The sequence below is a fragment of the Metopolophium dirhodum genome, chromosome 4, assembly GCF_019925205.1.
Source record: "Metopolophium dirhodum isolate CAU chromosome 4, ASM1992520v1, whole genome shotgun sequence".
Classification (NCBI taxonomy): Eukaryota; Metazoa; Arthropoda; class Insecta; order Hemiptera; family Aphididae; genus Metopolophium; species Metopolophium dirhodum.
The window spans coordinates 21,627,906-21,699,994 of NC_083563.1; the positions used below are offsets into that span (position 1 = coordinate 21,627,906).

The window sequence follows — 72,089 nt, forward strand, 5'->3', positions numbered from 1 at the left end:
TGAATCAAAATACTTAGAAAAATATTCTGCTTTGGAATATGAAATTAAAACTCTATGCTGTCATTAAAAAAAGTAAAAAACTTAAAAAATTATAAGGATAAAAAATATAATTTGTTGATAAAAACGTTATTTTTTAATAACTTGAAACTATGTAAAAAAAATATTTTTAAAAACATTAATACTTTTTGAGATAATAATGAGTGTTTTACGCTTAATGAATCACCCTGTATAGGTATCTATACCAATTTCCAATATTTAGATTGAACGTGATTGTAGCGTGGCGATGGTTATACAATATTATTACTGTTGGTCAACTGAGATTTACTGCAGCTGATGATAGCTGCCGATGGTAGCTTATAGGCATAGTTTAAGATATAGCACCATACGGTATATATCTTAAAACGTGTTGATAAGATATAAATAAAACTAATAAAAAATGACAAATTAACGTAGTGGTTCAGGGAACTCACGCTCACTAATGATCAGATACTACACGCACACTGACACGGCACTTCCACGTGAATATTCCATATTTCCTACATCCGACCTCTTAAGAACGGTCCATTTACAATAGTCTTAGAACACGTAAATACGTCGTACACTCAATAAATATAATGTAAACATCGTGTTTGTGTATGTGTGTTAAATGTACTTTTAAAAAGCATTTCTTGGGACACTAAAATTGCTCACGTCTATAATACTGCAGTGCAGCCTGATGTTTTTCGCTGCCAAAATATGAATACGAACCGATCCAACAGTAAAATAGTATAAGCCCGATACAAATGATAATATTTCAATTTGTTTTATCATAGAATATCGGAGAACTATATGGTATGATTTTTTCGGGATGTCCAACATTTTTTTATTTAAGGTGAAAACGTATTCAAAGTATTTTTAGGTATAAAATATTAATCTTGGTATACGGTTACTGAAGGGGGTGGGTATATCTCCTGTGGAGAGTATAGGAAATATGTGAATAAAAAAAGTGGAGAGATTATAACCATAGGCCATCCACCTCACACTGACGACGCAACAAAAAAGTCAGTACGTGCACTTATCACTTATCATTTCTGCGTCTGTCGATCGGCGAGCAAAATACATAAATATTGCAGAAGGTCACGCGCCAACGATCACACACCTACAACGGAGCGCACGTCATCGAAATACTCGTCATTTTTACACCAGAGATTTACGTGTACCAAGGTGGATTTATAAATTAATTAATTCAAATCCACCTTGACGTGTACGACTTAGTGTTGCAAGATAATATTACTCTGTGTTTATAGACGCGTGCGTGTGATTACGATATTATATTTATGATCGGCAGAAAATCAATTTCTCACGATAATAAAGCCGTCATAGGACAATCGTTTATTATTATTTCATCTGTTTGCATACGAGTATATTATGCGTCAATGTAGAATTTATTGTGGCACCGAGTTATGTGAAAATCGTAATGAAACGCATGCGATAGCCGAGGATGACAATATTGAGACAATGCCGGTGATTGAGTTATTGTTTCCGTGTTCAGTCCACATAGTATACCAGCTACCTACATACCCAACATCGTTATCTAAATTCTACATAGGTACACGACAATATAGTTAATAAATATCAGAGAACGCAACACTTTATTGTACAATGGAAAGTTACAATTTTTTTAATTGTTTCGTTTCGATGGATTTATTATTTATACATTAACGGAATTTTATGCATTTTCAAATTTTATAACGCAAAACTTTTCACTGTTATATGTTCATATTTTTTTTCAAGGTATAACGTGCAACTTTTATTATGCTCATAATATTATTAGATATATTAAATGTCAATTATATATGCCTACATGGTGGGTAAAATTGATTTTTGATATAAAAACGGCTCTCAACACTTTTTAGTTTTTAATCGTAGGTATATAGGTACCTAAATATAGCTGAACCTGTCACTCATTATTAAGTACTTTTTTTTTTAATTTTTAAACTCTATGCATGCATTTAACAATAAAATTGTTGAATGGCAAAATAATGTGCACGTTTCAAATAGCATAAAATGACATTCTGTATGAACTATTATCTAAGAAATGTTTTTTTACCAGTTTAATTGTTCCTATATTCTTATATTTATATAAATTAAAAAAAATTGCAATGGGACCGCAAGTGCGATAGTCATTCGTATGTTTGTGTATGTTTTAATGAAGTATCACGTGGTTAGGTCAGTGTATAGTGTAGGCAGGTTTATAAAGTATAGCTGAAGTATGCACATTTCAGGATTCGTAGATAACTACACGAGAATACGTATTGCCAACATTTGACTCTGCTAACCATGCATGACCTAATCACAGTGTGCCAAGTCTTGTTGTCACTATTATTTGTATTTTGTGTGAAATTTACGTCCAGAAAGGTGCCAAATATTTTGAATATTATCAAGTTGTTAATATTATACTATAACTCGAGAATATAAGTTACGAAGTTAATGGTGGGAGGACAGCAATATTTTAGCCGACGAAAATGTAACTTTAACTCAACTATCGTCTGTCACTAATTTATCAGTTGTTATATCTATAATCGAAAGGTTATAAACAAACTATTATGATAATATGTATACCATTTGTACGTGTTTATTAGTCTTCAGCTTTTGCGACAGATCATAATATAATAGGATAATATTTAAGTTCCTGATGTTGAATACAGGAACGTTTATGGATAGTTAAACGTGTGCCCAAGTTAAAGAGGGCTTTATCAAAGAACTTCAAGAAATATTTTACATTATCACACAATTTTCCAACGAGTCCTAAGAAATAATCATCTCAAAAAGACTACAATGAAGATTTAATTATAAGTAAAATTTAATTAAAGTAAGTATATTAATTAATATGAACATAATATTACTTTGATGATTATTATAGCGATCGCGTACAACTAAAAAAAGACGGGGGCTTCCGAGGGGTAAAGAAGATGTTGAATTTACCCCCCCCCCCTGTTTTTTTAAAATCAGAAATTACTATACATGAGATATTGTAATATTTTTCATAAAAGATATATTATACTATAGATATAAATATTAAATCTTACCGTCCTGCCACATGAAAAATTTCTGGGAAAACCTAGCTATGCCCGATGCCCCCAAGTCCCTACAAATGGACTTTGTTTTGGTATAGGAATCGCCTATATTGCAATGACATATTATTATTATTGTAGCCTACCGATCAATATGTTATTTATAGCCATCATTTTTGCAATGACAGATGACTTAAATTCCTCAATCATTGCATATCGTTTGTGATCATGCGTCATGCACACTATTTATCATGTCGAGAGCTTCTAAGCTCTAATCTTCTAATATTTAATGCTATATTTATATTGCTACCTATTATATAAGTAGTCGTATAAACACATCTGGGCTCATTTTTAAATTGAAAATACCCACTACGCAGCGGTCTTACTGTCTAAATCAGATGCTGGGTACTAGCTAGTAAGTATAGGTTACTCCTATGCTATTCTACATAATATATGAAACAGAGACGTGACAAATATATAGTAAGTGTGGCTTGTGCGGGAAGACAATTTCAGTGACCTCGTTCCGCAAACCTTTTCCATGACTGGTAATTGCTCATTTCCGCACTTGCCACATATTATATTACCAAATTACAACAAAATAATCGATATACGTCGTTTAAATATCTTATTTCTTCCAAATTTGAACTTAAAACGTGTACTTATAAAAACGACGTATCATAATTACCTATATATATTAATATACATTTGAGACTTTTTAATTCCAGTATTAAGTATTAATTACTAAAGAGGAGCATTGTATTAACTATTAAGTATTCAAGAATTTTGACCGAGTGAAAAAAATTACGAATATCTATAACTAGGTGTTCCGCCCGACGTTGTCCACGCTAAAGATTTTGTCCACGCATTTTTAATAAATATATTTGTATAAAATGTATTTACCATATTTCTTCTAATTATAATATGTAACAAATTGCAACCATTTAGGTTGACAAAAAATTTCTTTTTTCGTATGCTAAAAAAAATTATGTGCCATCTACCCTTTACCTATCTACAGCCTATATGAGTTGACAAATCATACACCCTCCAATTTTCAATTTTCTATATTTCTCCTATAACCAATAGCAACCATTTATAAAAAAAAATGTCTATCGTAAATCTCAAAATACTTGTTTGAGCACCTCTCCGGGATGAACCAACTGGGTCTAATTGTGAATCTAAACCATTCAGGGACTCACTCAAAAACACACAAAAAATGGTGGTTTAGGAGTTCTATGACATATAGACAAACATTTATTTATATATACATAGATTGTTATTATTTTTGGCCGTATTAAAATAAGTAGAGTTCTTTTCAAGAAGGGGCAGTGTTTCTCTACTATATTATGCATGTTATATACAAATAAACCTTCATCTTGAATCACTCTATCAATTAAAAAAAATCCGTTGCGTAGTTTTAAAGATCTAAGCATACAGAGAGAAAAAGGAATTTTGTTTTATAATATGCTAAAATAATAGGTAGCTCAAAAAGAGTCAAACATTTGTTTTCAACTATACCATTTATAGACAAAAGATTATACGAGTACAAATATTTAAAGTTGAAAATTTAAATTAAAAAAAATAAGAAAATTCCCATTTTTCGTAATTTTTTTTTGTTTTTTCCACTATTTTATAAAAAAAAAAACTGAGAATTTTTAATCTTTACCTCCCAAAAGTACTAATTAGATTCACTTTCTTACCAAAAATAATAATCGGAATTTGAATAAATGCATAGCTATAATATAGGTTTGTAATTATAAATATTATAATTAAAGAATAAAATGCTTGAAGAATCATCTCCATGTTATGTATTATACTCGTGTGTATGGTAATATTATAAGCGTACGCCAAAGACACGTTTGTAGGAAAAGTTGAGGATAGGATAACGTAAAATACAGTATTGGACATTGACAAAAACCGTCAGTCGCGTTTGATTGCCCGCCAAAAGTATAAAAACAATCATTTAAGACAACATCGCTAAGGTATAGTGTGTAGTTGGTGTTATTGATTATTATTATTATTGTTATCATTATACATTAGGTATAACTACTAGCGAATAACAATACATAAATATTATAGGTATTATTATAATTTATAGGTATATATTATATCATATCATCATCGTGTAATATTATGCTCAACACGTCACAAGCGAGAGAATGTTATAATAATGACAATTTATTGTTTAGGCCTATAATAGTGGCGGCGGATGATCTCATATACGAATAATACGTATAATACGATTGGAGACGAGGAGAATACTAAATAATGGATTTTTACAGGACACTGCAATATGCCAATATCATATTATACCTATAATATTGTTTATAGTCGTTTTACATATATACGCATATTATGTACTATGGTTTATTATATTGAACGTTCATGATGAGCGTGAATTGTAGACGGCGAGGTAAGTATAATAGTAAGGTCGTTTTAGAATAATAATTATTTTATCAATTTAAAAAAATAAAACTTTGTCAAAACCATTTTTACCCTAAATGTTAGTACACATTTTCGTCAGACATGAATATTAAGAATGGTTGAGTCATGATGCTCATTTGTTTTGCTCTCCACCACTCCTTATAAAAATAAATCATAATTATATACGTGATTGATAGTTTTACGGTAGATGATCGGTAAATTCTGAAAAATACTTCTACGGAGAAATAAGTGTATTTATTATGAGATATATAATATCTGTGATCGATCTCTGATTTTCAAGGCTGAACAAAACTCTAAAAAATACGTACTCTTTCGGGAATTTTTCTATGATGGACCACCCAGCGGCCCCAAAATCATTTTTGCCCTGGGCCCCTTAAAGAGTTTAAATCCGGCTTTGAGAAAACCTCTGATCAACCATGTCGGGTTTCTGTTGGCTATCAATATCTCCGAAAATCGGACATAATATTAGGTGTGAGGCGAATGATTGTTTCCGTCGTCACTTTAGCGTCGTGTACGCCACTCAAATTTTACCACGCCGAGGATGTCATCGGATGGCACGGAAGAACGTAGCCCGAAGATATATTTATTATACGCGTGCAGACATCCTTCAACTAGAGATTTAATTATGCTATAGGTAGTATATAGACTATTATAGAGATATTACAATAGTCCGGTATAGGTATACCACGCGTGCCACACGCCCACTTATCGTATGTACCTAATAGTTACGACGTTTCGGATAGCGATTTTATTTTATATTTTGTTATTCGATTAAAGCTTTGGGGCACATGATAATAAATTATTACCATTACGCAGCTGTGTAAATTGTATGTAAGCGTTACGTTTTGATGTTGAATTAATAACAAAAATGTAACCAAAATAAGACCAAGGAGTTTATAATAATATTATAATTATGTATAGGTATAATATTATGTATTTTATTATAATATAATATTATCATACTTATTATACGTGTGCATTACAACAGCCGAAAGCTGAAGACGGTAAAGCAAAACCACACGGTCAAGCATGTATTACCGGTGATTTAATGATTTTAATACCATACCGTGCGAGTGTTGCGCGGCGTGTTCAATATTATTGCAGTAATGAGTACAATATATAGTATTATATATAGTACAATATATAGATTTACCGATCCTCAGGTGTTTTACAGTCATAATAATATAATTGTATACATAAATATTGTTAATTCCTATATTACAGACTACGGATTATAGCATATAGGTGTACCTAGGTAGGTAGGTACGCATACAATGTAATATAAGTCCGGGAGGTCTCTATATACATAATAGATATGTATTATCATAATATGATACTTTTATTATACGTATATCAGCCCATAGGTATTATAGGTAAAACACAACGTGTGGGTGAAAAATTCAATCGCACCGTATAAATTATATACAATACGTATTATCATGTCATATTGTATATTTGTGAATTTTCTACACTTATTTTTCAACCAGAACACCCCCCCCCCCCCCAAAAAAAAAAAAAATTATGCGTCGTCCACAAGACCGCATTAGTATACGCATATAAATGTGTCTAACCGGTCAAGTATAGGGGAAATACACGTGGAGCCGCGGAGGTATGAGTAAAAGGTATATTTTATGTTTTCTCAACACACACGCAATGCGTCACGATATAATTTAATATTATAAATTATAACTATGTCCACGCCGATACATCCATTTATTTTTTGTTTAATCTTATTCGATTCGTTTAAGTGTATAGAAATAAAACATATTGTATGCTGTTTCTTGTTTACCTGCTTCGCGTGGTTGCTATAGTGCACTTTACAACTTATTGTATAACAACGATTTACAACTTTCAGGAATCATCCATGCCGAGGTATTCGATAAACAGATTCCATTGTCAATGGAGAAAAATTAAGTAAATTTTTTGTCGGAAAGCTTTCGATCCAAGCGAGTTTAATTTTATAACAACTGGCATACGTCTCGAATTCTTCTATAGTGTGGTATAATATGCTACGTGTTTTTCCCGAGAAAAATCATCATTAATCATTTTAACGTCATATTGTGATAATATGTGATATAGATATTTAATATTTATAGTATAATAACGTAATCATAATTGAATTTCAATATTTGGTCTACAACACTATAAAATTTTGTTGGCAGTAAAAATAATACATTTATAGCGCCTATGACGATTGTTTAATGTTGCCACTTTAAACAACCATCGGCACTCGGCTGCAGCAATACCACGAGTTCGCTATATAATACTTATTCTCTCTTTCTAATGCTAAAAAGCTTTTACTGTATAGCCTTGCAATATATTATGATTATTACGTGGTAAACATTAAACACAACTAGACGTTTAGCCACTTGAGACGGATTGATAAAATAAAATTCCAATGTGGCAATAATAAAAACAACAAAAAAATTGGTGTGCATACCGATCTCGATAAATAATATTAATAATGCATTTTAATGCCAAAATAAAATTACGAAACTCTCCTAGTGGCTGGTGGCCACGTGATGCCGGAATGCCTGCAGGTTATTAGCTATAATTTATAAAATAAAGTATCGAGTGTGCAGTTATGCTGCAATTTAATCAACGCTCACACATCGAAAAATTGCATTCTGCATTTCCGATGTTACGGGTCACGGTTATTTATTTAGTGTGTAGTTATCTGCGCTATAGAGCGTTATTCTTGGTATCTATTTATTCGAATCAATAAATCATTAAATCATGAACATGTACACAAAACACCAACTACGTCAAACTCAAAAGCGTATCGGTCCAAAAATATACAAAACACATTGGAATATTTGACTCGTGCATAGGGAACACTAATACATATTATATAACAGTATAATATATTAAGAATAATATTGTAAATACGTAACGTGGATATTTTTGTTATTCAGGCCGATTCTACAATTTAGTTCCGCCAGAATTTGTTTGATAATTAATGCTAAATGTTTTCATTCGGAATTCTCGCTGTTTAATATATCTATCTTTTTTTACGGTTTCGTCATACGGAAACAAAATATACGTTATGTTACATACGAAATCGACAATGTCATATATAATTATAGACAAGTAGACAACTATAGTCTGCAGCAAACCGTATACATACCATTATCATATACTATGCGCAGTGTGTGTGCACTCAATTAACACGTTCAATAATTTATGTTTGCAATATCAATATAATGTGCAATTTTGTAATTCTATGAACTACGGTCGGAATTTTTTTTTATTATCGTTTAGCGCTACCGCAGTAATTTTCATAATATTGTTTAGCTCGCGGTTAGATTTTAGATTCAACTACTCGTGTTTTTTCGACGATTTAACGCCCCCTCAAGGTTATGAGTTTCATAATTTTATTACAGTTTTTCATCCTAAATACTTCGATAAACTTACCGCATTCTATATTAATACTATAATATAGGCATCTATATTATGTATTATATTTCGCTAATCGGCATTCATGTAAATGTGTAATTTTTCTCGCGGTTTATTCAGGTATATATACCGTGTAGGTATAAATATTGGTATTTTTAAAACTATTAATAAACAATAATCAGCGATATATAAGCGTGTTTACTAGAGAATAAAAAAAAATACGATTTGCAATATCAATGGCTTTTAAATGTGTTTTAGATGACTGATGAACATGTAAACAAAGTTACAATATTTGTCGTTCTTTTTCTAAAAATTATAATGACAATAAAAAATTGGCAGTCAAAAAGATTTTTATTTTTTTGGTTTTATTTTAGATTCTGAGCAGAGCGATGAATGTAATGATTTTCCAATGGTGTGCTTTTTAAAATTTTTTAAACTTGTTTTTTTGTGATTGTGTACTTAAATGATAAGTAGGTAGTCGAAATAAAGCTTTGATTTTCAACTAGTATCTTTTCCGATAGGAAAGTGAATCTGTTGGTGCATTCAAGAGGTCAAAATTCCCAGTGGTTGTCAAAAGTGCCAGAAAAAACAAAATATAAAATTAAGGAAAACGAGAATTTTTAAGCAATAAATCAGTTTTCCACAATCGATTTTGGTTTTTGCAGGTGTAACTCTAAATAATTTACCGTAGATACATGAAATTTTCACTGAATGTTTATAAAACATATTCTATACATCATACAATTTTCAAAATATTTTGACTCATGTTGAGCTATTTATAGGCATAAGAAATGTTCGATTATGAAATTTTTTTACGATTATTAATGTCGATAAAAAAATGTTCTCACTATGAAAATGTAATACAAGATTCCTCGTAAGTCGTTGTTAGTAAAATTTAAAAAAAAAATTTAGTGTAAATCCACAATAATTTTTTCTGAGTGTCTGAAGTTAACATTTTGAAAAAATTCGTAAAAATGAGGAAATATTAAAAATTATTTTGATGTCAAAATACATAAAAAAAAAAATTTTATATCTGAGATTTTAAATGTAATACATGATTCCTCATAAGTTTGTCTACTTATATCAGGAAAAAAATATTTATCGAACATCAAATAACATTTTTATGAGAATTTGAAAATATTCACTTAATTTTTCATGGAACAATTTTCTTATTTTACTGTAATTCAAAAACGAATAACTGTAGGTACTTGAAATTTATTTAAACCATAAATTATGTTTATTTTTTCATTTTCTATACTTGATAACATTTTCAAAATATTTTGACTCGTCTTGAGCTATTTACGGGTATTTTCAATTGTTCTACTTTTTTTATAAATCGGGGGCGTGGCCGTAGGTAGTTTTGAGGGTTCAAACCTCCCCAAAATCACTTTCTTAATTTTTAACCTTAATTTCTTTTAAATAAAAACAATTATTATACTTAAAAAAATTAAAACTACCCCAAAATAAAATCCTGGGCATGCCCTGCCAGTATTAATGTTGATATAATTTTATTCGTTGGGTCAAAAAGCTTTAAAATGTAATACAAGACTTTTGATATGTTGATAAGTTGAAAAATATTAAAAATACATATGCACGATTTTTTTTAAAAGCATTTAAATTTCGGAGTTTAAATGTTGACAAAATTCGTCAAATCGAAAATGTAGAAATTATTTTGTAGTTAAAAAATTATAAAATGTTCAACTTTTATAGGTATAAGGATTGAAAAGGTAAAACTAAGTTGCACGTAAGTAGTTAATTCTGTATAAGGGAAAAACTAAAAAATATATAAAAATAGTTATTTTTACAGACATTTTAAGTTTAAATTTGGACAAAATTACATATTAAAACCAAAAATTGCGATTTTAGTTATTTTTTTGTAATTTAAAAATATTATTCGTGGGTGTTTGAAACTTCTAAAGTATATTATTATATACAAATATGATAATATGCAAATAATATTAATTCAACTTAACAGCTTATTAATAATAATAATATAAATATAATATTATAAAATATCCTAGGCTGATGAACTGTCTCTGCTCAGAATCGTTTTTATTATACAATTATATATTATCATTAAATTCGTGTTTAACGCCATCCATTACAGTGACCCACTTGTAACCTACTATATAAAAGAGCTTCACCCATTTACCCGCTTTTTTAGTACCTACTGAAGTTATATTTGAATCGATAGAATACACTTTGACTACATTATATATTGGACCACGTATATTGTAAACATATATGAAACACGATGAATTGTAAAAAATCATGAGTCAAATAAATTAATCATTATTTTTTTTTATATAATATATTTTATGTATTATATGCATGAACTTGTAAACAACGTTAATGTGCACCGGTTAGCCTGACTAAACAAAATAAAAAGTTGTGCTAATTTGAAATATCTCATTTCTCGTATAGGCGTCAAGTCCATAATATTATAATGATTTATACCGGGTATAACACGTATTATTGGCTAATTAACATTGGCATGTAACAATGAAAATAACTAGGCAACGGTCATAAATTTAAAAAATAAAATAAATGTCAAAAATAAAAAGAAGTACTTGTGTAATCTACATTTATTCTTAATTGTAAATCATTTTTCATAATATCCATTATAAGCTATTAATAATTATAATATCATCACGCACGCTTGTTAATATTATAAAATGAATGATTATGATACCATAAGTACCTACACAATATATATTTAACTATAAGTAACATTATACTATTGTATAAGATATACATAATGGGGGACGGAGTGGCCGAGCGGACTAAGGCGTCGGCTGCGACGCAGTCGATCCGAGTTCGATTCCTAGGCCATGGGCGGCATTTTTCTTCGGACAAGTCACGGTGTCCGGAGAACAAGTGCCGCCATCCCTCACCCGGGCATGGCAGATACCTACAGGTGCCCACTTGAAAATCTGCCAAAAAACTACACACACGTGTTTACCAACCAAACTTAATGACCAATTAAAATAAAAAGATATACATAATAATAGTATCTATAAATCTATTAGTAGGGTTCTGAATTTGAAATATTTCACTTGAAATCATTTAATTTTTATTTTTCATCAAAATGAAATATTTCAAGAAAATAAATTTCATGAAATTTTAAAACCCTATCTATTAGGCGTGTTATTCGGGTCTTCGAGTCTTTTTATAATACAAATCAAAAAGACAAAACGAAACGAAAAACATCACAAATCACGACAAGCTCGACGGTTAATCATTTCCGATGTCATAGACATTACATTCTTTTTTGGTCAATAAGTTGCACAAAAAAACGTGGTATGGACGGTATAATATGGTTCTACGCCTTGTCGTTACATCGTGGAGAGGATATTATAATTTGTAGACGAATACGAAAATGCCGACGTTGTAATAACTGCGCGAAACTGTTGCAGAAACGGGTCGAACGTGATACAATATTACGTCATTATCAACATAATATACCGCACTGAAAAAAATCTGTCGCGACGGTGGAGTTCGGAAGCTACAAGTGGCTATAGGCAACAATTATACGGGAATCGTTGATCACTGCCACAGCTGCAGGTTATTACAATATTATACCGTAAAGATGTGCGTGGACGGGATTTTTTCGCGTTCGTGTTTGCCTATATTTAATATTATAACATAATAATATACACAGGTACTCACACTAGTCACTAACACGTACCGCGCTTAGTTTAGTAAAAATTTCCTAAAGTTATAATACCTAACCTAACCTCCAAACGAGCGCGGGCGCGTAACACGAGTATGGGTACATTTATTTTTTAAGATTTATTTGATCGACGGCAACGACTGTCGTATTTTAATTATGGAAATACAAGACGTGTACTTTAGCCGTACTTTCATCTGAAAAATGCATTTGTATAATATTATTATACCCGCACGGCGCACTGCAAATGGGATTTGCATTCGCGTAATGCCATGTAAAGAGCTATAAAATGCGCTTTGCGGACGCGAAAGGACGAAATACAAATAATCTAATGACAATATATTGACATTAACACGACTTACACGAGACGATAATCGTCGAGTAAATATAATAATATCATGTAAAAAATAACGCGCCTGAACTTGAGTATTCCATAGGAATATTGCAATATTATATACAACAACGCGCCTTAGTGTTCACGGAGCCATCAACCAAAGTCACATAAACGTTGCGCAAAACATAATCGTGTTCCCTACTATCATTAAATATTATAAATACTAAATATGGTATTTATAATCAATGCTACTGTATTATGGTAGTTATGGTCTGTAACAGTATTACATTCTGAGCGGAGCGATGTATGTATTAGTTTTACTATGATGTGTGGTTTTTTTTTTTTAGTCTGCAGTCTTTTCCGTTTGGTTCGGTAAAACTGATCGATTTTCTTCAACAGTATCTTGTTCGGTGGGGAAGTGAATCTAGTTGGTGCATTCGAGAGGTCGACATTTAAAAGTCCCAATAGTTTTCCAAAGTGCCGGGAAATACAACATAAAAATTAAGAAAAAACGGAAATTTCCCACAAAATCATCTTTGGTTTTTGGTGTAACTCTAAAACAAATAATGACAGTATATACATGACATTTTCACTGGTTGCTTACGTTTGCATTTTCTATACGCTATAAAATTTTCAAAATATTTTGATTTATTTTGAACTGTTTACAGACATTTTCAGTTTCCAATTGTATTAGTTTTTTTTTATGAATGTCAATTAAATTTTATTTTTTAGGTAAAAATGCTTGAAAATGTAATACAAAGCTCCTAATATATTTTTACAAAGATGTTTGAATAATATTAAAAATCCATAGTCACAATTTTTTTTATAAGCATTTAAAGTCAAATATTGACAAAATACGTCAAAATCACGAAACTTTGCAAATTATTTTGAGTTAGAAATTCCTAAACAATTTTCTTTTTAAATCTAAGATTTTAAAATGTAATGCAAGATTCATTATAAGTTTGTCTACCTTATAAAAAGAAAATGTCCATAAGAAAGTCAAATTAAATTTTTATGAGCGTATGAAGTTCAAATTTTTACAACACTGGATATTCATTTAATTTCTGAATTAGCTATTTTCTTATTTTGTTGTAATTCAAAAATGAATAAGCATAAACACTTAAAATTTATATCATATGTTTTTCTTATCAATTTCTATACTTGATAAAATTTTAATAGGATTTTAGGAATAGGACAAATGAGATTTGAGAGGGTGGAAACGTTTAAGTATTAGTAATGTATGTATACAACCATGTGGTGGACATGATGAAGTACAAAGAAGGCAAGTGCAGCAAATAGATGCTTTGGAATGTTAAAACCATCACTCTACCAATCGAAAATTCCATCAAAAAAATCAAAACTTTAATGTATAAACTATAAAGGCATAAAGTGCTTATTAGACCAATAACGGGGACTACGTACTTGTAACCAGGACCAAGCCCATGTAACGAGGACATCTGCATACAATTTATTTATGGGGCCTGTGGAGCGGTAGTTGGCCACTGCAGTCACCAATATAGTGCTGGCGTGCTGCGGTCAAGCGTTGTCCGGCTTCGCTAACTCCCGGATGGATGCATTTCCGGATTTTAAGCGACAAATCCTTGCTTCACAAACACACGTGTTCCAAACGTACCCCCCTCCCCCCACACACACACATACAAAACTATAATGGCCATATTTGCCAATACTTAAGACCAATAAAAAAAAAAAAAAAAATGTATGCTTATTTTCACGTTTGAATATTTACATATGGATTCATTAGGTATACATCTTCTAAAATCAAAACATATCAGTTAATATTTATAGATTTCTTGTTTGAAAGTACCTATTCCTTAATATTTTAGATGTATTTTGTCCTCTATACATTATTATTTATTTCAATATTTAGATTCCTATCGGAGTGATGAATGACATTATATGTTGAGTTTACTATGATGTGTTGTTTTTATTTTTATTTTTTTTTTGTGTCTGTTGTCACGTGCTTGTTTTCATAAGCTCATCGTTCATTATGTCACTATTAGTCCTAAAATGTTCTCCGAGGTCTGACTCGGCGACAGGACATTCCTTGAGTGGTATACATAAAATCTTAAATGTTCAAAAATACGGTTTTTGAGTGTATTTAAAAATTCCATGCATCAGATTTTAAATAACTATATAATAATATATTATGTTATAAAAAAATGTGTGTTCGAATGCTTGGTGAATCACACTGCGTATATTATATTATAATAGTGCAATATTTTTGTACTTTATTGACTACCGCGGAGGTTAAACTATTCATCGGCCCGGAGAAAGCGTTTGTCGTCGCCGTATGGTAATGTATTCAGGCGTAATAATAAATCGCTGAAAACCAAACAACAATACCTACGAATAATACAGAATAATATTATTATTTATCGTTGCAATATATTATAATAATTATTATTGTGCACGGAGAAAAAAATATGTGAGCCGACATCTACTCGCATGATACTATAGTGATACTACCGCTGAAGTTATATGCAATAATGTATAAGATATTATAATTTATAATTTATAATAAATAAACGTCGAGGCGACGGACACCCGCGGCGCCCTAGGTATCGCGATTTAACAACGATACTGCAAATGCGCATTACAATAATAATAAACGCATATGTATTATATGCGAGATCCACAATAGGTATATTATAATATAGTTACGAATTATTCGCAATTTTTTTTTCACGCTTTTTGTTATTATTATTTCCACTGCATAATAATATTACTATTAACATTATAATATTATGTATACAATATATTATTATGATATATCACATTGTGTTTTTATGCGCGCAATCCCGCAATCATTATAATATAATATTATCATAAAATATATGGGCAATATATAATAGCTTTAGTACGTATAATATAGGTACAACTTCGGACCCGTGCGCAATGATTTAAATTTTGAAACACCTTGCGGCCAACGTGTTTTTTATTTTTTCCCAGGTGAAAAGCCACGTCGCGGTTCGTACCTTTCCACCGTACGCCAGCATAACCTGCAGCAGTAAAGTTGTAGAAGATACGGTGCGATTCTATATTCGATTATAATATATCGTACGTGGAGTGAGGCGATACCCAGTTTTCGACCAAAACAAAAAGTTCAATAATATTGTATACTTTAGATCTTTATGTTTTCTGTTCGCACTGTCTACACATCGGACCTGCCCACGTCAGAAAATACTATAGTGGAGTTTTCACCCTAATTCAGGGTAAAACTTAGGTATAACCTATAATTCGGCAACACTTCTGATAGACATCAGGAAATAATAAAACAATTGTCTTTATGATTTCGGAAATAAGAAACACGGAATAAAGCGTACCTTTTAAAGCCCTTTGCAGGATAATCGATGGGTGAACCATTTGAATATTTTTACTCAGACGGTTTGCGTTGTAGGGTGCGTTTGTAAAAATTGCAATGTGTTTGGGCAATTTAGCATAATGCTTTTGGGTGAGTAATTTTAAAACATTGTAACGTGTTCGGGCGACCTTTTTTAATATCCCGTGATGCGTTTGGGCAGTATTTTATCAATCCTATCATTTCGACAGACTTAGGACTATGTGTGAATTCCACGGGTTAACAAAAAGTTAAGTTTTTCAAGTATATTCACTAAAATTATAATTTTTAATCAAAATGTATAGTTTTTTCGTTTTTTAGTAAAAATCCATATTCGAAACATTACACGTAATAACTAACATTCACACTGTCTAACGAGAGTAAACGTTTCATATCTTCACGCAATACTGACATTCGTGCCATAATAATTAATAATTATTATGTATAGATTGATATAATATTTTATTTTAATCTTTTTTATTTTGTACTGTATTTTTATTCGCTCAAACCAAGTATAAGGAACTCGCCCAAACACATTGTTTTTATTAGGCGTGTAATATAAGGTAATTTGTCCAAACGCGTAACTCGCTCTTTTACAAGGTATCATTAAATCGTTTAGCTTTTTTTATTTTAAAATAACAAATGTTATTTAAAATATTATTTTTAAGATACTGAAATTGCTGAAGCAACTCAAAAAATAACAATATTTAAACAAGGGTACCTTAATACCAGTATCGCGTATACCATAAGGTACCTATAGATAAAACTCCTGTATGTGAAATGAAAATTGAGTAACGATTTGATGTTATACTAAAAATATACATAAGTGTACCTACATTAATTATCCTTAGATGATGATCAGGCACAGATTTATCAATATATATCTCATACTCTAAAAATTAATTAAATATAGTATATAGGTAGGTATATGTATATGAAAATTAAATAAATAATATCATATGTATACATTATTTTTGATCATTTTTTTTAATACATAACACATAAGTATATAGGTGATATGAATAATTTTCATACCATTCAAATTTTGTTTGCTAGATAAGTTGATTTAACTATAGCGTATTATTCTCAAACATTTTATATATAGACCTATATGCTTAAGAAATATCGATTTTTGTACCATTCAATGTGTATGAAGCATTTTCTCTGAACGACTTATCCGATATGTTACAGAAATTGCCGATGTCCGCCATCGCAGCTACAACGAAGTCTTCGATCTGACACTCGTTAGTTCCTTTCAGTATCCGGAAGTATCCGTTTTCACCCCACCAAAGTCCCCACGAGTTTGAAACGATCTATAGAATAACAACAAGGAAAATTCTTACTGGTAACACATTGTTGATATTTGCCGTATTTTTGTATTTTATGTAACGTGACTTTTTTTCTCAAGCAATGTAATTATTTTTTGATGCATTTTTGTTTCATGCCATTACATTTTTTACAAAAACAAAACAAAAATATTATTACTGAATGGTAATATTTTCAAGTTACGGCAAGTTCGTCGTATATAAATATATAGTATTATGTATACGTACCCAATATTTTACTGTTTTGCCATTCTGTTGCTCTTCACCCCAACCAACAATCCTTACAGTATGATATCCTGTTTTCGATCCCAAATCCAATTTTGAACACTTGTACACGCCTGATTCATACATGAAAAATTCTTTGGACACTTTCATCATGGCTAAATAAACATAACAACAGTGGGATTACTGTTAATTTTATACGTATACAAGTCACAGGTACATACGAGTTCTAGTAAGGGTTTGAGTGCTTCGGTTTCCGGTAAAATAATTAAAAAATATAAAGTCACTAACAATGGTAAGTACAATTAATTATATTACACACCTTGAACTGATCCCCAATTCATGATCTCATACATAATGCCCTCTTCTGTAGCAACTCTGTACATCAGACCGACTCGTCTAAGTGGCGAAGTTTTGGCGGAGCGCGGACATGACACGATTAAGTTATTATTACTTCTCTGATTGGACACCGCACAACCTGACGCCCGACCATCCCACGGGTAACATTCATCTGTGACTAGTCTGTAAAACATTTGAAACAAATAAATGTATATGCATGGTCGAATCGTAAACATTTATTTCTACTCACCCAAATGTCCTTATCCAATTCCAAGCACTGGTCAAATGGCCACCTTGGCATCCTCGTTGTAGGTCAAGATTGTTACAGGACAACAAGTGTTTCGGTGACAGAGCGTCACGCATCAATCCTTTGGTCATTATAACAAAACGGTCGGTGGTCACTTGAGCAGTGCTTATGGCCCAGGACGCGCCACACCAACCCTGATCGATAGGATCGGTAATGTTATCACCAAAAACTTTGCGGAGATCGAAAGATGACTTTAAATGATCTCGGTGGAACATAGCTTTCAAAGGTACAATTTGTAAAATCTGTATAAAACACATTTAAAAACCACAATATAAAAACGATCTTTGAAAAAAAAACCCAAATGTACATTACTATAATACCTGTATTGTAGTTTATTATGCCTTCTGGGCTACAACAAAATAACGTTTCAAAAACGTTATTTCAATAGTTGAAATACTAACATAAACATAGATGTAAAAAAGTAAGTAAAATAGTTGTATGCATTTTCAAAATATTTTATCGCCATGTAATTATTCTTTAAATATTTAAGACAATGTAAATATTTAATAGCATATAAAAATATGCAGGACGAAGTAATGCAATCGAATTTAAATGTAAGTAATATAATATGTAAACAAAATATTTTCAAAAACGTTTCTGTTTTCTGAAATACTGAGTGTCTTACATTAAATAGATCAACCTATTGGTATAGGTACATTAATTCCCCATAATTGAATTTCAAGTTTCAACTATACTCCGCGCCACAAAAGAACGCAACCGCTTCGCGCATCCGAATGATTTACTCGAGCAGTTGCGAAGCCAATTTTCAACCTCCAAGCACTCACCAGTTACCGTACATACACCGTGAGTGTAATAAATACGCTATTACGTGTGAAGGCAGTCAAACGTAATGAAAACAGAGCGAAAATTATAATCACGCCGTATAAGATGTCACGGCTAACTCTGCAGGTGGTCGTCGGTGGCCTTAGAACAGTTTTCGATACTATTTGGTCGGTGAGCGGTTGCGTTCTTTTGTGGCACGGAGTAAAGGTACCTACCATAGAAAACGCAGTTTTTCTGCATGAGTTATTAGTTATTACATAAGTGTGCATCTACTTAAACATAATGTATATGGTCATAAAATCGTGATGGCGTACAAACACGATAAAGTTTTTTATGTACGATTGTACGAATATCGATGTTCCACCCACCTTTTCCGGTTGTTGCAGTGTACCTAGCCGCCATTTAAGTCCATCGTCATATGTTCTGCCCCAAAATTCACTGTAATTTTTGGCAGACCATCCAAATTGACGACTTTGGTTTCTAATCGCGTCCAAGAGTGACGGATCGACAAGACATTCGCTGTGGTTACATATCAGCGTCGGCATTTCGTCGATTTTTTGACATCGGCTACAATAAATTATATTTAAAATAATTATACCCATGCAAAAAATACTTTGAGACGTATGCGTTATTGTCACATTGTATGATTTGTTATTCGAAAAAATTTTTTTGAAAACATTTCTGAATATTATACCATGTTAGTTAAGATGGTAGGTAATAATATTATATAATATAATATATAAAAATAAACTCACCATCCATTGCAATTTATATTCATCACTTCTCCAAGATTACAATTCGGTTTTTCAGTATAATATTGTACTGGAAAAAATACATTAGTAAAATAATATGATTTTAGTTGAAATATTTGACATAATTAGCGTCATAAATTGCTAATTATTAACGGTTAAGGCGTCTCTTGGTCAATTTATTTTTAGCCTTCAAGTGGGATTTCCTGGAATAGTTAGAGAGAAATTTTTGCATATCAGAGAATTTTTGCAGTGTTTCGTAAGTTATTTATGAAATCTATTGTAATATTGGTGGGATTGTCTTTTGAATGTGATGAATGAGAAAATGTTGGTATCTGTGTAAATGGAGGTTAGATACTTACGACATACAACATATCATGGGCATCCAGTATCGTAATAGTAACCTAATCGCCTGAAACGCAAATCATTAAAATGCTCTTTTGGACGATTTGGCTTAACGCCAGATTTGGATACCGTGTGCTCGTTATTTTATATAATTTAAGTACTCTTAATGAATTTGGTTTAAAACAATGTTATCAACGTCAATTAGCGAATAGTTTGTTGTTTGATATATATTTAGGGAACCTATATAATTAAACATTTAAACAATATCCTTAGTCAATCCTATTATATAGGTATAGTTACAAACTTACAACACATTAAATAAAAAATATCTATGTTTGACGATTTTGTAGAATTGTTTTTAATCAACAATCTCCAAGATCGTTAAGATGCAGCAGGACAAGGTTGGCGTTCAGCAGAACCAAGCTTGTGACTTGTCATCAAACTTAAAGTTAAGAACATTATCTTTGTTCTTACGTTGGCTTTTTTACGATATTTTGGGTTTAATTCTAAATAAGGTTCTGAATTTTAAGTTTGATAGTACATAGGTCAATTATCTCTAGTCCTAAAGCTAACTACACAATGCTGTAAGTTCTGCTTATTGAAATATTTCTATATTAGTTATAGGCGTGAGTCTGCAGAGTGTGAAAAAATAGTGGGCTGAAATCCTCTTAAGGGGAAAACCACTCACGTTTAGGGATTTTCAGCGGTTCAGGCGGGAGTGATTCCACGCCTTTGCAGACCGACATGAAGTCGGGACAACAGTCATCGGACCCGGTGCGGTTAAGGTAGCAGAAATCGTCGCAGTAGCACCTCGTGCCCAATATCGGTGCGGAGCAAACATCGTCCTGCCTCTCACCGCAGCACCCAACATTTGCGCAGTAATCCCCGGCCAAGTCGTCGGCAATTCTTTCGTCGGCCGCCACGATTTTCAAGGAGCACGCTAATGTCACCATCGTTGCAACAGCAATCACGGTCATCTGGCTGCAGTTCTGATGCCCCGCCTTCATCTGATAAATAAGAAACCATATTTTATAGCGTTTTTGAAACGACAGACAGATATTTCACTTCTGTACATTTTTTCAACAGATAAAATTCAAAACTACCCTTCTAAAGTATCAACTAGAGAGACTAGACTCCATTGACGGTAGTACAACTATAAACGTAATTATTTAGTTTTACGAGTGTTCTGATAATATTTCACTATTCAGTTAAACAAGTAAAAAAAAAACAGTCTTATAATATTCAATGAAAAAAGGTGGGTAAGTGGATGTCGCTTTGCTGTACAGTAGGTTACAAATGGGCCACTGTAATGGATGGTGTTAAATTTTAATTCAATGATATAATATCATTGCATAAGAAAAACGATTCTGAGTGAAAACGGTCAGTCAGCCTATGGTATTACTAATATATTTGATGATATTATTGTAAATAAAGTAATTTATATATAACCTATTTACGTGGAACCTTGTTTTACATTTTCAATCCTTAGCTATATAATTTGAACATTTTATAAATTTTTAACTACAAAATAATTATTAAATTTTTAATTTGATACATTTTGTCAAAATTTGAACTTTAAATCCTTATAAAAAAAAAGTGTGCCTATGTATTTTTAATATTGTTCAACTGCTAATGTAAAAATATATCAGGAGCCTGGCATTAAGTTTTCACGCTTTTTTACCCAACAAATAAAATGTTATTGATATTTATAGGAAAAAAACAAAAAAATTAAAAACTGACAATGTCCATTAGCAGCTCAAAAAAAGTCAAAATATTTTTAAAATTGTATGGTGCATAGCAAATAAAAATATAAATATTCAATAAAATTTTCATGTATCTACAGTTATTCGTTTTTGAATAACAAAAACATAACAAAACCGCTACGTGAGAAATCGAGTGAATATCCAATATAATGAAAATATAAACTTCAAACGCTCGTAAAAATTTAATTTGACTTTCTTATAGACATTTTTTTTATTGATAAAGGTAGATAATCTTATAAGGAATCTTGTAAAATCTTAGATTTAAAAAGAAAAATTTTTATGAATTCTTAACTCAAAATAATTTGGTAATTTTCGTGATTTTTCCATATTTTGTCTATTTTTGAACTTTAAATGCTTATAAAAAAATCTGTGACTAAGGATTATTTTTAATATTTTTCAAATGTCATCGTAACAATATAGTAGGGGCCGCCTTGTATTACATTTTCAAACATTTTTACCCAACAAATAAAGTTTTATTGACATCCTTAGAAAAAAAGACTAATAAAATTGGAAACTGAAAATGTTCCTAATTGGTTTAAAACAAATCAAAATATTTTGAAAATGTTATCGTTTACAGAAAATGCTAATATAAATGACCACTGAAAATATCATGTGTATACGTTCATTTGTCTTAGAGTTACACCAAAAACCAAAATCAATTTTGTGAAAAACTGATTTTGCGTAAAAATTCCCGTTTTTCCTTAATTTTTATGTTGTTTTTCCCGGCGCTTTTGAAAACTATTAGAAATTTTAAATTTTGACCTCCTCAAGGCACCAACGATATTCACTTTCCCATCTAACAAGATACTGAAGTTGAAAATCCAATCATTATTTCGACTACTTATCGTGTACACAGACACAAAAATAAAAATAATTTTAATAAAAACACACATCATTGTAAAATCAATATATTCATCGTTTCACTCAGAATCTAAAGTCAACAGAAATTCATAATTTTATAGTGTCACCATAAAACTTCCGATAATATAAAAGTAATATTTCTTTTTGAATTAATTTTAATATAAATATAAATATTTTTACTCTGCAGTTCGGGATGATGCAAACTACGCTTGTGTTCCAAAATAAAAATGAACATTTCTAAACAAATCAAATTTGTACTATGATATTACCTACCTATATAAATATAATGTTACTTACATTATGCTCAAAGAGAAACATCCATCGGGTCCACATGTTGCAGCTGATTTAGAGTTCGAAAAAATTTATAATTTTAAAATATAATACTATAATACGAGAGTACCTATTATCTAAATCATGAACAAAATTATTTGTTGTTTAGCGTTATACAGCATAACGTCTGTTGAAAAATTAATGATTACCTATACCTACATTCTACTGGTTATCACAACGTCGGTTACAAACTTACTGACATCAACGATATTCCTGTACTGGACGTTTTCACATTATACCTGAAGCTGTTTATCGACAGATTATATCATACAACCATTTAATATACAACATATATGTTTTGAAATTATTTGAACGAAAAAATACGATGGTATTTTTATAATATGCTAATAAAACAGGTAATAAAAATCTGACACTAGTAATTAATAACATACTTAATGCTCGTTATTAGGTAGGTATATAGTATTAGCTCACTCTGGCCTCGTACGTTCGATTACGAGGAATTGATTTGTTTTAAAATAGGAAGAGTTTTTTTTTGTTCATTTTTTTATTATTTCATATTTTATTCGACATAAATCAATAGTATTTTTGGCTACAACCCAGTAGGCACCGGTGCCAGTAGTAAATGAATTTGTGACAATAAAAGTGTAAAATTTGTTTAAATTTTTTGAATATTGGATTGCGTATAGAAAGTAGGTAATAACAAAAATATTAAGAGGAAGCTTGTATTACATTTTCGTGGTTTTTAACTGAAAACTTTTTTTTTTATAGATATTATTGGAAATTAACCTAAACAGGCTAAACAGCTTAATATTATAAAATATTAAAATAATATAATAGCTATAATTTAAGTAGATATTCAATAATAATTAATAATTATTAATTTCATGCTCAGCAATATAAGTATTCGGAGAAAATATTTTATTTGTAATTTTACAAACTAGACAGTGGCCAGCTATTAATTGAATACCTATAGGTATACATAATACATGTGTAATATGTAAACATGTTATAATTATTTTAACTCTAAATATCAGTAATCCCATTTATTTACGATAACATTTTTATTTATTGGTTCATAAAAAAAATATAATTCTTCTAAAAAATATGCTTATGCGTCTATACATATTATGTATACACCGTATAAATAAATAGCCAAAATAATAAAGAAAAAAAATGTTAATAATATTATATATGAATATAATAATACCATCATTAACCGTAAAACGATTTTTGTCGATACATTGGTGCCATTATTAATATTTATTATACATAATATTACCGTATAATATGCACTCGACTATTATATACAGACAGTATTTTAGTAAAAATTTTGTTTTAGTTTTTTTTTGTATACATTTTTATATTTTTAAGTGAATACGCTCTGATAGGTTACTTTTCATGTAATATCAAGTTGTACTTGATACAACTCCCCCCTCCCACAACATTTTATTCGTTGCGTCACTGCACACAACAAAGCAAATTTATGTTTAGTAGAACCAACCTAGGGTGGTTCTAAGTTCTATATGACTCAAATTTCGTTCGGGAATAAATATATATTACCAAATTATAAGTAAGCTATAGCCACCAACCTAAAAACCTTTCAAAATTGAATACCAACAAATTTAATATATTTTACAGTATTAAAAAATAAAACATTTTATACCGCGCACTTGTAGCGCAAGCGTCTATAAACAAAATAAAAATTATATTATTATATTGATATTATTAATATATTATTTTTTCCGCTGTATAGGAGCTAATATACTTTTTTTTACCGTGAAGGAACGTATACATAATATTATGACCTTTTTCTATCTTGTAGGAAAATATAAGAACTAACACATGTATTTTTTTACCTGCTAGGTCAGTGCAGGAACTTACTAATAATATAAATTCACATGTATGAACTATGAATGATTAAATTCATAAGATACTAGCTGATCCCGCTGGCACTTCGTTGCCCGTTAAATGTACCAATTCTATATGACTCAAACTTTGTTCAATTCGTTATTTAATATTCGGTGTATGGTGTATGGTGTTCAAAATTTATCTTAACTTTTCTGTTGCCCGGAATAAAAAGTCTGATTCTCAGCAGTATATTATCAGGTAGGCAATCTACCTGCAGTAGATCGCGGACCCCGAGCTGTTTGTACGTAAGTGTATGATTTAACTTTAAAGTATCAAAATTGTACCAAGTTTGTCATTTTTACTTAATTCCACCTACGGAGGATTAATATAATCAATTAATACAAAAGCCTAACGCAACCGTATTAAAAACCGATGAATAAAAAAAAAACAAATTTAACACTTTTTAAATTAGCCTATCTTCTTCCCAGAGGTCTAATATACACACAAACATTAATTTTTATCTATCTATACTAATATATAAAATGATAGCGTTTGTTTGTATGTCCGGGATGAACTCCGAAACTACTGATCCAATTTCGAAAATTCTTTCACCAATACAAAGCCACATTCTTTGTGAGTGCCATAGGCTAATTTAAAAAGGGAAGTGATCACCCCTGGTAGGTGCTCAAACAGGAGTTTTAAGATTTACGATAGAAATTTTTGTTTTTTAATGGTTGCTATGGGTTATATATATTATATAGATAAAAATAATTGTATGGACGTTGTTGTTGTTTTTGGCCATGTCGCCAGGTGTGCACTTAAGAGGCCATAACTCCGGAACCACTTATCCCACAGCGTACAAATTTCGCAGAAACCATTTACATAATATCAATTTTAATATGTCCTGAAATTTATCGAAATCGGTTTGGTGGATCTTGAGTTATAAAATTTATTCAAAATGTACACTTATTTATGTATATATAGATATACAATTTATAACAATCCATCGTTGTAGGTATATATTGCATAATATGTTTTTTGAAAAAATGTAAAAAGAAAAACCAAGAATAATTCCTATTATATGTCATACGGGTTGATCTAGCAACTAATACGACTGTGCAAGTTTTTAATCATACTCCGTTACTGAAAACGTTTATAAAACAGTACGTTTTGATACTACCTATGAGTCTTGATAAAAAATAATCAACTATCATAATAAATAATAATTATAATAAAATATATTATTGTGAAATATTTGATACCTATATCTAGGGTATAATTATATAAACTACGCTAAAATAGGTGTAAATACTAGTACAACTGAGGTATAATGTATATGAAATATAAATATTAATAATATTATATTGTTTTAAATAGGTACCTCGTGCAAACTGCAAACCTAAAGTGTTACACGGCGTATAGTATAGACAAATAAGATACTTATAGGTACGTACTTATAGTGGTGAAATGAAGACGGGGTTTAGATTGTTCGAGATCGCGTATTTTATACATTTTTGGTCGGTTCATTATCATTTTTCGGACAATCGAACCAGCACCCATCGAGATGTATATACTATACAGTATAGTGTTTATACACAGAATAGATGAAATCTATATTTATAAATGTATATTTCATCTATTCTGTGGTTTATACATCTCGATGGCAGCAGCAGCAGCTGTTGATCCACTGACTGTTCTCACGGCTTTAGATACTACTATCTCAGTGTATTGGTATGATAACCGGCATTATAGTGATTACGATATCAATACATATTACACATTAATACTAATTTTAGTCTTACCTGTTACAGTGTTCTTCTACCTTCTACAGTTTTTATAAACCAAAACACAAAATAGGTATTCTTATTTTTCACTTAGTTTTTAAACTTTGAAATGTAATAATAATGTAATATTATTGTTTGCAGGGGCCTACATTATGTTCTAAATAAATAGGAACAACTGATTATAATTTTATATATTATCTATTATTTATTATTATTGTTTTGAATTTCTATAGATATAATATAGTCTTATTCTTTTGAAACTTTCTTATAATAGATGATTTCTACAACCGCTACATTGTTATAACACCCGTCACCCATGTGTCGAATTGACTATGACAACTCGGTTAGTATTCTAATATATTTTGTTATTTTAGGTATTTTCTTGGATAAATTATTTTTACTTATCATATGTAACATCTAATTGTTGGCACTAGTTCTTCAAATCCACTATATTGAAAAACCTATTATAAGAATTTCATTTTTTCCGCAGATATGGAAGCAGACCATGAAATACTTCACAGTATAGATAAAACTTCCAAGTTGAAGTGTTTGTCACCACATTCTAAGAAGAATGGCCGCAAGACAAATTATTGTAAGCGGCCCGGGTTGGTTTACAAGAATCTTATAAAAAATCAAAATGCTGTACAAACCAGTCAATATTTTGAATCGACATGTAGTGGTCAATGGATTCCACCTAGATCTCCTTATGCTCTTATACAGGAAGACTTGTTTCACAATCCATGGCAACTGTTGATTGCTACTATATTTTTAACCAAAGTAACTGGTAAATAATTGTTAGATTCTTTCACTCCTGATATTGGTCCATTTTTACAACACCTTTCTTTATATTTATGCAATAAGTTTTTTTTTTTGGAAATTTTCAGCAAAACTTGCTATTCCAAAAATTCACACATTTCTACTGAAATGGCCCACACCAGAAGATGTGACTAAGGCAGATCCCCAAGAATTACTTAGTTCAGTGGAGAATTTAGGATTAGAAAATACTCGTGTTAAAACTATAAAAAGATTTACAGGTAAATATTATAATAAAACAAAATATATTTTTTTTTGTTAGCCTCACTAAACACAAATATTTTGTCTACAGCGGATTTCTTATTAAAAAAATGGAAGTACCCGATAGAGTTGTATGGAATTGGCAAGTACGGTAATGATTCATACAGACTTTTTTGTGTGAACGAATGGAGAAAAGTACAACCTGATGATATACTGTTATCAAAATATAAAGACTGGCTAATGTTGAATGAGAAACAACTTGGACTTTAAGATTCTCATTATTTTAAATTTAATTTTACTACTAGGTACTACTACTGTGTATATTAAATTATAAATGTTTTGTTCTTGAATTGTTAGTAATCACTGAATACTTCTACACAGGTTTTATATTTCACATGTTTTTTGTGTTATATTTTTGTCTATCCATAATTTGGTTCTGTGTTAAAATGTAATCTTTAGAACAGAATTTGTGTGGTCAATGTTATTTGCATACCTACATAGTTTTTATACTGATATAGTTGGAGGTTTAAAATTATAATTTTTAATATCCTAGTTCAGAATTGTTTTTTGTACCTATATAATAATTTATTGATCATTGAATTTAAATTTAATTCATCCATTAATAATTATACAATTACTAAATATAATACTCATAATCCTACTCGATGATAAGGTGTATACGAAGCTTACAATCCAGCACTAGCAGAAGCAGGTTTTCAGAACTGTGTTTCATATACCTTCAATTATATATCATTTAATTAAATTTTAATATCCGTAATCCATATTACAGATTATTACCTATTATTGTATAGGCTATAACAGCAACCAACTCAATTACTAAGTACACTCAAAATCTTCTACACAGCTCAATAAATTCCCGGTTATTTAAAATAATAATATTGTCTATTATAATCATAAGGTATATTTATTTTGTATACATTTTGCTACAATTTATTGTACTAATAGTTAAAATATAAACTATATACACCTAAACAAAGTGTTAATGTGTTATCAAAATATACCCACTCTAACCTGATCAAAACAGCAGGCAACAGCATTAGCATATTATTTTAAGTTTTTACTAGAAGTAGCCAGTAGGTATAAATAGAGTAGGTACTAACTACCACAGAGTATAAATTACTTGTTGTAAACCAGATTTCCTTCTTATAATATTATACAATATGTCAATTAATTAAAAAGTCAGTAGTTCTAAATTCTAATTCAAAATGCAATGCAGATATTCTAATCAAGGGCGCCCATTAGGGGTTGCAAGGAGGTGACATGTCACCCCCCACCCCATAGACAAATGTAAAATGATTGTAATTTTTTAAACTATAAATAAAAAACTATTTTTACTGATGTTATTTATTTATTTTCTGTTATTTAATAAAATCAATTTGGTTGGTTCTTAGTTATTTTTTTATGATATTGTCACCCCCCTAGGTTCTGATTGATGGGTGCCCTTGATTCTAATGCCATCTTTTTTAATTTAATTTATGACTAATAGCCTAAATTATACCATGGTCAAAAACAACAGTTTAAAAACGCAGCTTAATATTGTAAGACTTTGTGGTTTTCAGTTTTTCACACTTTAATAACTAATGCTAATCCAATAGGTGATATTGTAATAGGTAATGACTATGCTGAACATAAATTGTATGTTATATATTTTATTTGTCTTATAATATTGTTTAATATATTATATATCTGCCATGGACTACTAATTTCTATGCACAGGTCAGTTTAATAAACCCATTTTTGTAACAAAATTAGAGTTATAACTAAAAAATGTGTGAGACACTCCCTACGCAGTACCCTCCCTGCGACAAATATTGAACAATATTATAAAACAAAAAAAATTATTACATATCTACTGTTACAAGGGCGTCCGGAGGAATTTGTCAAGGGGAGGGCAAAATATTTCCCATTTTACATTTTTTGTCTCACTATCCTATTAGTGATAAAAGTATTTTTGTGACATATTTTCTCTCATATAGGCAGGGAATGTAAAAAATATTTATGAATTATACGTAGATAGTTAGTTTTTGTGGCATTTTGAAATTTTTTTTAATTTAAATTTTAAATTTTATTTTGAAATTTGCACATGTTTTTACATGATTTTATAATAAAAATATGATCTAAATATTTTCAGTTCAGATTAAAGAAATTCAAAATGATAAATCATGTCTGTACAACTTTTTTACAATCCTTTAAAAGTTTAAAATGTATATTATAATTTATACCAAATGTATGTTAGAATTTATATTTTTTATATTAAAAATAAAAATAATTTAGTGCGTTATTTAGTATTTTTATGGAATTTTAAAGTTTTTTTAGGACATTAAAATTATCAATAATAATATGATAATTGACCCAGAAAAAGCAAAGGGGGGCAACTGCCCCTACTTGCCCCCCTCCCGCCGTGTGGACGCCCTTGCTACTGTACCTATACTACCTATACCTAATAAACAGGAAAAATGAGAAACTAAAATACCTCGTTTAAATTGTCTATTTTAAACGCCTCAAGATTTGTAAAATTAACTCTTAAATCGAATGGGTATTAAATTGATTGTATTATGACTGTCGACTGACATCCATGGAAACTGGAAGGAGCATAACAATTATAGTACGCACAATTTTTTTTTAATGAGATTTAAGTGTTAAGAAGATGTCAGCGTAATATTAATTGTTTTTTCTCTCAAACCCACGCACAACATGGATCAATGTATCAAACGCATTCACGTAAAATCGTTATTTTTGTGATTTTTAATTAATTTTAGAGCGGAATCATCTATTACAAAAATGAGTGCGTACGGACATTCCGTAGAATGGGAAATTGGGAGGCTACAGTGCCATCTTGGTACCTAACTTGTCTCATCCCGGCGCCTATACCTTTCATACATCTATATGTAGGTATTCTATTATATAATTTGACAATTGACATGCTGTAAAACTCGGGCGTTTGTATACATATAGCCACATAGGTACTTTTAATTTTGTGTGCACTATGCTCAGTACAGTACCATTTTCTTAGTTCATCACAACAAAAGTATTATTATTTTAGTTTAATAATAAAATTACGAAAACGGAATAATATCAAGAATCATTACCTATACAGTCATGAGTAGGTACGACGTCGAAGTATGTTCACACCAATTGTTTATTACAGTTTGTTGGAAAGGTCCCATTATTTGTTGGTTTCTTTTACACGAATTTTTAAACATGGTTCCACTACATTCACACTTAATCAGCTGCCAACTTTTTCTTAAAGCGTTAATAAGTTATTAAATATTAAAAAAATAATAACCATGAATTATGATTTACATAGGTATGCGGATAACTTTAATGCTTAGCGACACGAGATCTTGAATTTGTTATATGGAGTAGGTACATATATTATAATATAATTTACGCAAGATACTGCTTCAACACTTCGAAATAAAATTGTACAATCTATGAAATATCGAAGATTATTAATAATAATTTATTATCGTCATATTAGAATATTAATATATTAAATATATTATTAATATTCTTTATGTTAGGTACCTAAACCTAATACCTATTATTATTCAATGGATAAAAATATATGGTAATGTTAAAAATCAGTATCTATACTGGGTTGTAGCCAAATATACTATTGATTTATTTCGAATAAATATGAAATAATAATAAAATTGGCAAAAAAAAATACTTACTATTTTAAAACAAATCAAATCCTACTAATTGAACGTACGTGGCCTGCAGTGGGAGATACTATACCTATTACCTACCTAATAACGAGCTTTAGATATGATAATATGTTATTAACTACCAGTGTTAGATTTGTATTACCTGTTATTATAATACTATCGTATTATTTCCTTAAAATAATTTCAAAACAAAGATGTATTGAATATAAAATGGTTGTATATGATATAATCTGTCGATCTACAGCTTCGGGCATAACGTGAAAACTTTCATTACAGGTATTTCGTTGATGTCAGTAAGTTTAAAACTAACGTTGTGATAACCACGTAAATATAAATTTTTTTAAACTCTAAATCAGCTGCAGCATGTGGACCCGATGGACGTTTCTCTTTGAGTATAATGTAAGTAACATTATATTAATATGGGTAATATCATAATACAAATATGATTTGTTGTTTAGAAATGTTCATTTTTATTTTGTAATACAAACGTAGTATCACCCCAAACTGCAAAGTAAAAATACATATTTGTAATTTTAACGAATTATTCGAATGAGTTTAAATAGAATTTTTTTTGTTTCTTTTGGAAGGTTGATGGTGACACTATAGGTGTACAATTTTTAATTTCTGTTGATTTTTTTATTGAATATTATAACATTTGGTATTTTTTCAATCGTTTTACTGAAAAGAAAAATATTACCTGATCGCTCGTAAATCCAAATAAATATCTCTTACCTTTTCTATATATAGACCATAAATAGAGTATAGTCCCTTTAGTACCCCTTCAGTTGATACTTTAGACGGGTAGTTTTGAATTTCAGTTGAAAAAATGTATGGAAATGAAATATCAATCAGTCGTCTCAATAACGCTTAAATATGGTTTTTTAATTGTCAGATGAAGGCAGGACACCAGAACTGCAGCCGGATGACCACAGTTGCTGTAGCAGCGATGATGACGTTAGCGTGCGCACTGAAAATCGTGGCGGCCGACGAAGGCATCGCTAACGACTTGGCCGGGGATTACTGCGCAAAAGTTGGGTGCTGCTCTGAAAGGCAGGAGGATTGCTACGCACTGATATCGAACACGAGGTGCTACTGCGACGATTTCTGCTACCATAACCACACCGTGTCCAATGACTGTTGTCCCGACTTCATGTCGGTCTGCAAAGGAGTGACCACGCCCGACCCACCGATAATCGGTAAACATGAGTGGTTTTCGCTTTACAAGGGTGTCAGCGCATTATTTTTTCTCACTCTGCACTAGCAGACCCACGCGTAATTTAGTAAAATTTTGATAAGCAGAATCTACACTGCCTTGTGTGGTTAGCTTTAGTATTAGAAATAATTGACATAATTATTGTACATAATACTATCATACTTAAAGTTCAGAACCTTATTTGTGTCCTTACGTTGGCTATTTTACTATATTTCCATTTTTAGTTATGCGAATGTTCAATTTAAAACTGCTCATAATAACTAGCACTAAACACAAAATATCGTAAAAAAGCCAACGCATGGACAAAGATAATGTTCTTAACTTTAAGTTTGATGATAAGTAAATTCACTCTAATTTCCTAAGCTGACAACACAAGGTTGGTTCTGCTGAACGCAAATTGTCTATGTTGCAAGTGGACCAAAGAGAGTGAGTGAGAGAGAGAGAGAGAGAGAGAGAGAGAGAGAGAGAGAAATAGTGCCCTGACATCTTCTTAATAGTATTAAATGGTCCACAGTCCAGACGTCATATATTAGGTACTTTGTTTATTTTATTGTCTGTAAACGGAGCCTGTCATTATACCTGTGCAACTATACCAACCCATATAATCCAAAGTTATAACAATTATGTGTATTTCACATGTTATTTCACAATGTGTTTGGTGTTTCTTACGTGTCCTGCTGCATCTTAACGACCTTGGAGATTGTTGATTAAAAACAAATCTATATGTCACATCTAATCGTCAACCATGGATATTTTTTATTTAATGGGTGTTGACTATACTATAATGGATTGACCATCGAGTATGGATATTGTTTAAATGTTTAGTAATATTGGTTCCCTAAATATATATCAAACAACAAAAAGGTGAAAGTTGATAAATTATTTATTAATAATTGTACTCATATTTCGTGAATCAATGTATTACTATTATCATTATGCTAAATAATAAAATTGCAATTGGGTACACGAGATTCCACCCATTAGTCTTGTTACACCAGAAAAAAATTTAAATAATAATTGCGAAGTTTACCTACCTATGTAGACAAATGCTTCTACGACGACTTGGCCGGGGATTACTGCGCAAAAGTTGGATGCTGCGCTGGGAGGAACGACAGTGTTTGCTCCGCACCGATATTGGGCACGAGGTGCTACTGCGACGATGTCTGCTACCTCAACCGCACCGGCTCCGAAGACTGTTGTCCCGACTTTATGTCGGTCTGCAAAGGCGCCGTACCAACCATGCCCGACCCTACGAAAAACGGTAAACATGAATGGTTTTTGCCTTACAAGGATGTCAGCGCACTATATATTTTCTCACTATAGGTAGTAAAATTTTGATAAGCAGAATCTACACTGCATTATGTGGTTAGCTTTAGTATTAGAAATAATTGACATAATTATTGTACATAATACTATCAAACTTAAAGTTCAGAACCTTATTTGTGTCCTTACGTTGACTATTTTACTATATTTCCATTTTTAGTTATGCGAATGTTCAATTTAAAACTGCTCATAATAACTAGCATTAAACACAAAATATCGTAAAAAAGCCAACGCAAGGACAAAGATAATGTTCTTAACTTTAAGTTTGAAGATAATAATTAATAGTAAATTCACTCCAATTGTTCACTCTAATTTCTAAAGCTGACAACACAAGGTTGGTTCTGCTGAACGCAAATTTTCTATATTGCACGTGGGCCAAAGATAGTGAGTGAGAGAGAGAGAGAGAGAGAAAATTGTGTACTGACATCTTCTTAATAGTATCAAATGGTCAAGAGTCCATATGGCATAATATTATATTAGGTACCCACCTACTTTGTATATTTATTGCACAGTAAATGGAGACTGTCGCATCGGTGCAACTATACCAAACAATATAATCTATAGTTATAACTAAAGACCGGATTTATATGCATTTAAAAAGTAAAAAATATGATATTTGAATATTTTATTGTTCAAAATATGTTAAAAAATTGTTATATCAATAAACTACAATATTATATAAAAATTTTTTTTTTGATTATGAAAATGTGTTTGCGCGCAGAAAAACTTCGTTCCACATAAGAACATAACGCTTGTTATGTGTGAATATTTAAACATTTCTGGAAGAATATGTTGGATAGAAGAACCCATGAAGTCAACATAATTCTCACGTTAGTGTATTTTAGAAATTAGCAAGCTTTTATTTTTATTAATACCTAATATTAAAACATTTATTTTATATTTTATGTTATATTATCATTTTCATAAAATCATTAATAAGATTTGTAACTTGTTCAAAAATGTTCAAAGCATCTATGAATAAGCGACCTGAAGTCTCAAGCTTTTTAATACTTTCAGCAATAATTTAAACATTTGTTTTAATATAAGTTAAATCGTTAATTTTATTTGATTTACCAATTAATAATGATCTATGGAAATGTAATATTATATTATTTTTAAAAATATTTTAAATTTTTGTGTTGTGGAATAAATTTATATAATATTTGCAATAATTTATAATTGTGTATACAATTATTAAATTAAATTAAGACATTTAAATGTGAACATAATATGCAAAAATATGAGTTTTTATTGTAAATATGCACATTTACCTATAATATGCAAAAATATGCAAAATAAAAATTTGCAATATTGTTTATTTAAGTATGATCGATGAAAATCCATTTACTGTATGTAAAAATTATAAAAATATGAACATGCATTCTATGAAAAATCCGGTCTTTATAGTTATACCTAAGAATTATACTCACTTCACATATTATTTCATAATGTGTTTCTATCTTAAGTGTCCTACTGCATTTTAATGACCTTGGAGATTGTTAATTAAAAAACAAATCAACAAAATCGTCAAACATGTTTATTTTTATTTAATGTGTTGTAACTATATAATATAATGGGATTTAATAAGGATATTTTTAAGTATTTAATAATTTAGGTAGGTTCCCTAAATATATACCAAACAACAAACTGGTAGGTACCTATTTGATAATAAATTCATAGTGACAGTTTATACATTATTTATTAATAATAATACTCATATTTCACATATAACAATGTAGGTACCTATACGTTTATCATTCTTCTATATCATAAAATTGACAATTGTCATTAGGTACCTACATGAGATTTCACCCATTTTTCTTGTTCCACTCAAAAAAAATAAAAATCTGGGGTAAAGCAAAATCGTCCAATATTCGCCCAATAGAAGCATTTCAGGCGAAAAATATATGATTGGGACACTGTGATGCACATGTTATGTCGTGTGTATCTAACCTCAATTTACATAAATATCATCATTTCTTCAGTCATCACATTCCATCAGACAATCCCATAAATATTACAATAGATATACTAACTTACGAATCACTGCAAAAATCCTCTGATATGCGAAAATTCCTCCCCAGGAAATCCAGGAAAACTCTAGGAAATCCCCCTTGAAGGCTAAAAATAAATTGGCCAAGAGACGCCTTAACCATAAATAATGAGGAATTTATGACGCTAGTTATGTTGCATATTTTGATTAAAATCATATTATTTTAATTATGTATTTTTTCCAGAAAAATGTACTGAAAAACCGAATTATTGTAATCACGGAGAAATTATGAGTATAAATTGCAATGCATGGTGAGTTAGTTTTTACTTTTTAATTTATATATATATAATATTACCTGTTAACTAACATGGAATAATATTCAGAAATGTTTTGAAAAAAATTCTTTTGGAATAACAAAACATACAATGCGACATGTATACATATCAAAAGCTTTCCTGTAATAGGTATAATTATTTTAAATATTATTTACCGTAGCCAATGTCAAAAAATCGGCGAAAACACGACGCTGATATGTAACCACGACGAATGTCTTATCGATCCTTCACTCTTGAACACGATTAGAACCCAAAGTCGTCAATTTGGATGGTCTGCCAAAAATTACAGTGAATTTTGGGGCGTTACATATGACAACGGACTCAAGTTACGGCTTGGTACACTTGAATCACCGGAAAAGGTGTGTTGAACATCGATATGCATCATTAATTTTACTAACGTAATTTAAAAAAAAAAACTAAGTTTAATAAAAAAAAATCTTAAAATAATTTTTTTTGAAAATCACATTGATTCAAATGATGAATATTGTTTTTGTTAATTGTGGTCTTTTTTACTCGAATTCGATTTTTAAATTAAATATTCTTACCTAGATTTTTTTTATACAACTTGCATTTTTTTATTTAACAGGGCTTTTTATCCGAATAATATTTAATATTTTATTTATTTGATTAAGATTTCTTTAAAGTTAAAGATTTTATAATTAGTAAAAAATCTATATTTTATAAAAAAAAACAAATTAAAATTTTTTAAAAAAGGTGGGTGTCGCTCTGCTGTATAGTAGGTTTCAAGTGGGCCACTGTCATGGATGGTGTTAAATTTGAATTCAATGATATAATATCATTGTATAAGAAAAACGATTCTGAGCGAAAACGGTCAGTCAGCCTATGATATTACCAAGTATATTTGATGATATTATTTTGAATAAAGTAATTTATACATAACCTATTTACGTGAAGCCTTGTTTTAAATTTTCAATCTTTAACTATAAAAGTTGAACATTTTATAAATTTTTAACTACAAAATAATTATTAAATTATAAATTTGATAAATTTTGTCAAAATTTGAACTTTAAATGATTATAAAAAAAAATTGTGCTTATGTATTTTTAATATTTTTCAACTGCTATTAGAACGATATATCAGGAGCATTATATTAAATTTTCACGCTTTTTTACCCAACAAATAACATTTTATTGATATTTATAGAAAAAAAAACTAAAAAAATTGAAAACTGACAATGTCCGTAAACAGCTTTTGAACCCCCCCCCCTCCCCCCCCCCCAAAGTACCAACCAGATTCACTTTCCTATCAGAAAAGTTACTGTTGAAGAAAATCCAAGCACTTAGTGTCCTAAAAAGTGATGACAGACACAAAAAAAAATAAAAAAGAAAATAAAAAGAAAACACACATCACTGTAAAATCAATACATCTAAAATTGTCTTATAACGACTTAAAGTTATGCAAAACAAATATCTTCAAAAACATTCACAGTTTTTGAAATAATTACGTAAAAAGGATCGTTCAGTACACATCTATAAATATTTTAGTAGTTTTTAAATGTTTTTTTAACACAGATTTTACAAATTGTACCTTTGAAAGCGGTGTTCCACCGAGATTATCTGAAGTCATCTTTTGATCTTCGCAAAGTTTTTGGTAATAAAATTACCGATCCTATCGATCAGGGTTGGTGTGGCGCGTCCTGGGCCATAAGCACTGCTCAAGTGACCACCGACCGTTTTGTTATAATGACCAAAGGACTGATGCGTGACGCTCTGTCACCGAAACACCTGTTGTCCTGTAACAATGACCAGCAACGAGGATGTCAAGGTGGCCATTTGACCAGTGCTTGGAATTGGATTATGACATTTGGGTGAGTGGAAATAAATGTTTACGATTTGACCATGCATGTAAATATATTGTTCCAAATGTTTTGCAGACTAGTCACAGAAGAATGTTACCCGTGGGATGGTCAGGCAACAGGTTGTGCGGTGTCCAATCAGAGAAGTAACAATAACTTAATCGTATCGTGTCCGCGTTCAGCCAAAATTTCACCACTTAGACGAGTTGGTCTGATGTACAGAGTTGCTACAGAAGAGGGCATTATGTATGAGATCATGAATTGGGGATCAGTCCAAGGTGTGTAATGTAATTAATTTTACTTACCATTGTTAGTGACAATGTTATACTTTATATTTTTAATTATTTTACCGGAATCCGACGCACTCAAACCCTTACTAGAACTTATATATACGTATATAAAATTAATACCATTATTGTTATGTTTATTTAGCCATGATGAAAGTGTCTAAAGAATTTTTCATGTATGAATCGGGCGTGTACAGGTGTTCAAAATTGGCTTTAGGATCGAAAACAGGATATCATACTGTAAGGATTGTTGGTTGGGGTGAAGAACAACAGAATGGCAAAACAGTAAAATATTGGGTAGGTGCATAATATTATATATTTATATACGATGAACTTGGATGATAGACAAATGTTTTATGTTAGTAAAAAAGGTAATGACATGAAACAAAAATGTATCAAAAAATAATTACATTGCTTTAAAAAAAAATCACGGTACTTGCATAAAATACAAAAATACGGCAACTAGCAATAATATGTTACCAGTAAGAGTTTTCTTGTTGTTATTCTATATAGATCGTTTCAAACTCGTGGGGACTTTGGTGGGGTGAAAGCGGATACTTCCGGATACTGAAAGGAACCAACGAGTGTCAGATTGAAGACTTCGTTGTAGCCGCGATGGCGGACATCAGCAATTTCTGTAACATATCGGATCAGTCGTTCAGAGAAAATGCTTCATACACATTGAATGGCACCAAAATCGATATATCTTAAGCACGTCTATACATAAAATGTTTGAGAATACGTTGTAGTCAACTGATCCAGAAAAATAAAAATTCACGGAATAAAAATTATTCATATCACCTAAATTAATGTATTTTTAGAATTTTAAGTTGTGGTTTGAAATGAGAATCTTATCTTTTCGACGGACCTAAGACGAAGTGGACTATAATTAGTATATATATACTAATTATAGTCAATGCTGTTATAACAACCCCGGGCTAGGCGACTTTGGTCACCATCTCGGCGGGAACTGTTACTCTGACGTCTAAGCATCAACACGTGTCAGTGAGTCTATATTGACTCGTATACGACGACGTTTCAGACGGACTGCCCACCGAATTATCGGCGGGCGGCGACGGTACCGAGCGACTCGCACCGGGGCGGTATAATTGTGCTACTGAGGTATATACGTACCACAACGGTGCACCGTGTAGTGTATTATCCCGGTGTACCTCTGTTTAACACGGTGTACCTATTGGGGCGCCCGCAATGTCAACGTGGTAGTGCACCACGCAACGCATAACCTGGTTCGCCATAGTCGTTTACCCCGGTATACAATGGTGTACACTGTACACGATTGCCTCGCACATTTATGTTGATAAAAAAAGTACATTTGACATTTTTTTTTCTATTATTCTATACTTTTAATGAATCTAAAACACGAATATTAATGCGAATGGTAAACATAGTGAAATGCGAGTGTTAATTGTTAGTTATTATTGTTATGAACAATGTATACATATATTTAACCCTAATATGAGTTATTAAAATAAAGTACCTAACGGCTAACATTGTATGGACCTGATATAATGTTTAAAATATTTAAAATCTTTTAGAGTCTGAACAGGTACATAATAACTATATAGCGGTACCTATAATTCTTAAAGATACAGTATGATAATAGCAAAATTACAACATTAAAAATACAACATATACCTAAGACGTTACCATAATATAGGTATGTAATTTTTCTTTATTAGATTTACCAAATTCGTAACTTAATTTTGCATTTATTTTTTTACGTTATCATGTTGTGTTTATTATGTAATATGCATATTTTTTTCTTTTTTAGATGCTGAGCGGAGCGATGAATGTATTGATTTTACAATGATCTGTTTTTTTTTGTGTGTCTATCACCACCTTTAGGGGCAGTAGAACAGCTTCGATTTTCTTCAACAGTATCTTGTTCGATGGGAAAGTGAATCTAGTTGGTGCAATCGGGAGGTCAAAATTCCTCAATAGTTTTCAAAAGCGCCGAGAAAAACAACATACAAATAAGGAAAAACGGGAATTTTTACACAAAATCGGTTTTTGACATAATTGATTTTAGTTTTTGGTGCAACTATAAAAAAAAGAATGAGTGCCTTTGTACTCACGAATGATGTGTAGGTAAACATCTTAGCTGTAGTACGACTTTGATTGGAGAATATAATGTCATATGATTTAAGTGGGAATTTGTATAATAAGGTAACAATAATCATACAAGATCGCGTTCTCTTTAAAATTTATATTTCTTCAATATCTTTTATACATGTAATTATTGGTTTATGGTAGCTGAAATAAGATATATAAATTTCTGATTGTATAACTTTTAAAAATCGCGAGAACACACCGTCTAGTGTGATTGGGGATTAAATGAATGGATGTTATGATATATGATAAATGTAATTGATAATAAAATTGTATCAATGTTAAGTCATTATTTTATTATAAATGCAAAATATTATATTATAATATAATACATCACGGGTACCTATTGTAATTGTTCGCAACAGTAGGCAACAATAAAAGTAACCTGAATTGTCTTTCGTTTTAATTGTTTAAATTGTAGAAAAACGGTAGCGTCGGTAGGCACCTTTAAATATGTACATTATCTGTTTTTTCGGGAATATTATTTCATATTAACGTTAAAATGTTTATTGTTTAAAGACAACTTATCGTTAACTAACTTAATGATTATTTAATTATTTAGGTTAATAAATATAATATAAATATCATATTTCCGTAATAATTATCCATAGAAAATAATAGCTTTTATAGTAATTTATAAAAGAGCAGTCTGATAGTATATAGACTGATAGTATAGCTATAGCATAATAAATGTATTTCCCGTTTGTTATATTACGAATTGTATGTATTATTAGGTATACGTAGCATACCTATACATTCCATCGAAAAAGTAATATTAGATCACAAATCGCAATACAAAATTAAAATATAAGAGGTGTACGGTAGTATTGATATTATTGAAAATTGAAATAATAAAATAAAAAATAACAATATATGAATAGGTATAAAATGAATAATACGATTAACCTAAGACGCGTGTTATACTCAATATTTTAAATACACCGTACTTTCCGATTTCCGTGCGTGCGCGAGCATAAACGCATAATAATGAATAAAGATACGTGGGTATTTTCAGCGTTCTTGACTGTAAATTATATTTAATTAAATTAAATCAAAAAGTAATTACTTATTACCTTTTCAATTGATGAACCACAGTAATGTTTGAGTTACTCAATACCTCGTAATAATATAGTAATATAATATAGTAATACCTCGTACAGACACGACGACGACGACGACGCACAAAATGAGTCCGCACGAGTCGTAGTGTATAATAATATTATTATACGATATGAACTCGCGAGTATACGTAAACGAGAATAATAATTAATTAATAATTATGTTGGCAGCACACCATACGAATTTCCACCCCACTCCGCCCGACGGTACCCTCTACGCGCGTGACGTCCGCCGCCTCCGCCGCCGCGTATGTTTGGTAGCCTGCGCGACGACCGTCACACACACACACACACACTCAAGCATTCACATCTACATGACTGACGCCTGACGCTCGATTCCCCAAGAAGGTCGTACTACAAACCGATAGCATAGATGTTTAGTGTTTACACATCAAAAATTAACGTAGATACATGAAATTTGTACTGCTTATTTATATTCGCATTTTCTATACACGATAACATTTTCAAATATTTTCATTTGTTTTGAAATGTTTATGAACATTTTCAGTTTCAAACTGATTTTTATTCAAAACTAATAACTGAAGATACATGACAAATTCACTGAATGTTTATATTCTTATTTTCTATGCACCATACAATTTTGAAAATATTTTGACTCGTTTTCGAAAACATTATTTTACTTTAAACACTGTAATAGTATAATATAAAAACCAAAGTTAATATGCAATTATTAAAACAATTCATTGTCGAAATATTAAAATATAATTTATAAATAAACACATTTTATTCGATTAAACATTTACAAAGTCGTCGTTAAAAATAAACAATATATTCACCAGCTTCCTATTATGATAATAATAATATTTATAGCCAGCACAGTGTAATATCAATTTTATTTACGACATACCTACAGTTTATACATATTAACAAATAAGAAAGGAATATACTATAGGGTTAGGTTAGGGTTAGGTTATATAATAGCAATACACTAATAGATTATAATTGAAAAAACAAACCAATGAACATAATATGGTTCATGTAATAAATAATTGTATGAATATAATTGGTGGATGATGGAGGTGGTTCATTTCCACGGACAAGAAATTCATAGTACAAATCTCGTTCTGACTGTACTTTTTTTAGCTCAATAATAAATGTCCAAATTGTTGGGTTACTCATGCTGAGCTGAGCTTGTAGCCTTCTATGTGAAGCTATGTTGTTCGTTTTCTGTTAAATGGTAAAAAATTTAAATAAATATAGATAGATAAAGAAATAACTTCAATAAGCTAGATAAAATATTTAATTAAATTATTGGGATAATATATTTATATAGGTACACAGGGTGTAACTAGTTTTTTAATTTGGGAATGGAGCTCTATGTGTCTATGTGCAAGTGTCTATAAATTATATATAATATAAATACAATTTTTTTTCAAATACTGTCACTATAGTGTCTTTTTGTTATGCTTTGACGAGGTATATAATAAAGATTCAACAAAAATTACCATTTGTTCAGCTATAACTCTATTGTATAAATTCCATGTCGGAATTGGAAATGCTGGTACTCTTCTTAAACCTTCTCTTCTCAATATACCTATATAATATATTTCCAGCCAATCTAAAATCGACTGTAAAGTTGGTTCTACTCTTTCAAGTTCTACACTCAAATCTTCAAAGCCTTGAACAACATTATCAGGAGGGACAAATTCTAACGCCGTTATCATTCTGGCATATAAATTGAAATTTGCATTATTTCTATAATCCCTAGAAAAAAAATAATCTCAAGTAATTTCATGATTAATATTTAGTTATATTTAAACTGTGAACTATACATTTGTATTAAATTGTTGGTACTGTGTACACTATATATGTTTTAGCTTACGCCATCAATTCTGCAGCTCCAATCTGTTTTTTACATTTTGAAAGAGGTAAAAAAAACAGCCACGAATTTCTATATTGGGAAATTCAGCCCTAAAAGCGTTGTGAATAGCCAATTCATAGTCCACCGATATGCTTCCTGCAATTATACCAAGTGATAAATTTTTTATCTCTACAAGCATCTGGGTATAAGTTTCTTGATTCTTGCTAGGCAATAATGCATAGATACAAGGGCGAACACCTCCATTGTGACATCCTAAAATCACGAATACTTGGGAAAATAGAGATGGAGCTATTTTAAACGTTCCATCAACAAACCATTGATGAGATAACGAAAGTATCTAAAAAAAATACCATCAAAATTATTTAAAATTATTTTAATTTTTTAAAACATACTTCTAAACCCTTCTGTCGACCAAATAGAAGAATTCTATTATTTCCAGCTCTTTTATCACATAATAGAACATTTTCAAACACACCAGGCTCAACTTCATATTCCTTAAAGCTATTTGGAATTTCCAAATCAAATAAAATATTCAAAGGTGCAATTGGAATGTGTGGTCCGTTTTCACGTCTAACTCTTCTTATAGTTTTTTTTAATGTATCAATGGATGATAACGCTCCGTTGCCAGCAACTGTTAATCCCTCTAAACAAATTAATTTATTATAAATATTGTATATTACCTATAGGTACCTATATAATTTATTTTGAATTACCTAAGTTAATAAATACATTTGTTATTATTTATTAGGTACCTAATTACCAAGTAGGAATAATACAATAGTTTGTATATTATATTATACATTTGTAACTGTATAGATAGTTTATTATGTTTTAATAAATTAACTAATATTTCTAATCATAAAAGATTGTTAAATTTTACCTATACACTGGTTGATCGCTACAGCAGGTGCTTCCATAGTATCTGCAGCTCTATTCTTTTGATCCTACTGATGGTGGAAGCAATCTACTATTTTTAAACAAATAATAATTTCATACTAATGTAACTATAGGTACCATTATTAATATATTATACATATGATGAATTATTAACAGTTATAATTTTTATAATTTTATGAAATTTGGATAAAAAACCAACCTGTTAATAGGAAATAAATATTAGTAATAACTAGTAATAAGTTTACTAATATTATATGTGTAGTGATCTGACATATGATTTTCATATTATATTTAAAAATCAAATGTACTGAATACAACAAAAAATTGTTTTATTTTTTCATTTACAAGGGCATTGTCGATTGTTTCTCGATTCTCTAATAGGTTTGCTCAGTACGTACCTAGTCATCATTTTAGTTAAAATCTGTTTAAATATTTGAAGAAAAATATATAGGTACAGGTAATGTTGGTTAAATAAATTGTTTATGAAAATGGAAAATAATCTATTTTTTGTTGGTAAAAATGGACATTGGAGGTGTCAGAAACTACAAGTCCAAACTTAAATTTTTGAATTGAGTACCTATGATCTATATCATAGGGATTAGGGATGTATAACCAATAACCATGTACACATAAAAGTATATTCACGGAATAGTCAACTGCCTATCCTGACGTGTGCAGTGCTTATGAATGATATACCTACTCATATACTCGTATAGGTATATAAATATAAACGTATAAATTATTAAAATACAAAACGAACAAACGAAAAACGATTCTGAGCAAAGACAGAGTAATTCTGAGCGATTCTGAGTAATTTATTTTACTATTAGGCATTAGTACCTACAATAGTAGGTTAAAGTCTTTTTTGCCCAAAAAACTACATTTGAAAGTATCATCGTGTATATAAATTATAATAATATACTCTAAAAGTTTCATAAATCCGCGAATACCTACTTTTTTTAAATTACAACAAAATAACTAAAATCGTTATTCTTGGTTTTAATAAGTAATTTCGTCCAAATTTTAACTTATAATATCTTTAAAAAATAACTGTGTTTATAATAGATTTTTTAGATTTTTTGGTTACAATATGAACCAGTGGCGGACTGGGTCGGCGGGATACTGGGAACTTTCCCGGTGGGCCGCTACTCAAAAATGATTTGTTATTGCTATATATTTATAATTATTACTAATATAGAAGATCGATATAAATCGGTAGAAAATCGATATAAATATGAATTATATATATTTTTAATTTTCATACCATGACGCGTGTGTGAAAAATTGTTTATATTAAGTGTTGAAGATGTTAGATTTCGGTTCAGCTGATTGTCCACCCCCCTCACTCTTCAGCATCAATGCATCAGAAATTATTATTTATAAAAACTGCATTTTCTGAATTTTCTAAACCATTGCTTTCCAAGCAAAGAATTCGTTTCATATATTATCAACGAATTGAAAAATGAAATTAGAACATTTATATGGGATAAAGTCAATTTTATAAAAACTTATTAGAAAAAAATTAAATACAATTAAATAAAGGTAATTATTTTTCTTATATTTCTATTTTTTTACGTACCCATTATGTTCGATACTATAACTTCAGTCTTCAGTTATAGTAAACAACTAATGTTGCCAGTAACTTGCCAATATGGAATTACTGTTGAAGTTTTTTATTTTAAAATATTAAATAGCATCTGATTGACTGATGTGCTATAATGAAACTCAAAATATAACGAATACACCTATCTAAATTCTATTTTATATTCGTTTTAATTAGACTTAATTTTTCTGGCCAAAACGGCAAAATTAAGCTTTGTAATATAAGTGCATTAAATCGTATTTTTAAGGTATTTTTCTCATTTTTAATCCACGTCCTATTTATAACTTAACGTTATTTTGTATATACCAATCGATTAGTGTACACAATAAAAAATATAATATTATTGATGGGTTAATAGGTTGATAACTATTATGTAGGTAGGTACAGTTTTGTAGTCACTTGTTCCCGGTAGTCGAGTTTTGGACAAGTACGTAGGTATATAAAATAATATTGTAAATTAATTAGGTAGGTACCAAAAAAATATAACTTCTCAAACACTGTGTCTATTGGCACTGGCGGGACGCGGGAGAATGTATTATAGAATGTCTATAAGCTTGCAGACGAGTTTGTATAGTTAAATTTGGCCTGCGAACTATAATTCAAATAGAAAACCAGAATAGGTGCATTGCAGATCACAAAGATTTCTGTAAAAGAACATACGATTTATAAATATACCTATAGGTATAATACTATAATATATAAATTCTTTGGATTTATCATAGTAAATAATATATTTTATAATATCTATGGCAATCGTCAATTGTCGAAATTCGTCGGCGACGGTTAACAATTCTAATAATTTCTGCAAATAGTATTGTATTATAAATATAATATATTGTATATTTTGATTTCAGTGAATAAAAAAATAATAGGCCACAAATATAGACGGACAGTTCGTTAAACCGTATATATTATAATGTAAGTTTTAACACAAACTCGCAAATTTCGTGATGATCAGGTTATTTTCATAAAATATTTCGATACTTTCAAGTTTCAGCTCATCGGAGTGAGATGATTAGATGAAGATGGATGAAGATAGCTGTTTCTTCGGCGATAGCGGCACTCTAGCTACGTTTCACCGGAAGAGTAGATGTTTACGAGTAAGTTTGTTTTCATAGTAATACCTACTATTTTACATTTACTTTTTAGACTTAAATTAAATATTTATTGCCGTGGACAAACTGTTAACTAGGTGACGTAGAAGCATTTATAAGTTTAATCCCAATAGCGCTATGTATAAAATACGCGAGACCGTCTTCGTTTCACCACGCCAAGTTTAATACGCACCTTTTTGCATGTTATACTATACGCCGTGTATCACCTTAGGTTTGCGCGAAGTATTTAAAACAATATAATATTATTAATCTTTATATTTTATATTTTTACACACATAAATACATTATACACCTGATATATTTTATTAGCATACTTACACCTTTTTTAGTGTAGTTTATACCCTAGATGGCTATAGATATAGGTATTAAATGTCTTGCAATTATATATTTTACTATAATTATTAATTTCATTATAATATAATATAACAATACACTTTAAATTAAATTAGTTGTTATCAAGACAGACAGTCTTAAAACAAACTCTTTTCTGGACGTTTTCAAAACGTATTATGCTAAAAAAAATTGCACAGTTGTCGTATAGCAGTCAGTTTCTATATCAACCCGTGTGACATCAAATAGGAATTATTCTTGTTTTTTTAAATAGTTTTTTCGAAAAATATATGTAACATGTAAAGCTCATACAATTATGAATTTATAGTTATTGGAAATGCGAATGTTTATACTTCATAGATATTTTTTTAGTTAATAATCGTGTAAATAATTTGATTAAACAATCATGTACCTACTCATCACTAGTATCAATTTTATTATATTACGTGTAAAATCACCGACACAAAGTGCAGACTGCATTTAAAAAATTAAAAACATAAAATAAAATATAAAATAATGGTGTAGTAGAAGCTGGAAACTGTAGTTAATTCTAATTTATAATCCAATTAATGTAACCGAGAATGTAACTATTAAATTCATCATTGAATGATTATTCAGAGATCACTTTGGGATAAATGTAAATTAAATTAAAAATAATTAAAAAACATTTTGTGAAAGGAACAAGATTACTGCTAATATTTAAGTTTTAATTATTATTAACAAATACATACAAATAATAGATATTTTAATAGCTTTTTACTATTAACATATTCAGTGTAAATATATTTTCTGATCGACTTACCTATATGTAAGTACCTTCTATAAAATAATTATTCATATCAAATAATCCAAACAATTTAATGCAAGGATTCTCATAAATTGATCTTACAGCAGCCTTAAAACACCAAAAATACATTTGTACATCATTTACAAAATTTTAGTTCCCTATTATGGTGTGGGTATTAATACAAACAATAAATTGCTATTCGAAAACACAATTTCGTATACCTATTATTATTTACTAAATACCTACAATTAAACTAAACTAAAAATAAATATATGATTACATACTGAGTGCCTATAATATAATATTATATATGAAAATTGAATCTTTATTACGAATACTTATCGTTTACACAGACCACAAGAAAAAACAATTAAAAATATTAAAAAAATAAAGAACACAATATCATTATAAAATTAATACAGTCATCGATCCGCTCAGAATTTAAAATTATAGACTTGGAGTTTTAGAAATATAGTGGGTATTATAGTATTTGATGAATTTACTGCATACGTTAATGGCTTTATGTTAACTCTAAAATACAGTAATCACATTTTTATTTAATAATTCATAAAATACAATATACTCTTATAAAAATATTCTTGTGCTTCTGATATCTATTCACCACCTTAATAATAATTAAATTGATAAACGAAAATAATAATTTAAATAATACCTATATTATATTATTATAATTCAAATTCAAAATTATAAACTATTTTGGTTTATTGTCATATCAAATTTCAATGAACAAATAAATTGTTCCTTAACATGGAACTCTTTGATATAAAAAGTTGCATTATATTATATCCGTGGATTCATCATACTGACGTACCTAGTATAATATCTATCATTTATTTATTTAATCTATGGCAAATCTAAAAGTCGTTGCAGAAGACACAGTCGATTAAAAATTATAAAATTTCAATAAGCAAAGAAAATATAAGCAAAAAACTTACTGCGTTTCGTACAATTTTATTTTTCATAAATTACAATATTCTAATTTCTGTAATCTGGAGCGTTTCCTCATGGGCGTCGCAGTTCACACACGTCACGGATTCCGCCGAAAGATTCGATAATTAAAGTAAGTTTGTTTATATATTCTTTTGGGGCTTAAATTTACTTTTAAGACTTAAAACAAATATTTAATGTCACGAAAAATGTTCTATCAAAGTGTTGTAGGCGCATATTTTAGTTCCGAACTAGAAATGTATAAAATACGCGAGATATAGGTAAACGTCGTCGTCGTTTTTCCAGTCCCTGTTCGTAGAATAATTATAATTATAATAGGTACATACCTATATAGGGTACTTAATATAAATATATATATGTTTTGGTTTAATTTATAGAAATATATGTTATGACTTATAACTGATAATAGTCATAAGATACAATTTTAATTAATAACTAGTAATTTTTTTTCCAAACACAACGTTATAAGTTTATAGGTAACTATTAATTTAGTGTCTCATACTTAACTTCTATTGTTCACCTAATATCTATATTCTATATCATAGGGATTAGTGATGTATAACACATAAAAGTATATTCACGGAATGGTCAACTGCCTATCCTGAAGTGTGCAGTGCTTATGAATAATATACCTACTCATATACTCGTATAGGTATATAAATATAAACGTATAAATTATTAAAATACAAAACGAACAAACGAAAAACGATTCTGAGCAAAGACATCGTTAATTAATAAATAATATTGAGATTAAAGTAATTTATTTTACTATTAGGCATTAGTACCTACAATAGTAGGTTAAAGTCATTTTTGCCCAAAAAACTACATTTGAAAGTATCATCGTGTATATAAATTATAATAATATACTCTAAAAGTTTCATAAATCCGCGAATACCTACTTTTTTTAAATTACAACAAAATAACTAAAATCGTTATTCTTGGTTTTAATAAGTAATTTCGTCCAAATTTTAACTTATAATATCTTTAAAAAGTAACTGTGTTTATAATAGATTTTTTAGATTTTTTGGTTACAATATGAACCAGTGGCGGACTGGGTCGGCGGGATACTGGGAACTTTCCCGGTGGGCCGCTACTCAGAAATGATTATTATTTGTTATTGCTATATATTTATAATTATTATTAATATAGAAGATCGGTATAAATCGGTAGAAAATCGGTATAAATATGAATTATAAATATTTTTTATTTTCATACCATGACGCGTGCGTGAAAAATTGTTTATATTAAGTGTTTAAGATGTTAGATTTCGGTTCGGCTTGTCCACCCCCCTGACTCTTCAGCATCAATGAATCAGAAATTATTATTTATAAAAACTGCATTTTCTCAATTTTCTAAAACATTGCTTGCCAAGCAAAGAATTCGTTTCATATATTATCAACGAATTGAAAAATGAAATTAGAACATTTATATGGGATAAAGTCAATTTTATAAAAACTTATTAGAACAAAATTAAATCTTATTCTATAAAATCGCAAGAAAAACAGCTGATCTATAGGGAATTCATGGAGGATCTCATGGTTGAAAAAATTAAACACCGCTCCGTTTCCCCAGTCCGCCGGACCCATCCCGTCGATTCCCTATAGCGCGACCAATCGCGTACCTTCGCAGCGGCGGCGGCGGTCGGTTTTTAAACGTTTTCGAAAAACGTTACGGTTTTTACGCTGTTTTTCGACTTTTAGACATTTTCACATATAGTTCGTTTGTTTTAAAAGCCGCGTGGTTTGTACGCGATATCGGTCCATAGCCATCGCAATCGACGCCAGCGTAGGTCGTTATTATCGCTTTTCGTTTCGTCTTTTCAATTGCCGTTTGTGCTCTATTTGTTAAGTTTATTTCTTTTGAACCCCGTGAATATGCGGTTTGTACACTTAAAAATTCGCGTTCACGAAATGTCAGTCGGTCTTCGTTCCAACGCACAAGTGCACAATTAATATATACTGTTTTTTTTTGTTTTGTTTTTGATTCAATAAATATTGCATTATGTGATTGTAGACGTATTATTTGGTCCTTAATAACGTAGCTGGTATATTGCTTAACATAAACACAATTAAATGTATTATTCAAGCATACATAATAACGGTCAGATAAGTGAATAAAATATAATTAAAGTTTAAACCGTGTAGATACATAGAATACGTAGACACACAGCTTAATTGTTGAAGTTTTGACCATGATTTACAACACAAACTGTGGCTCGATAGGTTAGGCGTAGGTTCCCCAAACATAGGATGATAGGTAGGTCCGGGTTCGAAACCGTCGTAGCCCTCTTCGGGCGGCAACGACTGTACCCGTGTATTCTAAGGCACGGCCGCCCGTCAATTGACTTTTTTGCATTTTTTTTCACTTTATATTTCATAAATAATATAATAATATACATGTTAATTTTACATTATATGACTGTATATTATATATTATGTACCTATATGTTATTTAAATTATTAGGAATTCAACACATATTATTTTCTTTAAATTGTCATTGTTATTATATCAAACTAATTATACTAATAATCATATTTATTTTTCGTAAGTTATTTCGAATGATCTGTGATTGGGTTTATGGAAAATACTATTTTTTCTCTTCACTTATAGCAACTAGACATACTAGACTTATTTTCTACAGCACATTGTTCGCTATCCGACTAAGTCGACTAAGTCGGATAGCCAACCTAGCTGACGAACTTTAAAGTTAATAGATTTTGACTTGATATGACTGACTTTCTAGACACTCCAACACGGTTTCGACTTTACACTTTTTACATAAGAAAAAGCACCGGACATGTGACGGCACATACCTACCATTCTATCCGCAGTAGACGGATTGCTCATTTTGATTTCGTCTTAGACGGTGCTGACTGACTTGCTTAACACTTAAACATGCAGGTTTTTTTTTTTTTTGATATAATTATATATACATTACAGGTACATGTTTATATGTATTGTATTGGTTAATATAATATTATGTATCTATATGTTATTTTTTTCATGAATTATAATAAATAGGTACAATTTATTATAGTTATAGTTTGTATTTTTCCTAAATTATTTCGTAAGTTGTATGATAGGGTTTTCACTTATAGCCGCCCAACGTCAGGTCTGCAATCCACCGCAGGTGGATTGCCTACTTGATATGCTGTAGCACATTGTCCGCGATCCGACGAATTCGGATTGCCTACCTAGGTGGCTAATTGGATGTTAATCGATTTTGACTTGAGATGACTGACTTGCTAGACAATCCAACTCGGGTTTTGACTTTACACTTTTTACATAAGAAAGAGCCACCGGACATGCGACGGCACATACCACTCAATCCGCCGCAAGTGGATTGCTTATTTTTGTTTTGTCTTAGATGGGTAATGACTGATTTGCTGGACACTCTAACATGCAGATTTTCGAATTAACATTTTCTTACACGTACAAAAAAAGCACCGGACATACGCTGGGGGATAGTATCATCATTGAATTGCCGGTTTTCATGGGTCATGGGAGATTTCTAGACACTGAATCTTGACTTTCAAACGTTCCCACCTTCGAAACGAGACCGCCAAAGAGCCAGGCCATATCAGAAATTCTTATCACCTTCTAATGTGTAAGTGCGACATTTATAATTCGAATGTGTCTCCAAAATCGGTACTCACTTACAACTAACACGGTCAAGGGGTCCAACTATTTTTTCGATTATTCACCTATCTACGCAACTAACGGGGTCCGCAATCCACCGCAGGTGGATTGCATACCTGGTGATATACACTTCGCATATAGTCCGCGATCCGACGCAGTTGGATCGCCTACCTATGTGATTTTATAACTGATAGCTAGACATTGATAAACCTATCGACTCTACACTTTTTAACAATGTTAACAACCAAAAGCAGCGGAGAAATGGGAGATGATCCTGGAGATCGTATCCAGCCTATCCATTTACAACGTTCGTGACGGATTGCTAGACGCTCAAACTTTTAAACATTCCCGCCAAAGCGCCAAGCCTTATCTCCAATCCATATCACTAATCCTTATCACAAATCCTAAACTTTCGTCTTACAGCCTTTGCGACTTTTATATTCCAAAATTGGTACCCACTCTCAGCGAGTCCAACTTTCCCAGAGTTTCACTTAGAGCTAGTACAATTAAATAAAGGTAATTATTTTTCTTATATTTCTACTTTTTTACGTACCCATTATGTTCGATACTATAACTTCAGTCTTTAGTTATAAAAAACAACACTTGCCAATATGGAATTACTGTTGAAGTTTTTTATTTTAAAATATTAAATAGCATCTGATTGACTGCGATTGAAGCGATGAATGTATTGATTTTACAATGATGTGTGTTTTTTTTTTTATTTTTTTTTTTTTTTTGTGTCTGTCATTTGTGTTCCCAGTAGTTTTCAAAAGCGACGTGAAAAACAAAAGAAAAATTAAGGAAAAATGGGAATTTTTACGCAAAATCTGTTTTCGAGAAAATCGATTTTGGTTTTTGGTGTAACTCTAAAACAAATGACCGTAGGGACATGAAATTTTGACTGAATTTTTATATTAGCATTTTCAATACACCATCATTTTCCAAATATTTTGACTCTTTTTGAGCTGTTTACAGATGACATTGTCAATTTTCAATTTTTTTAGTTTTTTTTCTATAAATATCAATAAAATTTTATCTGTTGAGTAAAAAAGCTTGAAAATTTAATAGTAGGCTCCTAGGTTATTGTTTCAAAGGCAGATGAAAAAAATTAAAAATCCTTAGTCACAGTTTTTATTTATAAGCATTTAAAGTTCAAATTTTGACAAAATACGAAAAAATCACGAATATTAGCAAATTATTTTGAGTTGAAAATTCATAAAAAATTTTCTTTTTAAATCTAAGATTTTAAAATGTAATATAAGATTACTCATAAGTTTGTCTACCTTTATCAAAAAAAAAAATGTCTACAAAAAACTTAAATTAAATTTTTATGAGCGTCTAAAATTTATATTTTTACATTTGATATTCACTCGATTTCTCATGTAACAATTTTCTTATTTTATTGTAATTAAAATACGAATGACTGTAGATACTTGAAAATTTCACTGAATGTTTATATTAGCATTTTCTATGCACCATAAAATGTTGAAAATATTTTAACTTATTTTGAGCTGTTTACGGACATTGTCAGTTTTCAATTTTTTAGTTTTTTTTTCTATAAATATCAATAAAATTTTGTTTGTTGGGTAAAAAAGCGTGAAAATGTAATATAAGGCTCCTTATTATATATCGTTCTAATAGCAGTTGAAAAACATTAAAAATACATAGGCACAATTTTTTTTTCTCTCTCTCTCTCTATAGTTTCAATCCGTAGATTGGTTTGCAGCCATCTTCCATTCTTCTCTATTATCCTCTTTCCTTTTCATTTCTACGTATGAGTTGCATCCTTGGTCTTTAATTATTTGTTGAATATACTCTAATCTTGGTCTCCCCCTATGGTTTTTACCGTCTATGCATCCTTCTATGATCAATTTTAGTAGTCCTTCGTGTCGCATTATATGGCCTATCCATTCGTTTCTTCTTCTAACTATACTTTTCCATATTAATTTTTCTTCTGATATCCTCTCTAGCACCTCTTCATTTGTTATTCTGTCCATCCAACTTATTCTCAACATTCTTCTGTAGCACCACATTTCAAACGATTCTAGCCTTCTTCGATTTCCCATTGTTACTGTCCAGGTTTCACACCCATATAGGGCTATACTCCATACATATGTCTTCAATAGATTTTTCCTTATTATTATTATTATTCCTAATTTTTTTTTATAAGCATTTAAAGTTATCCATTACAGTAACCCACTTGTAACCTACTGTGCAGCAGAGCGACATCCACTTATCCACCTTTTTATAAATGTCATTAATCTCAATACTTCCAGACTGAACTTTTGGATCGGAGATATGAAGACACGCGCTGCATTTTTCTTGACGGAGACGCACAACTCTGACACTAGACAATATTATACACTCGAAAGGAACGCGTTTCGCCGGAATAATAAATAATTACGTAAGTTTTGTCCTTCTACTCTGTTGACGCGGTAGACCTAATGTAAATATTTATTGTCAGACAAACTTATATACCCGCTAGACGTAGAGTAGTTTTTAAAATCCAGTTGTTATAGGTGTACAAAAATTAGGATATTATGAAAAATACCTTAAATTATAATCCTTATTGCCTACAACTGTTAATTTATTGTTATAGTAGAATAATTTTTAAAATTTGAAATCTATGATAAGGCAATGCTTTTATAAGTAGGAAGGTAGGTTTTTATACCTACCTAATAAAATAAGAAAATACATAATGATTAATGTTATTTAATATGATTTGTAAGTACATAGCAGATTATACCTACCACTTGGTGACGATTATTTTTGTCTTATACGTTCTTCGTAATTCCGTTCCGTCACTATAGTTTTAGTTTTCGTGCATACGGAATACGGGCATTGAACATTTGGGTTTTAACTTTTAAGAGAACACCTCAAACGTACGTTTTATTTTGGGGGTTTTACGGGATATACCTATAGGAAATTTTTTTCAAATTTTCACATTTCACTATTTGATATTGTGATATTATTTGTACCTAGGTTAAGTTTCTGTTTTAGAATCGATCGATAGGTTACATAGGTATATCACATTCTTTAATTTAAATTCTGGTAGTCGAGTATTGGACAAGGACCTACGTAACTTATAATTCGTATCGTAATTTAATTACTAAAGAAATATAATTTCCCCAACAGTGTCTAGGGCCACCGGCAGGAGAATGCATTATAGAATGTCTATAAACTTGTGGTCTAGTATATGGTTAAAATTGGTATGCGACCAACAACTGGGGGATTGTTCTGGAAAATTTAAATGATTTAATAAGGTTCATCTCATTATTTGAATTAAATTAATTTTTAAGCGATTGTTGTGTTAATCAATTTTTTAATTTATTTCATTCAACACAATAGTCTCAGTTTTCTAGTACCTCTAGATTTCTCACAAAATTCATATCGATCATCTCACAGCTTTCATATTCAAAGCGTAGAAACGTAGAAGCATATACGTTTACTACTGCCTACCAAAGGCGCAATGTATAATAATAATAAATTATACGCCAGTCCGAACAATCCAAACGCTGTCTTACTCGTAGTCGAGTTCTAGTTGATAACTGACTTGTGAATAAATGTAATTTTTGTTAGCTTTAAAAATAAAACTAATAAATCCTTGAATACAACATATAAAAATACAAACTCTGTGTAATAAAAATTAATATTAGGTATTTATTGGTAGGTTTAAATAATATCTGTAGACTGTAATGCATAGGTCATTAGAATATTGTAGAACATTTTACTGCATAAGATGCGTGTTATTTCAGAAATGGTATTCGTCAGTGAACATTTTCAAACTGGGAATAATATATCATAAGCAGATTGAAATGTGTGAACGTTTCAGTGTTTCGAAGACTAAGTTTCGTAGCAGATTTTGATTCCGTCACGGGGTATGTATTTTCTTATTTCTCAGTAGGTTTTTTTTTATTATAGTTAATTGATCAGGGGATGTATTGCCCGAAAATTTTCAATATTTGTATTGTAACTATACTGGTATAACACTATTCGAGCTATCAATTATGTCGCGTTCAAAATTAGAAAATTGGTGAGGTATGATATTTTTTTAAGCAGTTCTTTCGAGTAGGGAATTCGCTCAATGATATTTAAATATTTTCACCGATAATCAAGTACGATGACTTGTAGGTAACTAGAGATTGAGTGAATAGGAATAAGGTAGTGTGTGATATGGTGAAGATGAGGAATTATATTTTCAACATTGATGACCTGGTGGTCTCTGAATAATAATTATTTTTGGAAATAATTACTGTGACTGGTTTTTTCTGTTTGAAATTTTGAGATTGTAATTTGCATTCTTTATTTTTTTTTCTAATTTATTTTTGTTTTCCTGAATGTATTTGCCTGAGTTGGCCACGTTGCCTTTTCATTTTTTTTTTCATTAATTTTACTCCCTAGTGGACTTTTTTTATAGATTTTTTAACATTGATAACCTGGCGGCGCCCTTTGAGTAATCATTTTTAAATAAAGTAATTGCTATGGATAGTTTATTCTGTTTAAGAATCTGGAGATTGTTGTTTCCATTCTTCAGTGTCTGTTCTTACTTAGTAATTTTTTCTAAATTTTATTTTGTTTCCTAAAATGCATTTGTCTGCGGCCACGTTCCTCTTTCAATTTTTTTCATAAATTTAACCCAATTGATGATTTAATGTAAATGTTTTCAACTTTGCTGAGTCATCAGAGAATACTTACTATCTAATTTTTGTCTATAGTTTTTGATATTAATTTGCCTGTAGGCTTCCATGTTCCCTTCCACATTTATTTTTCGGTAACTTACCTCCTGTTGATCTTTTTCTACGGAATTCGATAGAAATTGAAAACCAGGTGCTATCTAATTTTTAAAAAAAATTTCTTTTGCTTCTTCAATTGCCATTGCCCAGAATCAGGGAATTGTTCTGAATCTAGGAATTGCCTAAGAATCTAGGAATTGTTCTGAATCTAGGAATTGCCCAGAATCATGGAATTGTTCTGAATCTAGGCATTTCCCAGAGTCAGGGAATTGGCTGAATCTAGTCTTTGCCTGGATTCAGAACAATTCCCCGAATCTAGGCATTGCCAAGAATCCGGGAATTGCCTGAAAATCTAGGAATTTTTCTGAATCCAGGCATTGCCCAGAATCTAGGAATTTTTCTGAATCCATGCATTGCCCAGAATCTAGGAATTGTTCTGAATCTAGGCAATGACTAGAATCAGCCAATTCCCTGACTCTGGGAAATGCCCAGAATCTAGGAATTGGCTAAAAATCTGGGAATTGTTCTGAATCTAGGAATTGCCCAGAATCATGGAATTGTTCTGAATCTAGGCATTGTCCAGAATCTAGGAATTGTTCTGAATCAGGGAATTGTTCTGAATCTAAGCATTGCCCAGAAAAAGGAATTGGCTGAATCTAGGCATTGTCCAGAATCTAAGAATTGCCTAAAAATCTGGGAATATTTCTGAATCTAGGCATTGCCCAGAATCTAGGAATTGTTCTGAATCTTGGAATTGCTTAGGAATCAAGGCATTGCCCAGAATCTAGGAATTGTTCTGAATCTAGGCATTGTCCAGAATCTAGGAATATTTCTGAATCTAGGCTCTGTTCTAAATCTAGGCATTGCCAAGAATCAGGGAATTGTTCTGAATCTAGGCATTGCCCAGAATCTAGGAATTGGCTAAAAATCTGGGAATATTTCTGAATCTAGGCATTGTCCAGAATCTAGGAATTGGCTAAAAATCTGGGAATATATCTGAATCTAGGCATTGTCCAGAATCTAGGAATTGTTCTGAATCTAGGCATTGTCCAGAATCTAGAAATATTTCTGAATCTAGGCATTGTTCTAAATCTAGGCATTGCCAAGAATCAGGGAATTGTTCTGAATCTAGGCATTGCCCAGAATCTAGGAATTGGCTAAAAATCTGGGAATATTTCTGAATCTAGGCATTGTCCAGAATCTAGGAATTGGCTAAAAATCTGGGAATATTTCTGAATCTAGGCATTTCCCAGATTCAGGGAATTGGCTGAATCTAGTCATTGTCCAGAATCTAGGAATTGGCTAAAAATCTGGGAATATTTCTGAATCTAGGCATTGCCCAGAATCTAGGAATTGTTCTGAATCTAGGCATTGCTTAGGAATCAAGGCATTGCCCAGAATCTAGGAATTGTTCTGAATCTAGGCATTGTCCAGAATCTAGGAATATTTCTGAATCTAGGCTTTGTTCTAAATCTAGGCATTGCCAAGAATCAGGGAATTGTTCTGAATCTAGGCATTGCCCAGAATCTAGGTATTGGCTAAAAATCTGGGAATATTTCTGAATCTAGGCATTGTCCAGAATCTAGGAATTGGCTAAAAATCTGGGAATATATCTGAATCTAGGCATTGTCCAGAATCTAGGAATTGTTCTGAATCTAGGCATTGTCCAGAATCTAGAAATATTTCTGAATCTAGGCATTGCCCAGAATCTAGGAATTGGCTAAAAATCTGGGAATATTTCTGAATCTAGGCATTGTCCAGAGTCTAGGAATTGGCTAAAAATCTGGGAATATTTCTGAATCTAGTGATTGCTAAAAATCTGGGAATATTTCTGAATCTAGGCATTGACCAGAGTCAGGGAATTGTTCTGAATCAAGGCATTGCTTAGGAATCAAGGCATTGCCAAGAATCTAGGCATTGTTCTGAATCTAGGAATTGCCTAAAAATCTGGGAATATTTCTGAATCTAGGCATTGCCCAGAATCTAGGAATTGTTCTGAATCTAGGCATTGCCAAGAATCAAGGAATTGTTCTGAATCTAGGCATTGTCCAGAATCTAGGAATTGGCTAAAAATCTGGGAATATTTCTGAATCTAGGCATTTCCCAGATTCAGGGAATTGGCTGAATCTAGTCATTGTCCAGAATCTAGGAATTGGCTAAAAAATCTGGGAATAATTCTGAATCTAGGCATTTCCCAGAGTCAGGGAATTGGCTGAATCTAGTCATTGTCCAGAATCTAGGAATTGGCTAAAAATCTGGGAATATATATATGAATTTAGGCATTATCCAGAATCTAGGCATTGCCCAGAATCAAGGGATTGGCTAAAAATCTGGGAATATTTCTGAATCTAGGCATTTCCCAGATTCAGGGAATTGGCTGAATCTAGTCATTGTCCAGAATCTGGGAATTGGCTAAAAATCTGGGAATATTTCTGAATCTAGGCATTGCCCAGAATGTAGGAATTGTTCTGAATCTAGGCATTGCTTAGGAATGAAGGCATTGCCCAGAATCTAGGAATTGCTAAAAATCTGGGAATATTTCTGAATCTAGGCATTGACCAGAATCTAGGAATTGCCTAAAAATCTGGGAATATTTCTGAATCTAGGCATTTCCCAGAGTCCCTGGAATCGGCTGAATCTAGTCATTTTCCAGAATCTAGGAATTTTCTAAAAATCTGGGAATATATATCTGAATCTAGGCATTGCCAAGAATCAGGGAATTGTTCTGAATCTAGGCATTGTTCTGAATCTAGGCATTTCCCAGAGTCAGGGAATTGGCTGAATCTAGTCATTGTCAAGAATCTAGGAATTGGCTAAAAATCGGGGAATATATATCTGAATCTAGGCATTGTCCAGAATCAGGCATTGCCCAGAATCTAGGAATTGGCTAAAATCTGGGAATATTTCTGAATCTAGGCATTGCCTAAGAATCTAGGAATTGTTCTGAATCTAGGAATTGCCCAGAATCTAGGAATTGTTCTGAATCTAGGCAATGACTAGAATCAGCCAATTCCCTGACTCTGGGAAATGCCCAGAATTTAGGAATTGGCTAAAAATCTGGGAATATTTCTGAATCTAGGCATTGCCCAGAATCTAGGTATTGTTCTGAATCAGCGAATTGTTCTGAATCTAAGCATTGCCCAGAAAAGGGAATCGGCTGAATCTAGGCATTGTCCAGAATCTAGGAATTGTTCTGAATCTAGGCATTGCTTAGGAATCTAGGAATTGCCCAGAATCATGGAATATTTCTGAATCTAGGCATTGTTCTAAATCTAGGCATTGACCAGAATCTAGGAAGTGCCTAAAAATCTGGGAATATTTCTGAATCTAGGCATTTCCCAGAGTCAGAGAATTGGCTGAATCTAGTCATTGTCCAGAATCTAGGAATTTTCTAAAAATCTGGGAATATTTCTGAATCTAGGCATTTCCCAGAGTCAGAGAATTGGCTGAATCTAGTCATTGTCCAGAATCTAGGAATTTTCTAAAAATCTGGGAATATATATCTGAATCTAGGCATTTCCCAGAGTCAGGGAATTGGCTGAATCTAGTCATTGTCCAGAATCTAGGAATTGGCTAAAAATCTGGGAATATATCTGAATCTAGGCATTGTCCAGAATCTAGGAATTGCCTAAAAATCTGAGAATATTTCTGAATCTAGGCATTGCCAAGAATCCGGGAATTGTTCTGAATCTAGACATTGTTCTGAATCTGGGAATAGTTCTGAATCTAGGCATTGTTCTGAATCTAGGCATTGTTCTGAATCTAGGCATTGTCCAGAATCATGGAATTGTTCTGAATCTAGTCATTGCCAAGAATCTAAAAATTGTTCTGAATCCAGGCATTGCCAAGAATCAGGGAATATTACTGAATCTAGGCATTGCCCAGAATCATGAAATTGTTCTGAATCTAGGCATTTCCCAGAGTCAGGGAATTGACCGAATCTAGGCATTGCCTAGGTATCAAGGCATTGCCCAGAATCTAGGAATTTTTCTGAATCTAGGCATTGTCCAGAATCTAGGAATTGCCTAAAAATCGTGAGTTGCAGGTTGCCGAACTTAAGTGTTTGATTATCAAGTTGATCCTTTGATTGTTGACACCTTAATCCATGAAGCCCATAGATAATAAAGATATGGATAGTCCACGTCTTTGTTAAATACATTTGAGGCCGCGTTCCCGGAGGTCTTCGAGGGGAACAAATGAGGCCAAATAAAGTATACCTATATCGAGTATCGACTATCAATATATAGGAGCCTCAATTGCCTTCCCCTCCGGGAACGTGGCCTCAAATGTATTTAAAATAGGCGTGTACTATCCATATCTTTATATGCTATGGGCTTCATCCATAGCATGGATTAAGGTGTCAACAATCAAAGGATCAACTTGATAATCAAACACTTAAGTTCGGCAACCTGCAACTCAGGATATTTTTATTCAAAATGTCCTAATGAGTCATAAGAATGGTAGTCAGAATGTCAGAATGTTAACCTATGGTTAGTTGAAGCCAAAGAGTCAATAGGGCCTTTGCAATTCAAGATCTTTTCCTACGTATTCGGCATTGTTAACATAACTATTCTACCTTTACACTTTTTCTTCCCCCGTCTCTCACAGCTATATACAGGTTCAGCCACTCTCATTCCACCCTCCATATCATCGGTATTCTGTCTATCCATCTCTTCTTCAGTCTTCTCGCCCCTCATTTCCCCCCTAAATTAACTTCTATAGCCACTCTCACTATCTCTTATCATACAGTGACCGAACCACCTAAACCTATTCTCTCTTGTTTTCACTACAATATGTACACTACCCTTAATTAATTAATTTCTTATTCTATCCTCTTTTGTACCTTAACACCTAACTTATTATTCTCATATCTGCTACCCTCACTCCACTTACCTACCCTAACCTTACATTTCTTTTTCATCTTTCCCTTTCATACACCAAACATTCTGAAATCCTGTTGACTCATTTCCTTATCTTCGCCATATCACACACTTCCTAATTCCTATTCACTCAGTCTCTAGTTACCTACAAGTCATCGTACTTGATTATCGGTGAAAATATTTAAACATCATTGAGCGAATTCCCTACTCGAAAGAATTACTTAAAAAAATAACATACCTCGCCAATTTTCTAATTTTTAACACGACTTTATTGATAGCCGGAATAGTGTTATACCAGTATAATTACATTACAAATATTGACAAATTTCGGACAATACATCCTTTGATCAATTAACAATAATAAAAAAAAACCTACTGAGAAATAAGAAATTACATACCCCGTGACGGAATCAAAATCTGCGACGAAACTTAGTCTTCGAAGCACTGAAACGTTCACACATTTCAATCTGCTTATGATATATTATTCCCAGTTTGAAAATGTTCACTGACGAATACCATTTCTGAAATAACACGCATCTTATGCAGTAAAATGTTCTACAATATTCCAATGACCTATGCGTTACAGTCTACAGATATTATATAAACCTACCAATAATAAATACCTAATATTAATTTTTATGTTTCGAATAAAATAATAAAAAAAAATTAAGAAATACCTATTAATTAATATGTATTACCTAAATAACAAAATAACTAAAATTCGTGTTTTTTTTAACATTTTCACGCCCCCCCCCCCCCTCCCCCTTACGAAATTGTGTCACTCCTCCTTAGAGTGGTGCGCCCCTCAGATTAAAAACGCTTGAAATAGTGCATGTTAAAAAATCAGCCATATCCTCCCCCCTCTCATTTGACTCATTTAGCTACTTTTTGAATTAAGAACGTTACATTGAACGTACAAAACTGTACCTACCTACATAATAGTTATCAACCTATTAACCCATCAATAATATTATATTTTTTATTGTATACACTAATCGATTGGTATATACAAAAGAACGTTAAGTTATAAATAGGACGTGGATTAAAAATGCATTAAAAATGCATTAAAAATGAGAAAAATACCTTAAAAATACGATTTAATGCACTTATATGACAAAGCTTAATAAATTGGCCTGAAAAATTAAGTCCAATTTAAACGAATATAAAATAGAATTTAGATAGGTGTATATGTAGTGTCTTCATTATATTTTGAGTTTCATTATAGCACATCAGTCGATCAGATGCTATTTAATATTTTAAAATAAAAAAATTCGACAGTAATTCCATATTGGTAAGTGTTGTTTTCTATAACTGAAAACTGAAGTTATAGTATCGAACATAATGGGTACGTAAAAATTAGAAATATAAGTAACAAAAATGTAATTGTATTTAATTTTTTTCTAATAAGTTTTTATAAAATTGACTTTATCCCATATAAATGTTCTAATTTCATTTTTCAATTCGTTGATAATATACGAAACGAATTCTTTGCTTGGAAAGCAATGTTTTAGAAAATTCAGAAAATGCAATTTTTATAAATAATAAATTGTGATGCATTGATGCTGAAGAGTAAGGGGGGTGGACAATCAGCCGAACCGAAATTTAACATCTTAAACACTTAATAAAAAACAATTTTTCACACACGCGTCATGGTAGGTATGAAAACAAAAAATATTTATAATTCATTTTTATACCGATTTTCTACCGATTTATGCCGATCTTCTATATTAATAATAATTATAAATAAATAGTAATAACAAATCATTTTTGAGTAGCGGCCCACAGGGAAAGTTCCCATTATCCCGCCGACCCAGTCCGCCCCTGGTTCATATTGTAACCAAAAAATCTAAAAAATCTATTATAAACACAGTTACTTTTTAAAGATATTATAAGTTAAAATTTGGACGAAATAACTTATTAAAACCAAGAATAACGATTTTAGTTATTTTGTTGTAATTTAAAAAAAGTAGGTATTCGAGGATTTATGAAACTTTTAGAGTATATTATTAAAATTTTATTTATATACACAATGATACTTTCAAATGTAGTTTTTTGGGCAAAAATGACTTTAACCTACTATTGAAGGTACTAATGCCTAATAGTAAAATAAATTACTTTAATCTCAATATTATTTATTAATTAACGATGTCTTTGCTCAGAATCGTTTTTCGTTTGTTCGTTTTGTATTTTAATAATTTATACGTTTATATTTATATACCTATACGAGTATATGAGTAGGTATATTATTCATAAGCACTGCGAACGTCAGGATAGGCAGTTGACCATTCCGTGAATATACTTTTATGTGTTATACATCACTAATCCCTATGATATAGAATATAGATATTAGGTGAACAATAGAAGTTAAGTATGAGACACTAAATTAATAGTTACCTATAAACTTATAACGTTGTGTTTGGAAAAAAAATTACTAGTTATTAATTAAAATTGTATCTTATGACTATTATCAGTTATAAGTCATAACATATATTTCTATAAATTAAACCAAAACATATATATATTTATATTAAGTACCCTATATAGGTATGTACCTATTATAATTATAATTATTCTACGAACAGGGACTGGAAAAACGACGACGACGTTTACCTATATCTCGCGTATTTTATACATTTCTAGTTCGGAACTAAAATATGCGCCTACAACACTTTGATAGAACATTTTTCGTGACATTAAATATTTGTTTTAAGTCTTAAAAGTAAATTTAAGCCCCAAAAGAATATATAAACAAACTTACTTTAATTATCGAATCTTTCGGCGGAATCCGTGACGTGTGTGAACTGCGACGCCCATGAGGAAACGCTCCAGATTACAGAAATTAGAATATTGTAATTTATGAAAAATAAAATTGTACGAAACGCAGTAAGTTTTTTGCTTATATTTTCTTTGCTTATTGAAATTTTATAATTTTTAATCGACTGTGTCTTCTGCAACGACTTTTAGATTTGCCATAGATTAAATAAATAAATGATAGATATTATACTAGGTACGTCAGTATGATGAATCCACGGATATAATATAATGCAACTTTTTATATCAAAGAGTTCCATGTTAAGGAACAATTTATTTGTTCATTGAAATTTGATATGACAATAAACCAAAATAGTTTATAATTTTGAATTTGAATTATAATAATATAATATAGGTATTATTTAAATTATTATTTTCGTTTATCAATTTAATTATTATTAAGGTGGTGAATAGATATCAGAAGCACAAGAATATTTTTATAAGAGTATATTGTATTTTATGAATTATTAAATAAAAATGTGATTACTGTATTTTAGAGTTAACATAAAGCCATTAACGTATGCAGTAAATTCATCAAATACTATAATACCCACTATATTTCTAAAACTCCAAGTCTATAATTTTAAATTCTGAGCGGATCGATGACTGTATTAATTTTATAATGATATTGTGTTCTTTATTTTTTTAATATTTTTAATTGTTTTTTCTTGTGGTCTGTGTAAACGATAAGTATTCGTAATAAAGATTCAATTTTCATATATAATATTATATTATAGGCACTCAGTATGTAATCATATATTTATTTTTAGTTTAGTTTAATTGTAGGTATTTAGTAAATAATAATAGGTATACGAAATTGTGTTTTCGAATAGCAATTTATTGTTTGTATTAATACCCACACCATAATAGGGAACTAAAATTTTGTAAATGATGTACAAATGTATTTTTGGTGTTTTAAGGCTGCTGTAAGATCAATTTATGAGAATCCTTGCATTAAATTGTTTGGATTATTTGATATAAATAATTATTTTATAGAAGGTACTTACATATAGGTAAGTCGATCAGAAAATATATTTACACTGAATATGTTAATAGTAAAAAGCTATTAAAATATCTATTATTTGTATGTATTTGTTAATAATAATTAAAACTTAAATATTAGCAGTAATCTTGTTCCTTTCACAAAATGTTTTTTAATTATTTTTAATTTAATTTACATTTATCCCAAAGTGATCTCTGAATAATCATTCAATGATGAATTTAATAGTTACATTCTCGGTTACATTAATTGGATTATAAATTAGAATTAACTACAGTTTCCAGCTTCTACTACAACATTATTTTATATTTTATTTTATGCTTTTAATTTTTTAAATGCAGTCTGCACCTTGTGTCGGTGATTTTACACGTAATATAATAAAATTGATACTAGTGATGAGTAGGTACCTGATTGTTTAATCAAATTATTTACACGATTATTAACTAAAAAAATATCTATGAAGTATAAACATTCGCATTTCCAATTACTATAAATTCATAATTGTATGAGCTTTACATGTTACATATATTTTTCGAAAAAACTATTTAAAAAAACAAGAATAATTCCTATTTGATGTCACACGGGTTGATATAGAAACTGACTGCTATACGACAACTGTGCAATTTTTTTTTAGCATAATACGTTTTGAAAACGTCCAGAAAAGAGTTTGTTTTAAGACTGTCTGTCTTGATAACAACTAATTTAATTTAAAGTGTATTGTTATATTATATTATAATGAAATTAATAATTATAGTAAAATATATAATTGCAAGACATTTAATACCTATATCTATAGCCATCTAGGGTATAAACTACACTAAAAAAGGTGTAAGTATACTAATAAAATATATCAGGTGTATAATGTATTTATGTGTGTAAAAATATAAAATATAAAGATTAATAATATTATATTGTTTTAAATACTTCGCGCAAACCTAAGGTGATACACGGCGTACCTATAGTATAACATGCAAAAAGGTGCGTATTTAACTTGGCGTGGTGAAAAGAAGACGGTCTCGCGTATTTTATACATTGCGCTATTGGGATTAAACTTATAAATGCTTCTACATCACCTAGTTAACAGATTGTCCGTGGCGATAAATATTTAATTTAAGTCTAAAAAGTAAATGTAAAATAGTAGGTAATAATATGAAAACAAACTTACTCGTAAACATCTACTCTTCCGGTGAAACGTAGCTAGAGTGCCGCCATCGCCGAAGAAACAGCTATCTTCATCCATCTTCATCTAATCATCTCACTCCGATGAGCTGAAACTTGAAAGTATCGAAATATTTTATGAAAATAACCTGACCATAACGAAATTTGCGAGTTTGTGTTAAAACTTACATTATAATATATACGGTTTAACGAACTGTCCGTTTATATTTGTGGCCTATTATTTTTTTGTTCACTGAAATCAAAATATACAATAATATATTATATTTATAATACAATACTATTTGCAGAAATTATTAGAATTGTTAACCGTCGCCGACGAATTTCGACAATTGACGATTGCCATAGATATTATAAAATATATTATTTACCATCATAAATCCAAAGAATTTATATATTATAGTATTATACTCAGTATACCTATAGGTATATTTATAAATCGTATGTTCTTTTGTGATCTGCAATGCACCTATTCTGGTTTTCTATTTCAATTATAGTTCGCATGTCAAATTTAACTATAGAAACTGGTCCGCAAGTTTATAGACATTCTAATACATTCTCCCGCAGTGCCAATAGACAAAGTGTTTGAGAAGTTATATTTTTTTGGTATCTAATTAATTTACAATATGAATTATTATAAGTTACCTATGTAGGTACTTGTCCAAAACTCGACTACCGGGAAATAATTGGTTTTTATGGTATAGCCTTACGAAGTTCACGATTTTCGGTGTTTTACGCACCCATACAACGCTTAAAGTTTACCGAGCTTAGGTATTACAAATTAATTTTTTTTTTAATCTAGGTAAATCAACGTTTTAAAATTGATGATGCAAAAATAATTCTGACACCCACCCATGGTGGTTTTACATAACAAGTCGAGGGATGTTTAAGTTTTTGATTTTAATAATTGTTCGAGCAAGCGCAGTGTGCGAATGACCACACCGAGTACATATGAAAATACCAAAAATTTCAATTGGCTATGATACTTATAACTTAAAAATAAGACTGACCGCCAAGTTCAGACTTCCCTGTCGTTTTCAGTTAAAAACTAATGATTTCCGGCAATTAATTTTTGCAATATCGTTCTTAATTCGTTGTAACTTGTAATATATATACCTATTTTAAAAATATTATTCGTGGGTAATTGAAACGTCTAAAATATATTTTTTTTTTTTTTTTATTCATGGTACAGCATCAACTACTAGGTTATTAGCTTGCAACAAAATTGGTAGTTAGTACATAATAGAGTATAGTTTTACAATAAATTCTTAAATTAAATTATACATGTTAATTTGTTTTAAAAATATGATTATTTTGTTGGTGTTGTCATGTGTAGGGCTGAGGGCTTCAAAGAGGTTGTCGGGCATTTTTAGATTTTTTCTGGTATCTATATGGATGCGGCAGTGGATGAGGAGGTGTTTGACTGTGAGAAGTTCTCCACGGGTTAGGCACATTGCTGGTTCTTCTCTGCGCATAAGATGACCATGGGACATCTTTGAGTGACCTATACGTAATCTATTGATAACTACTTCATCTTTGCGATTAGATGTATGGGGTTTAGGCCAGTATTCGGTAGTATTTTTTATTTCTCTCAGTTTGTTATTGGGTGTACGACGCTATTCAGATTCCCATAGATTGGTACAATAGGTGTTGACATTTCTATGGATGTCGATGAGTGAGGAGTACGTGCGTATTTCAGTCAGAGGGTTATTTACTGCTTCACGAGCTGCTTTGTCAGCTTTCTCGTTGCCATCAATTCCGCTGTGGCCAGGTGTCCATATGAACCGTATGTTTTTGTTGGCATTTTCAATGATGTTGCTTATTTTGATTGCTAGGATGCTTGAGTGTAAATTGTATTTCAGATTGTTTAGAGCGCTGAGCGAATCTGTACAAATGTTAATGGTGGAATCGGGTAGTTGAATGGCTAGGTGGACTCCTTCCAGGAGTGCAAAGTATTCCGCCGTATATATACTGTTATGGTCTGGTAATTTGTACGATATGGATTGCTCTCCGTTTATGATAGCGATCGTAACACCTGAGTTTGTTTTTGAGGCATCTGTATAGATTTGTGGTTCAGATGGAAAAGAGTCCATGATTTCATTGAATACATTTTTATATATAACATTTAACGTTTCTTTTTTACTATGATCCGCTAGGCTGGTGTCCACAAGAAATGTTGGAACCCTCCAAGGGGGCACCACACTGCATTCTCGTTTGATAATTAAATTTGGATCAATATTGGTGTGTGACATTTCATATAACATCCTTTGACCCAGTGGTTTTTTTAGATTGGGATTGGAGCAAAATGTATTTGCAAAACGATTATGTGTTAAGAATGGTAATGTTGAATTTTCTGGGGAGGATAGGATGCGAGCAATATAATTTATAGCTAATTTGATTCTACGAATGTGAAGGGGTGGTTCTCCAGAGATAGATAATATACTTGGAATGGGGCTGCTTCGAAAATCTCCAGTTGCAACTCTTAGACCACTGTTGTGAATTATATCAATTGTTTTAAGAACATTGGGGTTTGCATTGGTATAGCAGATGGACCCATAGTCTAATTTGGACCTAACGAGAGATCTATATAAGTTGATTAATATATTACTTTCAGCTCCCCATTCAGCATGGCTCAACGTTTTTAAGATATTGATACTTTTGGTCGTGGTTGTTTTGGTCTTACTTATATGAGGTTTCCAAGTAAGCTTGCTATCAAACATCAAACCTAGAATTTGTATGTTGTTTACAAAGGGTAAGGGTGTGTTTCCCAAAAATAACTTTGGTTTTGAACTTTGTTTCTTTTTGGTAAACATTATACATTTGGTTTTTTCTGGTGAGAAAATAAAACCTGAGCGGAAGCACCACTTGGACAGATCGTTTAGGCAATCTTGGAGTTGACGTGTCATTGATTTAATGTTTTTCCCTTTGAGATAAATATGTGTGTCATCGGCAAACATAATTGATTTGACAGGATGTGAAATTTCATCAGGTAGATTGTTGATTGCAGCTTGAAAAAGTAGAATGCTCAGGGGGGAACCTTGTGGTACTCCGTTCTCAAGATCAAATTTATCTGACATGTGTTCGTTAATTCTTACTTGGAAAGAACGTTCTTTAAGAAAACTTATTATAAATTGTAACATTAGCCCATTAATGTGCCATTTCCTCAGTATATTTAAGACTCTATGTCGCCAGACTGTGTCATAAGCTTTCTGAAGGTCTAGACTAATGAGAATCATGGTTTGTTTGTTGGCATAAGATTCTAGTATTTCTGTTTCAATTTTAACATGACAATCTGAAGTGGAGTGTGATTTCCTGAATCCGTGCTGGTTTGGAGATAACAGATTGAATCTTTGTACATACCAATTAAGCCTGTTAGAAATTATTTTTTCAAGTGTTTTGCTCAGGTTACATAAGACAGAAATAGGGCGATATCCTGAAGGTTTGTGTTTGTCTTGCTCTTTCTTAGGAATAGGGGTAATGCTAGCATTTTTCCATAACGATGGTATAATACCGGATGACCAAACATTGTTATACAACTCGAGGAGTAGAATTTTACCTTTAATGGAGAGGTTCTGGAGAAATAAGAACGGTATGTTGTCTGGTCCGCAACTGTTACTTTTTTTTCCTTCAAGACTAGAGTTAAGTTCTGACATTGTGATAGGATCGTTGAGAATTGAACCTTGACTTGTTGTTGTTGTGGGGCTCGGTAAGGTAATCAATTCCTGCGTTTCTTTAAATTTCAAAAAGTCTGGATTCAAACTAGAGTTACTACTGTTAGAGTAAAAATACTGTCCTATTTGGTTGGTTATCTCTTTAGGATCTGTAAAAACGGTTTGCCCTACCAACAGTGTTTTTATTTGTGTAAAAGGGACTCCTTTTAATGTTTTAATTTTATTCCACATTATGGTTGGGGAAATATGACTGTTTAAACTGGATGTAAAATTTATCCATGACTTTTTTTTTTCACTTTTAATAAGGTATCTGACTAGCGCTTTGTTTTTTTTAAATTGTATAAAATCTTGTAGGTCTAAAGTTCGTTTGTATCTGTTAAAGGCAGACTTTTTTTTCCGTATAGCTTGTTTAATTGTTTTATTCCACCAAGGGACTGGAGGTAAAATATATTATCATATACAAATATGATAATAAACAAATAATAATAATTCACCTTAACCGGCTACGGTATTAATAATATTTAATAATATCAATATAAGTATATATTAATATATAATATCCTAGGCTGACAAATGGTCTCCACTTAAAATTGTTTTTCGTATACAATGATATTATATCATTGAATTCAAATTTAACACTATCCATAACAGTCACCCACTTGTAACCTACTGTTCAGCAGAGTCACTTCCAATTTTTTTTTTTTTATTGACCTCCCTTTTTATTTAATTCCTGATAAACGAGTTTTGGATAAGTACCTACCTACATAACCTAACCTAACCTATCCTACCTATATTAATTAAAAACTATTTTTAACACGACGTATTTACTTATTATTTTTGTCTT

At 30.9% G+C, this 72,089-nt stretch overlaps 4 protein-coding genes and 1 long non-coding RNA gene across 8 annotated transcripts; 2 read left to right on the plus strand and 3 right to left on the minus strand.

Annotated features, from left to right (window-relative positions):
- Nucleotides 1-17,213: 17,213 nt before the first annotated feature.
- LOC132942861 (uncharacterized peptidase C1-like protein F26E4.3) lies at nt 17,214-31,117 on the minus strand. 2 transcript variants are annotated; one of them, XM_061011532.1, is made up of 8 exons: nt 30,995-31,117; nt 21,012-21,330; nt 19,985-20,051; nt 19,598-19,796; nt 18,390-18,688; nt 18,123-18,322; nt 17,807-17,958; nt 17,214-17,566 (listed from the first exon to the last, which is right to left on the minus strand). In XM_061011532.1, exons 2-8 carry the CDS (start codon nt 21,328-21,330, stop codon nt 17,369-17,371), a joined length of 1,434 nt encoding a protein of 477 aa, XP_060867515.1. In that variant the 5' UTR covers nt 30,995-31,117; the 3' UTR covers nt 17,214-17,368. The 2 variants fall into 2 exon arrangements, with proteins under 2 accessions (XP_060867515.1, XP_060867514.1); XM_061011531.1 differs by lacking the exon at nt 30,995-31,117 and adding an exon at nt 23,245-23,508.
- Nucleotides 26,833-28,436, plus strand: LOC132943032 (methyl-CpG-binding domain protein 4-like). The gene is made up of 5 exons (XM_061011802.1): nt 26,833-26,943; nt 27,145-27,213; nt 27,361-27,654; nt 27,755-27,904; nt 27,976-28,436. The coding sequence occupies exons 3-5, from the start codon at nt 27,363-27,365 to the stop codon at nt 28,152-28,154; spliced, it is 621 nt and encodes a 206-aa protein (XP_060867785.1). The 5' UTR covers nt 26,833-26,943; nt 27,145-27,213; nt 27,361-27,362; the 3' UTR covers nt 28,155-28,436.
- Nucleotides 31,118-31,721: 604 nt separating the features above from the next.
- On the plus strand, nt 31,722-39,349 carry LOC132943533 (uncharacterized peptidase C1-like protein F26E4.3). Of its 3 annotated transcripts, none has more exons than XM_061012574.1 (10): nt 31,722-31,865; nt 31,933-31,975; nt 32,469-32,772; nt 33,832-34,050; nt 36,350-36,416; nt 36,601-36,799; nt 37,973-38,268; nt 38,335-38,534; nt 38,689-38,840; nt 39,057-39,349. In XM_061012574.1, the coding sequence occupies exons 2-10, from the start codon at nt 31,940-31,942 to the stop codon at nt 39,252-39,254; spliced, it is 1,671 nt and encodes a 556-aa protein (XP_060868557.1). In that variant the 5' UTR covers nt 31,722-31,865; nt 31,933-31,939; the 3' UTR covers nt 39,255-39,349. The 3 variants fall into 3 exon arrangements, with proteins under 3 accessions (XP_060868557.1, XP_060868555.1, XP_060868556.1); XM_061012572.1 differs by having other exon boundaries at nt 31,727-31,852; XM_061012573.1 differs by having other exon boundaries at nt 31,729-31,869.
- On the minus strand, nt 38,835-42,013 carry LOC132943534 (uncharacterized). Its single transcript, XR_009664351.1, has 2 exons — nt 41,747-42,013; nt 38,835-39,178 (listed from the first exon to the last, which is right to left on the minus strand). It is a non-coding gene; the product is annotated as an uncharacterized LOC132943534 (long non-coding RNA).
- A 1,625-nt stretch (nt 42,014-43,638) lies between these two features.
- On the minus strand, nt 43,639-44,551 carry LOC132943597 (uncharacterized). The gene is made up of 3 exons (XM_061012628.1): nt 44,515-44,551; nt 44,027-44,277; nt 43,639-43,971 (listed from the first exon to the last, which is right to left on the minus strand). Exons 1-3 carry the CDS (start codon nt 44,549-44,551, stop codon nt 43,639-43,641), a joined length of 621 nt encoding a protein of 206 aa, XP_060868611.1.
- Between the last annotated feature and the right edge of the window lie 27,538 nt (nt 44,552-72,089).

Excerpts from the sequence above, each read along its gene's own strand:
- LOC132943032 (XM_061011802.1), top strand. The coding sequence starts at position 27,363 with ATGGAAGCAGACCATGAAATACTTCACAGTATAGATAAAACTTCCAAG. Across the intron at positions 27,655-27,754 it reads ATTTTTAACCAAAGTAACTG|CAAAACTTGCTATTCCAAAA; the intron begins GTAAATAATTGT and ends GGAAATTTTCAG. Across the intron at positions 27,905-27,975 it reads AACTATAAAAAGATTTACAG|CGGATTTCTTATTAAAAAAA; the intron begins GTAAATATTATA and ends TTTTGTCTACAG.
- LOC132943533 (XM_061012574.1), top strand. The coding sequence starts at position 31,940 with ATGTGGACCCGATGGACGTTTCTCTTTGAGTATAAT. Across the intron at positions 36,800-37,972 it reads CACTTGAATCACCGGAAAAG|ATTTTACAAATTGTACCTTT; the intron begins GTGTGTTGAACA and ends TTTTTAACACAG. Across the intron at positions 38,841-39,056 it reads GCAAAACAGTAAAATATTGG|ATCGTTTCAAACTCGTGGGG; the intron begins GTAGGTGCATAA and ends TATTCTATATAG.
- LOC132942861 (XM_061011531.1), bottom strand. The coding sequence starts at position 23,280 with ATGTGGACCCGATGGATGTTTCTCTTTGAGCATAAT. Across the intron at positions 19,797-19,984 it reads AATATAAATTGCAATGGATG|CCGATGTCAAAAAATCGACG; the intron begins GTGAGTTTATTT and ends AATTTATTGTAG. Across the intron at positions 18,323-18,389 it reads AATTGGATAAGGACATTTGG|ACTAGTCACAGATGAATGTT; the intron begins GTGAGTAGAAAT and ends AATGTTTTACAG.
- LOC132943597 (XM_061012628.1), bottom strand. The coding sequence starts at position 44,551 with ATGGAAGCACCTGCTGTAGCGATCAACCAGTGTATAG. Across the intron at positions 44,278-44,514 it reads AGCGATCAACCAGTGTATAG|AGGGATTAACAGTTGCTGGC; the intron begins GTAAAATTTAAC and ends TAATTTGTTTAG. Across the intron at positions 43,972-44,026 it reads GTCGACAGAAGGGTTTAGAA|ATACTTTCGTTATCTCATCA; the intron begins GTATGTTTTAAA and ends TATTTTTTTTAG.